General features: G+C 31.8%; 1 protein-coding gene, 3 long non-coding RNA genes and 1 pseudogene across 8 annotated transcripts; 3 read left to right on the top strand and 2 right to left on the bottom strand.

Annotated features, from left to right (window-relative positions):
- Positions 1–6,411: 6,411 nt before the first annotated feature.
- Positions 6,412–7,974, top strand: LOC148611833 (uncharacterized). Its single transcript, XR_015924600.1, has 3 exons — positions 6,412–6,573; positions 7,224–7,326; positions 7,608–7,974. It is a non-coding gene; the product is annotated as an uncharacterized LOC148611833 (long non-coding RNA).
- Positions 7,975–23,809: 15,835 nt separating this feature from the next.
- On the bottom strand, positions 23,810–32,069 carry LOC148611832 (uncharacterized). Its single transcript, XR_015924236.1, has 9 exons — positions 31,961–32,069; positions 31,279–31,502; positions 28,689–30,433; positions 28,050–28,255; positions 27,738–27,833; positions 27,112–27,218; positions 26,435–26,525; positions 25,258–26,123; positions 23,810–24,633 (listed from the first exon to the last, which is right to left on the bottom strand). It is a non-coding gene; the product is annotated as an uncharacterized LOC148611832 (long non-coding RNA).
- Positions 28,505–37,933, top strand: LOC148611831 (uncharacterized). 4 transcript variants are annotated; one of them, XM_088592745.1, is made up of 5 exons: positions 28,505–28,651; positions 35,484–35,575; positions 35,734–35,831; positions 36,911–37,031; positions 37,626–37,933. In XM_088592745.1, exons 3-5 carry the CDS (start codon positions 35,826–35,828, stop codon positions 37,805–37,807), a joined length of 309 nt encoding a protein of 102 aa, XP_088448871.1. In that variant the 5' UTR covers positions 28,505–28,651; positions 35,484–35,575; positions 35,734–35,825; the 3' UTR covers positions 37,808–37,933. The 4 variants fall into 4 exon arrangements, with proteins under 4 accessions (XP_088448871.1, XP_088448870.1, XP_088448869.1 ...); XM_088592744.1 differs by lacking the exons at positions 28,505–28,651; positions 35,484–35,575; positions 35,734–35,831 and adding an exon at positions 36,273–36,346 and having other exon boundaries at positions 36,911–37,013; XM_088592743.1 differs by lacking the exons at positions 28,505–28,651; positions 35,484–35,575; positions 35,734–35,831 and adding an exon at positions 36,273–36,346.
- Positions 37,934–52,364: 14,431 nt separating this feature from the next.
- On the bottom strand, positions 52,365–62,467 carry LOC148611830 (uncharacterized; annotated as a pseudogene). The gene is made up of 9 exons (XR_015924603.1): positions 60,498–62,467; positions 59,548–59,729; positions 59,092–59,145; positions 58,404–58,492; positions 56,589–57,210; positions 55,960–56,161; positions 55,350–55,529; positions 54,830–54,961; positions 52,365–54,212 (listed from the first exon to the last, which is right to left on the bottom strand). The product of XR_015924603.1 is annotated as an uncharacterized LOC148611830 (transcript).
- Positions 62,468–65,580: 3,113 nt separating this feature from the next.
- On the top strand, positions 65,581–71,785 carry LOC148611829 (uncharacterized). Its single transcript, XR_015924234.1, has 3 exons — positions 65,581–65,616; positions 70,484–70,562; positions 71,240–71,785. It is a non-coding gene; the product is annotated as an uncharacterized LOC148611829 (long non-coding RNA).
- The last annotated feature ends 304 nt before the right edge of the window (positions 71,786–72,089 follow it).

The raw sequence follows: 72,089 nt of genomic DNA, 5'->3' as shown, positions 1-72,089 counted from the left end.
GAATTAGAAATAAGTGTAGTGCTTTGAAAAAGGACTTATTAAGAGCAAATATTATTTTTTATAAAAGCTGTTCTTGTGGAGCTATGTCAGAAGACGCAGAACATTTTTTTCGTCTGTCCAAATTTAACTGTGCAACGAAACATGCTTTTCACAATTTGACTGATCTAGGAACAAATATTTGTCTCAACACTCTGCTCTTTGGAGATGACAATTTTAGTTATGAGTTTAACTCATTGATTGTTAGTTGTGTTCAAACGTTAATTGAAGCTACCAGGCGGTTTTCACGTGAATAATATAATGTCGTTACATTAAGCTCGTAGGATATATCGTGAACACTACTTGTCTTTATTTTCATCATGTTCCACTGTAACATTGATGCATGTTTGTCTTGAAAAATTCAACTTATAACTGATTTAAACATAATACATTCAATTTGAGTAAATACTTTTCGATATCCCTGTCTAATTTTATTCATGCGTAATCCCTAGTGCATGCTTTTATGTTTATGGGTCACTATATGTTTGTTTGTCTCATTGTAACTTCGTAAATAATACTATTTATTGTAAATGTCATAAGTATGTATTATTCAAATGTATATATTAGGAGAATGCATTGATAAGTTGTACAACTTGTGTCTAATCAAATTGTCTTTGAAAATAAAATATGTTTAAATTAATAAGTTGTTCTTTTTAAATTGTATAAATCGCAAACCTTTATTTGAAAACATTTCTGAAAAGGGTTGGACATTTTTTGTACAATTTATAATATGTACAAGCAAATTTGTATGTGCCATAACATGTATAAAATTTGTACACAACATGTATAAGATATGTATTCATTTTGTTACCTTAACATATAATCTATTTTTCAAATCTAAATCAGGATTTGAACCTGAATCCCTCACAAAAACGTGAGTGCTTTCTCTTAAGCTATTTAGATCTGGATTATAAATTACAAACGATAAAATCACTTCACGCTCAACATAGGAAAAATGCAATCTTTTTTATTTGTTTTTTCCCTATTGATAATTGAAGCATTTGTGAAATTCATATAAATTAAAGTTTTTTTGTTTTTTTTGAGTAAGCATACTTAAAGACTTTGTGTTATATGATTATGACTTTTTTTTTATCTTTACCAGGTCTAAAATTCTTATGTTTATATGTACATTTTTAGATCATACCTTATATTTCTAGTAGATAACTTTCCCTACTTTTTCACACATTTGACATTGAATGAACATATTTTAGAATTTTAATAGAAAAAAACGAACATGATTTCTACATCATTGAGCATTATTAAAGCCATTATTTTACTGCATGGCTTCTGTAGGGAATTTTCAATATTTTGTAACCTCCAAAAATTGGTAGATAAATGTCTTATAAATATAAATAAAGAACACCGAACTGATTCTTTAATACTTCAAAACGAAAACTCTTTCTTGCAATACTAAAAAAACGTTTGAAATGATTGTAGGAGGTAGATTTAGGATAAAGGACTCAACTCTTGAAATCAGTGATGTGTTTGTATCATATTCAATTCAACAGAATAAAATCAGTCCAAGGTAACTTTAATACGCACATGACATCGATGTAAAATGTTTAACATAAACGTCCCAGTAATTTGTAAGAGTTGTCTCCCTAGGTCTACTTCCATAAATATATTATTTTTACATCATTTCAAACTTAATAAGTTGAAAAAATGCCCAGCATAATAGATGTGGTCTACCTTTTCATTTTATATGCCTTTAATGATCTGACTGTTTATTAGAAGCCTGTCATCAAATTAAAACTTGTATCTCATTGTATTCAAAACACAGAGCTAATTTGGCCTTGGGTAAAATATTTCATAGGTATTTAAAGTGCATAGCTTAAATAATCCCATCATTAACACCAGATTATATTTTTAAAAGGAATTTATTTAAAGTGGTCTAAAATTAAATATTTAATGAAACAAAGTAATAGTAGATTTGTCCTTTTATTAAAAAGAGACAGGGAGCATTATTATTCATTTTGGAGAACTTGAGATGTAATCGTTTCATCAAAATAGACGCAGTGAAAATGGAAAGTTTAAAATTGATCTTTTAATTATTGATTGGTTATCCCCCTTTGAATATATTAAGTAACTAAAAGTTTTAATATAAACGAATACGATTCTTCTGTATTGTTTAGTTTCGGTATTGTTTTCACTGTCACTATATTTTGAGCGTTAGTTTGATTTCTGCTTTCGGCAGTTGTACGTTTCCACATTTTGCAAAGGAAAAAATTTGGGAAATAGAGTTTTCTTACAAAAATAAAATGTAGATTGTAGCAAATCATCATATTTTAGAACTAAATGCTACCACAAATTATAATTTGTATGATCAGATGAGTAAAGGAGTTTTTTCCTAATGCTGTCAGATTATAGTAATGACTGGATTACCAATCTGAAAATTGTCATTCTCGACACGTAATGAAAATGTAACAAACTATTCACATGTACAGCGAAACAGTTGGTCCCATATACTCAAGCAAAATAAAAGTAAATTGAAAATGAAACTGAAACAATACATACAGAGGCAAGAAGTTCCTGAATTGGGACCAGTTCAAGCAAATTTTCATTGGGTAAGAGCACATCTTGCTTTTAACTAAATTGGAATCTGGCTGCAACTTTGTTGATACATTTACCATTGTATTGCCAAGGTCATGAGCTACAAAATTATATGTTTATATTGCTAATTTATCTTTTTTGCCAAGCTCGAAAATTTTCAGTTTAAGAACCTGAAATTCATATTGAAGGTATTTGGTACTTGTAAGTACATTCCATGTGGTGCACCAAAGATTTATAGGTCATGCTACATTTGAATATACTAGAAAGCATGGATAGTGCCAATTCTCAACAAACTTCAATGCAATTTAAAATTTTACCACTGACATTGGATTGCTTTGTGCAAATTGAGTGAAGTTTAAATTCACATTACATTCCATTTTAACCACCCTCATATAAAAAAAAATATTCCAATTTATTTTATGATACTTGCACCCTGATTTTGTGAATGTGTGATATTCCAATCACTGTCCCTACATGAACCTTTGTACGATGTAGAAAAATTGAAAATAACCAAACGGCCATAAAGATTTTATACATGAATTTATTTCCATGCAAAGTTCCTCTCAAAGATAAAGCTACATATTCAGAACAATCCTCAATGTACCCGAGGCTGACTGTCTGCTTTAATGTGTGGATATAGAATGGTATGTTTATGTTCAATGCCCGATATTGAAAGTCTATTTTGTTAAATTAGGTATTTTTTATACCAGTCCATTAAGTGTTTGGTCAAATGTCACAATGACATGAATATGGACAAAATCGTACCTATACAAACTTGTTAATTTATCTAGGATTTCGTACATGTGTGAATGTATTTGTGCCATCAAAAGTTTAAATATGGATCAGTTCATTTTATTTCAATATACATAATGTACATGTACATGTAAGTTCTTTTTGTGCAGCGTAATTTTTACTGATTATCAGTCGTTATATTCCATACTATTTGGTTTCCTTTGTGTTTTTGTGGGTGTAGTCAATAGACGTACCATTATAATTTATTAGCTCCCTAAAGCGAGTCAAAACATGAGGGGTTTTGTAAGTATTTTTAAGTTATCAAAATCTCATGCACACTTTGTTTTACAATTTAAGGGTAAAAGTGCCTGTTGAGTACTCCACTCAACCACCAATATGAACTGCACCAGACTTTAATATACACACTATGTGTTACCGGTATTTATACATCCAATGTATATGATTCTTTTGCAGGAAATTGAAGAAGTTCATTAAAAAGAGGAGGTGAGTTCTTAAACTAAAAATAACAATTTCAAATTATGTATTCATGTTTCATAACAAGAAAATACTTCAGTATAGGTGAATAGCTCTGTCAATTTGCACCAAAATGAGCCATGCCACAAAAGGAAGGATAGGTGGACTTTGATGTTTGGACATAAAATAAGGAATATCCAAAAAAGTTTTAATATAACTTGTTAGATATTTTGTGATTGAGATTACATACTCGACAGGTATGTGTAGCGTATGTACGTCCATTTACATGTACATGTTGTACAGTCTAAAATTTAACCAGTACAAGTTAATCTATATGCACATGCATTACATTCATTGTGAGTATATGTATCATTCATGTTTGCAGGAAATTCATGGTTTTTTATGTTGTCTGTTTGAAAGAAGAAGTTTATTCTTTACACGAAACCAAATAGATGCATGTTTCCTATTTCACTGAAGAAAATTATAAAAAAAACTAAATAAGTCTTATAAGGTTCGACAAGGCATGTGTTGGTGAAGTAATTACACGAATTTAACTCTATTCAATATAAACAGACATTTTTGTAAATACAAACATTCAAAAATTGCCAAAAATATCCACACACTGGTGCTATGTGTTAATACATGTGTACATTTTTATGAAGCAATTGAGTGATTTCAAGTCTTATTAAATGCATTAATATAAGGTATAAGGACCCTGTTGTCGATTCATGTCCACAGACACTTACTTTCATGTGATGTTAATATAAATGTTAGTTGGTTGATCAAATTTTCAAATCCAAAAAGAAGGTTGATATTATTTTCGTGAGACATGGTCTTAACAATTATGGATCAAAAATAAGCATTTCACAGAATTGATCTATATACATGTAACTCAACTTAAGTCAAATGAATGTCTGTGATATTGCTCCAAACTTTCCAATTCAAATAAAATTAGACTGAGGTCTCACTAACCACTTCTAACGTTTCCATTACTTTACATGTGGAAAAAGTAATTTTCAAAGTCTCACTGTGAATTCCAAGGACAAATGACATCTTAAAGTTGTATACCGTTACGAAGCTTGGAAAATAAGGCTTCCAAAATCATTATGCTAATGGTACGATGATAGTAGAAATTCTTCACAAAATTTACTTGAATAAATAATACTGAAAATCCACATTTTTACCTGTTCTGCTAACTGACAGCATGGAGGCAAATACTCACACATGTAAAAAATATTCATACACTTTTGTAGTTAATGACATATATGATTTTAAAGTACACATTCTCAGCTTCATTTTGACTACTTTTAATCATAATACACACAAATAATGCACTTACAGAAACAAGCATTTTAATGAAAAGTTAAGTACCATGTACAAGTCAATTGATTTCTTTGAGATTGTACCACAAGGTGCCATACCAATAAATGAAAGCTGAGATTCATTTTGGGGTGTGACTTGATTTGATAATGAACTAGGGATAAAAACAAACTAGCACAATCTCTATAGCTTTTGAATTTTACTTAGGAATGTGAGAAAAATTCTAATACATGAATACAATAAATTCATGTTATCTAATGTATTTTCAATTGTTAAGGGTGGTGATGCCTGCGTCACATGCTTCAATGAAAGAAACACATTAGTTGCTGATGTCGAGGACATTATTGTATATTGCTGCCGCGGAAAAGTGATTATATTGTTTTCAACATTTTTATTGCATTATTGATGTGGCATCAACGGCTGTTAAATACCACAATATTCGTTTTCTTATTAATGCAAACATATTCAAGACAAAATGAATATACATTGTATGTCCAAATTTGCTTAACGGGCAATATTTACCAGGAGTCTGAATCAATATTTGCAACCTGGACAGTATACGTCTGTATCCACACTTGCACTAACATAACATAAACTTTTTTAGTTTTTAAGTATATCATGATGGACCCAATAATATTTGAGTCTAAATTACTGATATTGAAAAAAAAAAAAAAACAATTAAAATTGATCTTTATAGCAAACGCAGTTTCAATACGCTTTCGTAATTCAGTTTTTTCTGTATTTTCCACAAAAGATATTTCGTTTTTAAGAAATACAAAATCAAAATATAGTTTTCATGTCAACTTTCATTTATACTCCAAGTCACCTCAGATTGTTTGCGGTTTTTTGCGTTTTTTCTGTAATTACTCGACTGTTCCTTTCAAAAACTTGCCATTTTATTCATGTCGTTCTGTACTACGATTCCCTTACAATTATTTTTCGTTCTTACCTCCGAGATTGGAAAAATTCAAAATTTATTTTTCCTGCGAGAATTTTGCACTGAATGTATTGTTTATCCGCCATCTTGTTTCTATGGATATTTTGAAATGTTCCCTGTTATCTCACAATTGAAAAGCTGAAATACATGATTTCCCGCCATATTTCTGCTCTTTACCTTTAGTAAAAGACAAAACCAGAAGTTCCGAATGAAAATGGTACAACTGGTACTTAATATGAGTCTTACCACATAAAGTAATAATTTAGCAGGGAATCAGAAATATGGCGGGAAATCATGGTATTTCACATCCACAAAATGCTATATTTAGCAAAATGACATATCTTATATTTAAAAACATCAAATTGTCTTTTTTGCTTATAAATTACCGCTGTGGTTTTAAACCGCCTTATATGTAAGATCATCATAGGAAATCGCTTAAATATTTAGATTTGCTTATTTCCCTACATTTTTGATCATATTTCGAATATTAACTGCTGGACATGCAAAAGGAAATGGCTGACAAGGTAAGTTGTGACAATTTTCTGTAAGGTAATTTGGACATTGTGGAGACAGCTTATAAATATGTTTCAACGTCATGCCTGAGTTCAAAATGAACTATTTTGTAAGGATAAAGTATAAAAGTTTAGGGGAGGATGCATGTCAGTTGACCATAGTCTTTGGATTCATTTTGTTTTAAATGCGTGTATTTTCGAAGATTTGTACCTATTGTTTTTCACCAAATGCTTGCTTAAGTGTAGTCATCAAATTCTAATAGGATGTAGCATTTGAAAAGGAAATAAACACAAAAAGAGGAATGAAAGTCATAAAAATGATGATAAGGAAGTATTTATTATATAGTTGGATTGGGCATGTGGAAAAACAAACTGATTTGATCAAGTTATACACATCGTAACAATACTGAAAAAAATAATAGGCTCTAATATGAAAATTGTCCAACATAAATATTGTAAATTTCGGTATAATGTATACGTAATGAACCACCCGAACTCCCTTTATTAGTATAAAAAGGAAAAAAAGGAAAGTGCTCAATGAACGAAAACAAACATTTAAATATTAAATAACATCTTTTTGCTGTCATTCTCATATATGAAACGTGTTTTTTTTTATTGTATCCGAATCATATAAACATAAACTTTTATATTTCCAAATACAGCAGTGCCACATTCTTGACACTTTTGCAAAGCCTGGAAACACATATCCTGTTCCCAAAATAGTTCAGGTAGTCAACCATCTAGGAGAAATTACGTATGTCGTAGGTAAGAAACTCTAATTTAATGCCATTGTCAGTTATTCACGCTTATTTACATGCAGTATATAGAGGGTTTTCTTTTAGAACAACTTCGTTATAAATGTGGCAAAGCAAAGTAGATTCATAACCTGAAATATATTTTAATCAAGGGAACCAAAGTCCTAGTGGAAATGAACAGAATTTAATTCCGTGTTAATTCACACAAAATTAACAAAATTAAGTTAGAAACTCATTGAGTTAGTAAAATATTTTCAAATGTCATTTGATTTTTTTTTCCTTTTTGTGAAGCTTGGACTGGAAATTAAAACAGACTAATGTATTCATATACTCAACGATATAGTAATCATAGGATGAGGACTGTCATATTGTTCCCATGTGGACATTTAACAGAAGGAAGACATGCTATAACAGAATGTTCAAAGTGTGGCTCCAAAGTATCAGAAATGTTTCCAGACGTTGGGAGTACTGTTCCAATTGATTCTTAACGATGTGTTTAAATATGGTGCTTAACGCTCATAATGGAATTTTCAGTATCTTTGATAAATTAGCAGTCTCCTGATAAAAAGACATTGATTAAATTAAACTGAAAATTGATTTATTGGTTTATGTAAAGTTTAAAATTTAACAAAATAAAATAACTTTTGTAGTGTTTTAAAAGCAGATTAAATTAGTTTTCACATACATTTTTTGAAAGCCTCTGAGGATTATTTGTTCGAAAATCATGTTGAGAGGAATTTATATCTTAGTAGTCATCTTGTCATATATTAACGGAAATACGCCTTGTTAGCCTATACTGTCGAGTTAATCTGGTTCTTATGGATGCCGTCGAGGACTATGCAAGAAAATGGATAAAACGAGAACAAGAAGACATTGATTCTCTGTCAGAGTGGTTGAAGGCCGTGAGGTCTTTAATTTTGAAACGAATGAAAGGTTTAAGTAGGTCAATGTGTGTCAAGGCTACATCAGTTTTCAAAGACCCCAATGTAGCAAAAACATTGTCTACTATACATGACAAATATGTTGTCGTACCAGCAGACAAAGCCCAAAACAACATCGTTTTTTGTCTGCAAAACGTTTTATACCCAATGTTTATTATCAGAGGTAGACGTAGAAAATAATAGCAGTAATAAGACCTACACTGCTACCACTCTTTCCAAAGAAGAGATTGTGGAAAACCATAAATCTGTGCTATCCTCTTTTGGTCTCTCTACCAAGGACGATGATTGTGATTTACCGTCTATGTACTGGATTCCTAAACGTCACGAGAGTCCATACAAACAACGTTTCATAGCTGGATCTGCATAATGTACCACCAAACCTCTTTCAAAACTTTTAACTTCTATACTCACAACTGTCAATGAGGGTCTACAGTCCTACCACAACACTTGTTACTCCCGTAGTGGTATTAATTCAATGTGGATCCTAAAAAATTCGAAAGATCTTTTGGAGACAATTAGTTTAAGACTATTTTCTGAATATAATAGTATTAAAACCTATGATTTTTCAACACTGTATACTTCTATTTCCCATACTCAGTTAAAATCCCGACTTAAAAACATTATACATCGTTGTTTTTCCAAAAAAAAAAAAAAATGGTACACCTAGATACAAATATATAGTTCGTGGTAGAGATTCCTCATACTTTGTAAGAAATAATTGCAAATCATCTTCCAAATATACAGACATATACAACATATTTGTCAAGTGTTGTGGACGTGTTTTTCAACAAACGGTCGGCATTCCAATGGGAACAAATTGTGCTCCTTTACTAGCTGACCTATTCCTTCACTCTTATGAGGCTAACGTTATAGCTGATCTGATCAGAAAGAAAGAATATTGTTTGGCTAGTTCCTTCAATCTCAGTTTCCGCCATAAAGATGACGTGTTATCTTTAAACAATCCTAATTTTGGGGATTTGATACATCGCATCTACCAAAAAGAATTTGAGATAAAAGATACTACAGACATTGCGAAGTCAGCCTCATATCTTGACCTACACTTAGAAATCGATGGTAAAGGAAAACTATTGACCAAACTTTACGACGGACGTGATGACTTTTCATTCAGAATTGTCAACTTTCCTTTCATCTGTGGCAACATCCCTTCGGCACCTGCGTATGGAGTGTTCATATCACAACTCATACGTTATGCCAGAGCTTGCCGAAACTACGCAGACTTTTTTGTATCGCGCTAGAACTCTAACAAATAGGTTCTTGAACAGGGTTATGTTGCTACAAGATTGAAGTCATCACTACAGAAGTTTTATGGTCGTCATCATGAACTCGTGGATCGTTATGGTGTATCCATCAGCACCATGAAAACTGATTTATTCAACGGGTCATAGTTTTCCTTTCCTCGTTTGTCTACCCCGGACTTGACTTTTTATGAGCGACTCGGCGGATGTTGCTAGAAAAGCAGAGGACGCTTACCCTACCGGTGCACCTGGTCCATGCTCCCAGTTTTTAGTGGAGTCCGGGTTGCTCATTTACTTTTGTTACTTTGTATGTATGATTTTAGTTGTTTTATGTTCTTTGTTGTGTATGTCTGTTTTCCATGCCTGGTCTTTGTCCTTGGATTACATTCTTTTGATTTCCGCTATAACCTTGGTTCCCTTGATTACTCTTTTCTATATCATATAAGCCATATACACCATGATTAACCTCCAGAGTCCATCTTTTCCGAATATCAGAATGATGTTTTAACAGTTCATTTCTCGACGTTTATTAAAAGAAGAATTTGTTATCTTATTGGAGTTGATTTTTGTAGAAATAATTCAACTTTCAACTTACCTGCCAATTCAGAGTATAAAATTCAATAAGAAATATGTAAGTCCTTCTCTCTAGTTGATTTATAAATCATACGGCAATAAAGGACTACAGTATATATAGGATACAGAAAATTTGCTTTACTGATATATTTGCGGACATAAACTAAAACAAAACAATACTCATACTAATATTGATATCAATTTTCGATGATTGCTATTTCCTTTAGTACAGTATAGTACAGTCATCATCATCATATTGAATGCATGTCTGTTTTTGGAATGAAAACATATTTTGATAAATAACTTAGTTTCATCAGAAATTTGATAAAATAAGTGCCTCTTGTGTTTCATTAAGATATTGTTTGGTTTGATCATGTAATTATACCATATTTTCGAGCGAAAACATGATTATGAAAATAAGTATCTTACTCTTCACTGTATATGATATCACTTGACCTTTTAACACTTTACAATGGTAGTGTCAATATTACCTACACGCATCAATTGTCTTACACGTTTCATATATTCATATACATTTAAATCAGTTCCACAAATGTTTTGCTTTAGTGACAAAGTATTTCCAAATGCGTTTAACTCATACGTCAACATAACAAAATCGGAGGTATACTGGAAGGAACTTTTTTCAGTCACTTTAGTTGACAATTCAACTTTACCTTAATAAGGCAATGACAAAAAATGGAAATTGACAAGCAAGTAACACTAGAAAAGACAATCAACTGACATTGAATTTAATATAAACGAACCCAAGGGCTTAAAATTGACACAGGCAACAGAACACAACAAAAATAAAGCGATTGTTGTGCTTTATTAGGCCGAACACCTACTGCTTTTGGCTGATATTCGTCTTAATATTTCTGACTTTCATTTCCAATGAAAAAGGAAAACGTTTATGACTGAATGTAGCTTCAAGTAACTTAATATATCTACCTGGCAATAAGACCATGTCATGGATACATACGACTTCAGACGACGTTTTAAAGGTACGACCGAAATATCATGTACGTGTATTTAGGCAACATATCAATGTTCAAATAGCATTTTTGTTAACTCCTAAGCTTTTCAGAATATGTAAAATGCCCGATATTTCTAGCCTTTTCTATGTTTCAAAACAAAATCTCCACCAAATGCATTGTTCAAATGTTAATACATATAAAAAAAAATATCTCATTATACCAACATCGATGTCGACGATATATTTAAGATTTTTCTTGATTTACAATTTCTCAATTCAACGTATGTATGTTACTATCAAGTTCTTTGAATTTGATGAGAAGATAGTGATCAAGATTGAAAAAAATCACTGATACAACATCAAGTATATTGTAAGAAAACGGTTTCTGGAAAAATACTATGATGAAGTATACCACATGTAAAAGGAAGGAGGAAGTCATCAGTAGTTGGGAAAACTTGGGGACGACTTCATTTATATCGATTTTTGGTGCACATAAAATAAAAAAGAAATATAGATTGGCCATTGTTAATTTTTCGTCATCTTTATATTTGTTGGCGATTTAAAGTGTTTTCTTTTTTTTGCAAGACGAAATTTGCTATTGCCTATAACACAGTACTAATACTTCTGATTAATGTATTTGGTAAAAATGTCAAAGATAATTTTGAGTTTTAATACATGTATAATACTTTGGATGTATTAGACAACTCAACTATATGTATGTTCTATATCTTGATAGCTATGCATTGTTAAATTTGGACTGCGTTGTGCAGTTCAAAGTCCTATTAACTCCATCAGAAAAACGCAAAGCAAGAAGAATGATCTGGACGAACAAGAACACATTTTGTCGTAGATGTTAAAACATGTTTCACCAAGAATATGGATGTACACACAATTAACTGTCACCCCTCTTGTTGTATTCATTCTATACTGCAACCATATAATTTGAGCAGTCAAAATACATTGACTGTATATTTAAAAGTAATATCTGACTGGATATAACTTTCCGTTGTGACGTCACAAACGTAACAACGTTTATATATTGCTCGAATGTCATTCGCTTCGAATAACAAACGTTGCCTTTGCTTAAAACGTCATTTTTAGTTAAAAGAAATTTGCAGCAGTATAAAGAGAATGAAGTGCGTGGACTTGACAGACAACTTTGATATCTGACTTCGGCCCAAACCGGTAAAAATGCTTGGCACAACTTGTCAGTGCGCTGTTATTGTATTTTTCTTGCATGCCACAATACTGGGTCCATATGGATATACAATAATAAACAAACGGTATTGGGTGGCTTTGAAAAGCCATTATTTTTGATGATTTATAAAACTCCTTAACGACGTTATTGTATTTAAGAGTAATCCAGGAAACCAAGGTTTTTTGAAGTAATCAAAAGAATGTAATCCAGGGACAAAGACCTGACATGGAAAACAGACATACACAACAAAGAACTTAAAGTAACTAAAATCATACATACAAAGTAACAAAAGCAAATGAACAACTAACGACTGGGAGCAGGTGCACCGGTAGGGTAAGCGTCCTCTGCTTTTCTAGAAACACCCGCCGAGTTGCTCATAAAAAGTCAAGTCCGGTGTAGTCGAAAGAGGAAAGGAAAACTATGACATGTTGAACAAATCAGTTTTGATAGCGCAGATTGAAACACCGTAACGATCCACGAGTTTATGATGACGACCATAAAACTTTTGTAGTGATGACTTCAATCTTGTAGCAACATAGCCCTGATCCAGAAGACTATTTGATAGAATTCTAGCGTGATACAAAATGTCTGCATAGTTTCGGCAAGCTCTGGCATAACTTATCAGTTGTAATATGAACAATCCATACGCAGGTGCTGAAGCGATGTTGTCACAGATGAAGGAAATTTGACAATTCTGAATGAAAAGTCATCACGTTTGTCGTAATTTTTGTTCAATAGTTTTCCTTTACTGTCGATTTCAAAGTGTAGGTCAAGGCATGAGGCTGACTTCACAGTGTCTGTAGTATCCTTTATCTTTAGTTCTTTTGAGTAGATGCGATTTATCAAATCCCCAAAATTAGAATTGTTTAAAGATAACATGTCATCTATATAGCGGAAACTGAGATTAAAGGATCTAGCCAAACAATATTCTTTCTTTTGGATCAAATCAGCTATAAAATCAACCTCATAAGAATGAAGGAAAAGATCAGCAAGTACAGGAGCACAATTTGTTCCTATTGGAATGCCGACCGTTTGCTGAAAAACGCGTCCCCCACACTGGACGCTGTCGATTACAAATTCCAGCATTTTGTAAACATCTTCTTCTGTATATTTGGAAGATGAATTTGGAATTATTTCTTACAAAGTATGAGGAATCTCTACCAAGAACTAAATGCAGAAAAAGGCAGTTACAAGGATCTGTTTAATGGTCATTGGTTTTACCATCAACATAGTATTAGTACAACTAAATAAATAAGATATTTATATGAAACCACACAGTTAAGTTTACATGTAAATATCAAACTTTAGTATTAATATAATGCTATTTTTATTAAATTGTTATGTATTAAATACACACTGCAACACTTGTCATTGTTATGTAAAGGATAATATTCCAAATATAAAACGGATGACATGTAAGTAGATAGTGTAATCAATTGTTTGTCCTTATCAAGCTGGCATCGAGCAGTATTATATACACTTAGTTTCAACACTGTATCAAGTTACTCATACATTAAATAATAGCATGGCGAGATAGTCAAACACATTGCATTTAATGTACATAAAGGCTAAGGTATTTCGGGTAACAATTGATGCGAAGTGAATTTTACAACTCCTTTAATTTACCCCTAAACAAAATCAATAAGGTCTGTCCATGTACAAGATGGCAGATACACGGATCGAAGTTCACCAGAATTGTCGTATGGCTTTCACAAATATATGATGTAATGTTCCAGTGCTTATATCTAGTTTGTAATCATGTTCTTTCCTATTCTATTTATTCGAACATTTTTAGAACAGTACTAATTGACTTTAAAACATACCTTATTAAAATAATATTGATTTTGCATATGTATTAAAAACATTGCTTTTGTATGTTATCTGCCTCTCTCTAAAGCAATAACATTTAAGAAGGGCAGTTAACATATTATCGGTCATCTTGTGACCTTGACTGTCGTTACTCCCGCACAACTGTTCAAAACGTTACTCTGTTTATTGGTGACTTTACCGTCGATTCGACGTTAAATCGAAAGTTGAAATTGCGGATTGTGCTTTTAGTATCACGGTAGTAGCACGGGATTAAAATATAAGACAGTAAGAACAATGGTAAAATGATTAATTTCATTTGGTGCCATATTGTCATATTTGAGAGCGATGCTGCTTTCAAGCAAACTTACATGAAAGAAAGGCATAAAGATACAAAAGAATAAGCCACACACTTTATCATCTACTTTCTATGATTTTTCTTTCTTATTAAAAACAAGAGGCTCCCACAATCCTTAATCGCTCACCTAGTAAAGTTTGTATTTCAAGAGCAATAATTTTAACAAGGAGTCGTCCAACAATTTTGACTCAAAAAAGACCTCGGTAGGACTTTCATTAGGATCATTTCAGAGGTTGAAAGTTTCTATCTATTTAAAACTGTAAAACAAAATAAAAGATAAAAACATTTCATCTTTCAAGGGCAATAACTCTTAGAAGGAGTCAAAGTTGACCCCTGAAGACTTTTGAAGGTCTTATAATAAGGGTCATTTCAGCAATTGAAATAATCCTGTTAAAACTAACTGTTTTTGAGATATATGTGAAAAACTACTGTCTAACCACTTTGTTCTATTTATTTTAGTAACGGTGGCCATGTTTTTTGACGGATCAAAAATCCCCAAATCAGTTCTATGAAGAATACCCCAAGGAATATTCATACCAAGTTTGGTTCCAATTGGACAAGTAGTGTCAAAGGAGAATAGTTTTGAAAAAACGACGACTCCCGACGACGACGTCGACGAAGGACGCCAAGTGATGGCAATAGCTCACATGGCTTTTTTATTGTTGCCTTTGTGATCATCCCTTTCGCGAAAACCCTGGATATAAAAACATAGATATGTTATCATTGTTAAGAAATCAGGCTATTCAGCAGATATTTATTATATACTTTGAACAACGGGACTGTTACAAAAATGAAGTATCCCTAATTGCACAAAATTAAACAAATGGAAAATCAAGATACATATTAAAACAAGGAATAAAGTATTAATGTAAAATTAAAATAAAAATGAAATTTGATATTCAGAAATAATGTTAATACGATATCAACTTATCTTTATACTTGTTCTATCTCAGCCTTTCAAACAATGACTTTAACATATGTTCTCTATTACTTATGTACATGTTTCACCATTATCGTATAGGATTTCTATTTTTTTGTCGATATGTCTATGGTGTATTATGTTTTGTGTTATAGGATACTGTTTTGAAACTTTATTCCATAAACATAGACGCCACGAAATATATATTTCAAATAAAACATATGAATGGATGTGAATATATTTCTTCGAATTCTTCTAGATCATTTTTGGTACAAAAAACATAAAAAACGACGTCTATTGGACTTTTTTTTTTATATGCTTACAGCACTCGAATTCCTGTTTGACAATATTTGTGTACGCTTTGACGAAACCGTTTATCATCAAGTTATTGGAATTCCCATGAGGATCAATTGTGCAACACTTATTGCGGGCCTCTTCATGTACTGTTACGAATCACAATTACATGGCTAGAATAAATAAAGACCCTCCCAATAAACATTTGGTGAAAAATTCAATAACACATTCCATTCAGATATTTGGACAATATTTTGGTTGTAAACAACGAAGACTTTAATATTTCTACTAAAGATATATAACCTTTAGAACTATCTTTGAAAAAGGAATGTCCTTTTCTTGATCGTAGTATTGATATCCACAAGGGTTAACTTAATACCAACATTTACTATTAAAGGGATGATTGTTCTTTCTGTATTGTAATCTATCCGTTTTTAGATACAATTTATGACAATCATATGGTGTTTACATAGAGATATTATTACATCAAAGTTTTTGATATCTCAAGATCGGGAAAAAATATACAAGGAACTTACTTCCAAATACAGATGTACTGGTAAAGGACTATTACGTGCAGGTATCTCCAACACTTTGTTTTACAGTAATATATTATAAAAAGCACGGAAAGCTCTTTTAAACCAATAAATAAACTTCACCATTGAATAGGCTTATTCGTAGGGGATAAAGTTATGACATTGTTGTCAAATCGCTAAGGATAGCATTTTTGTATCAACATTGATTCCTTCATTAGGTATTTACAATGAAAATTAAAACACTAAATCAGTTTTTGGCTCAACATGGGTTGTTCCATTATTGTAGGACATATGATGTACCGTGATTGTCAACCCTGCATGGCAAGAATCGGAATTGATATAACATACGATGAGAACATAACTTTTTGTAGGTTTAAACTTGTCTGGAGCTGGCATATCATGCTACTAGTCCTCAGTTTGTTCATTAGTGCAATTTATATTCAATTCCTTTATTTCCTTTGTTACAAGGAACTAGGGCGTTTTTGGACTGATTTTAAGGTGTGTTTAATTGTTTAATATTGTTTCCAAAGTGGCCAGATTTTGAAAGGGGGGGGGGATTGTGATTACGCAAAAATACTTTATTCCCGGCGCATTTATTTCGCCTGTGACAAGTCAGGAATTTCTGGCCTCTCTATAGTTTGATTCGTTTTCAACTCAAGTTTTTTCTATGTTACTTGAGCATATCTGTGTATAATGATGTTTTGTCGTTCATTGAAGTTCAGTGGGTGGCTTGGGCTGACATTCTCATCCCGGTGGAGTTTTTGTAATTTACACCATACATATTTATGTTATGTATATAAAATTACTTATTTTAATTATATTCCCTCAAAACACGCTGCCGTAATTTACTTCACCTACTGTGGTAGAAAGTGGATTAAACAATAACGGGAGTGCCAAGCTGTCCCCGAGCCTTTTGTCATCTAATTAGCAGATAAAGCATTATTTGCAAAGGTGAAAACAAATCCACTTAATTATCTGTTTGCAGATGTCAAAACAAATGAGCTTGGCATATTCAAAATATCTTTGTCATCAACTGTGACGGTGTCGGAGCCGATGTCATCGTTTCAGTAAAACCTTTGATTTGCACAATAACCGGAAACAGTAGGAAACGTATATATTTTAAATAAAAGGAATCGTATTATTTTAATTGATGAACTTTGTACCAGCAAAACATACTGAATTCCTTTCCTCGTTTGTCTTCCCCGGACTTGACTTTTTATGAGCAACTCGGCGGGTGTTTGTAGAAAAGCAGAGGACGCTTACCCTACCGGTGCACCTGGTCCATGCTCTAAGTTTTTAATGGAGTCCGAGTTGCTCATTTACTTTTGTTACATTGTATGTATTATTTTAGTTACTTTATGTTCTTTGTTGTGTATGTCTGTTTTCAATGTCTGGTCTTTGTCCCTGGATTGCATTTTTTTTATTTCCGCTATAACTTTGGTTCCCTTGATTACTCTTTCAAACGAGCCTACAATATGTCTTGCCAAATGAGAATGGGCATTGTGCACTTTATACGAAGAACACGGGAAATCAAAATGCTTGAATCAGTAGCGCATTTCAATGAACAAAATAAATCGAAAATCCACTAAATTTTGTCACCACGAAATTAGTTTCGAAGACAAAACCATGAAATTTTATCCCGACGAAAATAAATTATTGTTCTGTTTACAGTTCAAATATAGATGACGTGTATATTTAGAAAATAGTATAAGGTATAGCTTCCAGGTTAGTGTTGTTAAAACAAATTGCGCTTGGGTCGACAATTCACTGGATAACTCATATCTAAAGTTTGATCAATAAAGTTTGAAACACAGCTAAACTGATTTCATTATTATTTTAATCTTTTAATCTTTTAATCTTGAATAATATACCTTGCAGTTCTTGCGATGTGTTTTTTCATGACTTGTCAACTGGTGATAAGTGGCATACAATATAAATTCGTCATAATAAAGAAAAGTATAAGTGTTAAGTGCTATCATGTTTACCAAAACAGTAACAAAACATAAAACAAAATATTACTGTTATAATACTACATCAAATTGATGAAATTAATGATATCGGCAGCATAGCTTAGAATAAAAGGACGAAGAAACAACTGTAATCATAGTAATTTTAAACTTTCAATAAATTTGTTAATGTGAACAGTTAGAAAAAAGTCACGTCAGTTGTAACTTCAAATTGTTCATAATTGCAAGTTTGCAGACAAGCCAACTCTCGTTAAAACAATGATAAAAAAGTAAAAACAAATGTGGTCCCAATAATTCCACAGAAAAAGAAGGATAATTCATGTCTATGTCTTGTGATATTTTGGTAACATTTTACACCCTCCATTTAGTAATGTCACTTTTAGGGTCTCCCTACCAAATACGATGTTTGTGGTTTACCATCTATGTACTGGATTCCTAAACTCCATACGAAAAAGCTGCAAAGCTGAATCTGCAAGACGTACGTACCACCAAACCTCTTTCAAAAGTGTTAATTTTCATATTAACAGCTGTCAAAGAGAGTCCCCGGTCCTATCACTTGTTACTCCTGTAGTGGTATTCTGAAAAATTCGAAAGACTTTCTGGAAAAACTCAATTCAACATAATTATCAGAATACAATAGCATTAAAGCCAATGATGTATCAACTATTTATTCTTCTATTTCCCATACTAAGTCACAATCCCGACTCAACAACATCATGAAATCATTGTAACCCCCAAAAAGGTAATACACATATATACAAATATGTAGTTCTTGGTAGAGATTCCTCATACTTTGTAAAAATGATTCAAAATCATCCTTCAAATATACCGAAGATGCTTTCAAAATGCTGGAATTTTTTGTCGACAACATATTTGTCCAGTGTAGTGGACGCGTTTTTCAACAAACGGTCGGCATTCCAATGTGAACAAATTGTGCCCCTCTACTTGTTGACCTAATCGTTTCACTCTTATGAGACTGACTTTATAGCTTATCTGATCCAAAAGAAAGAATATCGTTTAGCTAGATCCTTTAAACTCGGTTTCCCCTACACAGATGACGTATTATCGTTAAACAATCCTAGTTTCAGTGATTTCATTCATCGCATCTACCCAAAATAACTTCAGACAAAGGATACTACAGACAATGTGAAGTCAGTCTTATATCTTGACCATCACTAAATAATCGATGGTAAAGCAAAACTTTTGACCAAACTATAAGACAAATGCGATGACTTTTCATTTCGTATTTTCAACTTTCCTTTCATCTATGACAACATCCCTTCAGCAATTGCGTATTCATATCACAACTGATACTTTATATCACAGTTTCTGTACCTTCGCAAACTTACTGTATCGCTCTAGACTTCTTACAATTAGGCTACTGGAATAGGGTTATTTTGCTACAAGATTGAAGTCATCATTACAGAAGTTTTATAGTCGTCATCATGAACTCGTGGATCGTTGAAGTGTATACATCTGCACCATGAAAACCGCTTTGTTCAACAAGTCATAGTTTTTCTTTCCTCTTTCGTTTTCTTTTTTATGAGCAACTCGTTGGATGTTTCTAGAAAAGCAGAAGACGCTTACCCTACCGGGGTGTCTGGTCCATGCTCCAAGTTTTTAGTTGATTCCGAGCATTTACTTGGGTTACTTGAAATTGTATGTACTGTTTTATTTTATGCTTTTTGTGTACGTGTCTGTTTTCCGTGTTTGGTCTTTGTCCCTAGATTACATTCGGTCTTTTGATTTCCGCTAGAGGCTTGGTTCCCTTGATTACTCTTTTACGATGACGAACCGCATTGTACCGTATCAAAATGTGGTATTAAAAATTGCAAAACATGCAACATTCTTATAACCGACCCTTACTTCTCCAGTTCCCTTACAAACAAAACCTTCCATACAAGAAGTCACGATGACTTAAGTTGCAAATCAACAAACCTAATATATGGATTAGAATGCATCTGATGTGGTTTAATATATGTCGGAGAAACGCAAGAACGATTAAATAAAAGAATGTGCTGTCATCATTCGGGAATTAACACAACCAACTTCCTGACAGTTTATCAACACTTTAATCAACAAGATCATTCAATCCTCTCAATGAAAGTTCGTATTTTAGAAAAAAAAATTTCATTCTACGAACAGTCCCATTCTAATTAAAAACTATCGTAGGGAAAGAGAGGAGTACTGGATACGCAGACTAGATACTGCAATACCTTACAGATGCAATGACAACATCAAAATTATAGGAAACCTTTCAAGCCAATATAACAATAGCATAAATGTGATGAATTTATTTGACAAAAATCCAAGACGGGAAAGTAGTCATTGCCATGGACACTATACGTCACCTAAGTTACATGATGTCTCCATAGATGGTCTCCTTCCTTTCATACAAAAACCTCTTGGACTTTATCACATTAGAACCAATCTTTATTCTATACCTCTCACTCTACTACACTCCCTTTACAAAACAAGTCTTGACACACCTGTTTCTGACCCCCACCTCATCATTATACAGACTTGTTGCCATCATTTTTTATATTGGTTCCCACAGACTCTTTAGTGCAGTTTGTGTGAAAAGTCAAGATGAAGAAAAACGAACATTTCTTCCACTACCGTTTGTCAACAAAGGCATAGATGCAAGTAATTTGGTTAACATCCTCCATCACAAAACGTTACCAACAAAATTCCCTCATATTTCAAAGATAAATTCATACCAGTTATTTCATATTCCTATACTTAACCCATCGCATCCAAAATTTTCAATCATAAAAGGCCTTTGCATAACCTCGAGATTGAGGACTTCAAGGCTAAACCACCTGACTGTTCTTGCAAAACCTCTCCAAATATGGTCCTTCTGCTCAGGTCGTTACGGGAGATTTAACCATTATCGAAAACGAATTTCTGCGTAATATCCTTTCTAAAATTCCCAAGTACCGTGAACCACAGTCCATAAATTGGAATTATAACTTTAAAGTTCTTATGGATGCCGTCAAGAACTATGCAAGAGAATGGATAAAACGAGAACAAGAAGACATTGATTCTTTGCCAGAGTGGTTAGAGGCCGTGAGGTCTTTAATTTTGAAACTAATGAAAGTGTAGTAGGTCAATGAGTGCCAAGGCTACATCAGTTTTCAAAGACCCCAAATGTAGCAAAAACATTGTCTACTATACATGACAAATATGTTGTCGTACCAGCAGACAAAGCCCAAAACAACATTGTTTTTGTCTGCAAAACGTTTTATATCCAATGTTTAGTATCAGAGGTAGACGTAGAAAATAATAGCAGTGATAAGACCTACACTGCTACTACTCTTTCCAAAGAAGAGATTGTGGAAAACCATAAATCTGTGCAATCCTCTTTTGGTCTCTCTACCAAGGACGATGATTGTGATTTACCGTCTATGTACTGGATTCCTAAACTTCACAAGAATCCATACAAACAACGTTTCATAGCTGGATTTGCAAAATGTACTACCAAACCTCTTTCAAAACTTTTAACTTCTATACTCACAACTGTCAAAGAGGGTCTGCAGTCCTACCACAACACTTGTTACTCCCGTAGTGGTATTAATTCAATGTGGATCCTGAAAAATTCGAAAGATCTTTTGGAGACAATCAGTTCAAGACTATTTTCTGAATATAATACCATTAAAACCTATGATTTTTCAACATTGTATACTTCTATTTCCCATACTCAGTTAAAATCCCGACTTAAAAACATTATACATCGTTGTTTTTCCAAAAAAGATGGTACACCTAGATGCAAATATTGTTCTTGGTAGAGATTCCTCATACTTTGTAAGAAATAATTCCAAATCAACTTCCAAATATACAGAAGAAGATGTTTACAAAATGCTGGAATTTTAAATCGACAACATATTTGTCAAGTGTGGTGGACGTGTTTTTCAACAATCGGTCAGCATTCCAATGGGAACAAATTGTGCTCCTTTACTTGCTGACCTATTCCGTCACTCTTATGAGGCTGACTTTGTAGCTGATCTGGTCAGAAAGAAAGAATATCGTTTGCTAGATCCCTCAATCTCAGTTTCCGCTTTATAGATGACGTATTATCTTTAAACAATCCTAATTTCGGGGATTTGATACATCGCATCTACCCAACAGAACTTGAGATAAAGGATACTACAGACACTGTGAAGTAAGCCTCATATCTTGACCTACACTTAGAAATCGATGGTAAAGGAAAACTATTGACCAAACTTTACGACATAGAAGTCTTATGGTCGTCATCATGAACTCTTGGATCGTTATGGTGTATCCATCAGCACCATGAAAACTGATTTATTTAACGGGTCATAGATTTCCTTTCCTTGTTTGTCTACCCGGGACTTGACATTTAATGAGCAACTCGGCGGGTGTTTCTAGAAAAGCAGAGGACGCTTACCCTACCAGTGCACCTGGTCCATGCTCTCAGTTTTTAGTGGAGTCCGGGTTGCTCATTTACTTTTGTTACTTTGTATGTATGATTTTAGTTACTTTATGTTCTTTGTTGTGTATGTCTGTTTTCCATGTCTGGTCTTTGTTCCTGGATTACATTCTTTTGATTACCGTTATAACCATGGTTCCCTTGATTACTCTTCCAAAATTATGCAAATCTCAAACAGGTCTTTCCAGGAAAAGAACAATGAACCATTTGACAGGCAACCATATATAGAAAAACAATCACGCATTTAATCTGATATATGTATCCAGTCAGTAGAATGTCAGTTTTTAAGACATCTAACATACACAGAAGAAATAATCAAGGTGCAAATACTCGAAAATTCAGTGGAAGGGTCTTGATTTATAGAATTTTGCTTGCAAATACTTCTACATAACTAGTTTTGCAGTGACATATAGAAACCAGGAATTTTTCTCCTAATTAGCAAAATCTTTTCAAACGGCTAGAATGGAAGCATTTCGAAATCAGTAGTTACTTTTTTTTCAATCTTCCAATAACAGTTATATTTTATCGTATACTTTTTTGTAATTAGCCTGGTGAACAAAACAAAAGCATTGACAAAGCTACAGGTTGGGGCATCAAAAGAGTTGATGAATACTCAGCTTCTGGTTATCTTAATCTACAACAGCAACATAGATTGTTCTATTTGCGCCCCGTGCAGGTCCGGGTGTTAACCGAATAGGCCTGCAGCAGCGCTACGCTTGAGCTAAGAAACCTAGTCGGGGGATAGGCGCTCTGCCCCAGATGGTGGAATTGGGTACCCCTTGCATGTTATATGCTGGGGTTGTCAGGATATAATACGGAAAACCTGACCGCAAACCATAGTGGTGCACCGTCTTGGGAAACATGCCACGTTCCTCGCACGTTAAAGAACCCTGCTGTGATATTCGATAGGAATAGGAACCTTTGCGGTCCGCCACAGTAGGCTAACTTGTCCGACCTTACCCCCCCCCTTTTTCGAGTGGCAATCAAAATTAGTCGACCCTATTATCCTTGTGTCCCATTCTTTTTTTCATTGCATCATCATTTCATGTTCATTTTATCATCCACTTCAAGTTCATCGTCTGAATTTTGCTGGAATATTGCTGCTCGGACGTTAAACCCCAACAAGAAAACAAAGAAATGTTCTATTTGCCATTTGTTAGGGGAGTTCAATTATGATGCATACTTTTTTTTAATTTTAAAGGCAGAATAAAACAACAAAACATGATATAGTAAAGTAAACTAAAATTATTACATTTATCAACCCCATTTCGCAGATGTCTTCTGTAACATGATAAAACATAACCGAAATTAATGTTTATTCCCGCCTTCATTTATTTTGAAGAGTCCTTTCAAGGTGCCCTTTTAAAGAAATAAGTACGAATTCGATTATTGTTAAAGACAAAGTGTCGTATAAAACGCATATTTTACGCCCATTTATATTAGTAATGGAGCAAGCCTAGCCCTGCTTTACTGGTACCAGTACAAGATACAATCTTTCTGGTCCCTTACCATAATAACACACGGCAAGAGAGACCATGGAACACGAACTCCAATACAATAGATATATTTACCCGAACTCTCCGGTGTTTTCGAAGAAGTTCATATTCCGAATAGGTAACAATTCAGGAACCGGTCTCGTTGGTAACAAAGAAGACCACCATTTTACATATCAGTAAATACCAATCTCTGCGTTAACACAGAAGATATCCAAAAAAATATAACCTTCCGTCCTATTTATTATTTTGGCTTAACTCACCCGAACAAAAATGTGACAATTATAATATGATTGAAAATAATAATAAATGTATATGTATATTCTGGTAAACATTGAGAATATTAAACGTTCATATTTTTAAACACATCATTAACCATCCAAATTCAACCTTTCACATCATAGAAGTAAAGTCCATGATGTTCGGCTCCATGGATATAGATCCAATCCTCGAGCAGCGAATATCTAAATGTCAGTCTTAAGATTCATCTTTCCTTTTCACGTTTCTGAAATGTCTTTTGAACTGCCCTGGTAGGACGATCGAGATCATGGCAATTCTGAAAAAAATTAAAAAACAGCAGCAGAATCGTTATATAGCTGCTTCTTCTGTTCTTTTGTTATCAGATTTTTCCTACGATTGGTTGATGATATGGACGGACCAAAAGGTCATACCAAAAACTCAGAAAAAAAATCATCATGAGATTTGATAAAGCGAAAAAACAAATAAATAAACAAAAAAAATATATTGATTAAGATTTCTTAATTTGTAATACATATGTAAAACGGTGCATTAATGAATATTTTTGATTAATATTCATTTTGATATATGAAAACATTAAAAAGGTACGTTTTTAATGAGACCAAAATTGGTAATTCAAACACCATCTGTGGGCTTGAATATTTATTACCCCCCCCTTGTCCATAAAAACATATTTTACTGTTCTCATTATTAAGTATTAAGTGTATTTCGTGAAGATGTTTCTACAAGTACGTTATGATTTTTGTCCATTACAAATCTTAATTTTCTCGGCGCAATGTTCATTTCAATGCACAGGTCACAAGTAGACTTGTATTAAGCTGGGATATTGAAAACACCCCCTTTTACATTTTACAGAAATATCTACTATATTTTCGGTTAAATGGTAAGAGCTATAGTTTCATATACGTCTTAATGTACATACCAATAGTATTTTACACGAATTAGGTTTATTCTCTGCAACAGTCGCATAAATCAGTCTTTGTTGTTGATTTAAGCAACAATTTCATTATTATGATTTACCAGACAACCCTGTATCAATTACCAAGTGTAGTCTGGCAAAACATAAACAAAGTGCTGTCATGTTTATGTACAAAACGGCATTAATGACTGTCTTCTTATTTCCTGCAATGAACATAAGAACAAACATTAATTTTATATTGTAGGAATTCAATGATCTTTATAAAACAAGATGTTGTTTAAAATTGAAGTATATTTTCATTTGTCAAGTAGAAAAAATCATATAAGTATTGCAATTTTCAGTTTGCTGTAAATTTGTTTTTATCCATAATCTCTTAACAGAGTTATTGGAACCAAATACACCGAGAAATCTTAATCAAAACGATTGTATACATCTACTCAATATTGAAAAAGGCAGTCAATATTACATGCTTTTTTAAATTTCTGTTAAATGCATGTCTTACTTAAATGAGACATTTGCCAAATGCTGCACATGTTTCGACGTTTATGAATAGTGATGCTCTTAAAATGTAAAACAGTAAAATGGCACAATCATTTTCGTTTACTTGTGTAGTCATTTACATTTACTAAGGCAGTTAAAGGAGTTGTTAATACACAAGGTATTTACTTTTGTACAGATATAATTTATTTTCATACTTATTTATATATTAATTACCTACTTATTTGTCTGCATGTTTTTTTCGCAGATATAGATATAACCATGTCTTGTGAAATTTAACTATTTGTTAATAGTTACCACTGTTGTTGGGGATTATGTTTCCTACCTTAGGTCATATTAGTATACAAATATACGTTTTCTCACTAGCATAGCTAATAATGCGAAACCAAAAATTAAAACAAATGCAAATCGTAATAATTAATCAGAATTATCATTAATGTATATTATTTGCTTAAAATATGAAATAAGACTTATAATATTGTGTGATGTCTTATTGTTTACTTAATTACTTTAATCATTGTATATACTCAATATGAGCCCTCTAAATTGGAAATAAAAATATCCTAATTCTATTTTAATTCTTTACTAGTTTTACTTCCTTAAGACATAACGCACACTAAATTAACACACATTTTCATTTTCTGTCTTTATGCTTTAATCAATGATAAACATAGCTACGTACCTCCCATTTAAGTCATGATATGAACATTTTTATCTATTTCCTGTATTTACAAATGCATCAAATTTCTTACCCAAGATTTTGGACACTCTCTCTGCAAATGATATTCAATTTCTTAATTGCACAAATTTTATATTGTTGCATTCCTGATGATAGCCAAAGTCTATATATTTACACGGGATGCCTTCCAGAATAATGGGGATAAAGCAGATTCATTGCACAATCACAATTTGACTAACATATATGCAATCAAATCGATACCCGCACCTAAAAGTAGCACCAAGACATCTGTGTTATGTGTAATCTTTGTTATGATGAAAAACTGATATGGTAGTTTTAAAATGCAAGTTCAAATAAATTAGATTTGAACTATATCATAACACGAAGATTTTGAAATAACACATAAACCCATTTTTTTTTACTTAATATGGACTTGACAATCATTCTGCCTTTGTGTACTGTATAATTAAATGTAATCGCACAAAGATATAAATAACCCTATTAGAAACTTATTTCCACATTGATGTACCTTAATAGTCTTAGATTAAGCAAAGAAATGTAAATTACTGTATCATATAAAAACAGCATACTCAAAACGTCCTGAAGTACCCAATATTTCTATCTGTTCGCTAATGATTTATATAAGTAACTAATGCACTGAACAAAAATAAACAACTTACCTTAAACTTAAAGAGTTTCAATCTGTTTTTCTAGTTAGGGATGTGTCTTACCAGAACTTCATTCATTTAATCAGAGAAGTATGTATTATATATGTTTGAAGTCAAAACTGAAAAAAAGTACAACAAATATGTTCGCAGTGTTCATATTAAGTGCCTCCGCATAAACATTAGAGACGTATATTGCAAACAAATAGACAATATGCGTTTTGTACACATGATTCACACAACTTCATACTCTTAAAACGTTTGAACAAAAATGTATTAACATTATTTTTTAAATATTCGAAACGATTCAGCTTTAAATGTAGTTCGTGTTTTACGTTAAATGTCACAATATGAACAATCAAACCTTTATATTAATAAGTTTCATAATGTACCAGATACTGCTTTTTTGTATTGTATGATAAAATGCAATTGAACAAAGATATAAATAACTAGAAACATACCAGATAATCCATTTCCAAATTAATATAACTAAATAGTCTTAGATTAAACCAAGAAATGTTAATAACTGTAACGCCCTTCTGGGATACCTAAGTACCCAATATTTCTACATGTTAGTTATAGATTCATTTAAATAATGGCCTTAATAAAAACAAACAAGTTTATATCAGTTAACAACTTACCTAACACTATATGAGTTTCTAACTGTTTTACAAGTAAGGCATGTGTCTTAGTACAACTGAATCCATGTAATCGGAGATACATCTTTGAACTAAAGACTAAACAATAACAAACAATATGTTGATAGTGTTCATATCACGTGTTTTGCACAAAAATATAAGAGATGTATTTTGTAAACAAATAGACAATATACATTTTGTACACAACATGAATCATAGTGTATTAACATTATTTTCATATAGTCGAAAAAATTTAGCTTAAACGAAGTTCGTGTTCTACTCAAGATATCACAATATGAACAATCAAACCCTTACATTAATTAGTTTCATCAGCTGCAATATTACACGCGTCATTTGATCACATTACGTAATTTTCTGGTTAATTATAGTATGCTATTTGTGTACTTCCCGTTGCTATGTGTGTACTTTGTACGTATCGCTTGTTTATACATATGTTCACTTATAGCTTCATCCATAGTTTCTCTTCGATCATTATGTACTCTTAGATCATTATCTTCAAACTGGAATCATATTCATAGATGAATCATATAATTAATGACTCTTTAAAAGTAGATCATCGAAAGAATATAGAATAAACATATCACATTTTCTTTTTTCAATTTTGAGGATGATTTCAGTTCAAATATAAGAATTCCTTTCACATATTACTTATTTGAGAACAAATATTGCAAGAACTGTTAAGTTTTATTAAACAAATGTTTCTGGTGCAGTTCCAAAGGGATCTTGGCTTTTGTGGATGTTATGGAATACAATGTTTTTACAGTTATCCTTTACATAGCCCCTTATCTGAATGATGTATTGTGGGATACTCAGCTGGCAAATTCGAAATTAAAACTAACCGGAGAAATATTCTTTTGAAGTTATAAATATGGATTATCCCATAAAAAGGATGAATTGTAAGTGACATAGAAAGTATGTTTTAGGCTTGCTTACCTTGACCAATAAAAGATTGCGCAGGAAATTGTATAATGGCATGTTTTGTTTACAGTTACGTAAAATAAATAATCCAAATTGCCCTGTGTGTTCCCAGCTCATAGTTTCTAGTATGAGTTAAAGTACACTAAATATAATATGAGAATACAACAAGCACAACAAGTACAAAAAATGTAAACAAATAGGTAATACATATATTTATCACAACATTTGTGTAAATTTAAAATTAAGGAAGTCTTAACACACCAAAATTGTCTACACTAGGCGTGAACCGAGTTGGTTAACTGGGCCTTGGCTGTCGGCTGCTACACCTTTTCATATTTTAAAAAAAATTAGAGGTTAATGTCCTCTTCAGATCCTTTTTCAATACTCATTTGGGTAGTTTGCATTGACCTTTCACCCAGCATACATATATATAAAACCATATCGACAATCAACTTGTACCAATTAGATTAATTGAACTATACATTTCAATATACACTTGATAAGGAAAACCACAAAAATATGTCTTAAACCAGTGAAAATAGGTTTAAATATTCCTTCTTCAAAAAATATGTGAACTGTTGTTATTGCATGGAGAATTCCCACCAGACAATATCATTTGAACCCTTTCAATTTGCACAATTTACTTTATGTTAGTTCACTCAATTCTGAGTCAGATTTATACCTAGAAATTCCCATATTGTGACAGCTGGAAACAAATAGTTCATCATTTTCCTTCGTGTATTAAACTGTTAAAACGTAATACTGAAGAAGGGATTAGAAGCAAGACTTTTCAGTAAGCTTGTGTTGATATTTTATTCTGACATTTGATCTTGTTCAAATTATACAACATAGAGTATTGAAATAATATGAAGTTGTGTTTTGTTCACAGTTCAAAAACTGATAAAATTAAAAGTTTTATTCTTCGTTTGCTTTATGAAACGTAAATTAATATGTTAAATTATACGAATACATATAACTTGAAATTTGTTGAAATGAAGTTTGTTTGCTTTTTAGGCACGAAATATAAAAGGCACATATTTACTTAGAGACATCAGATATGACAAATTAAAAATAAAAACAACAGTTTTACGCTATTAATTGATACCAGTGAAGTATGCAATTTGCAACAATAGTTTTAGTTGCAAGGGAAACATATTTCTGACTTATGTTTTCTAACTTTGGAACAAAATATTAAATATTGTGAAGTTTTGGTTATCTCCCCTTGACCACATTTCTCGAAATTATACCTTCTTTTCTTTGGATATCAGTAGTCTTCAAAATGAAAATGCGGAAAAAGCCCTCTCTCTGAAGATGGACATTAATCAAAGTGATATATAGTTAATGATATGGTTTCTTTTTTACAAAATATTAAAAAGAACCAGCTAATCATAATGCTACACATTCACTCAGTGAGTCTTGCAAAAAACAAAAGATCAGATATATCAGTAAAACTACTTCGTAGTGAATGATTTTGTTTGTCTGTATATGTTTTATTGGACTATATAAAATTTGCAGTAGAGTGAATACTAGTGAGTCTACTGTGTTTTGTAATCACGTTTATGTTTTCAGACCAGTCATGTCCTTGACAAAAATAATATTTTATATCAGTTACATCACTAACCTATTCCATTCTTTGTCATTTATAAATCACGCAAATTGTAATTTACGAGTTACCAGCTAATTCTGCAATAATTGCTAGGTAAGCGTCAGCATGGCGAATATTAGTCACATGCATTAAAACCAGAATTTCGGTTCTTCAACTGCAAAAGAATAAATTTCTCATACTTTCGTCATACATGTTAATATATAAATATTATCAAATAAGAAACTTCCACTATATAGCTTCCTTCATGTTACTTTTAAATTTCATATACATTGCCATGTTGTTTTGATAAAAGGTGACACAATGGTGCATAAATATTGAATTTTGTTGTAAAGTATGAAATAATTAGTGTTAAATTCAAAACAATGGTGGATACACTATTTCTGGTAACATCAATGAATCAATTAACCAATCATTATTTTTAGTGTGTTCGACATGTGTGATTCCAAAGGATGGAAGTGAATATAAATGGATATACGATTTGAAAAAAATGATCTTGTTACTTGCCTCTGATTATACGAGAATATCAAAATACACATCATCCTGATATACGATAAGATAATCCTTAAGGTTAATTCAAAATTAATATGAGAAACTAAAAAGGTCAAAAGTTTTTAATGGCGTAGCAAGAATAGTATCTATCTGAAAATGAAAAATTAAGAGCCAAAACGCAATTTGATTTTATATTCGAATCTACGTTTAAATATTTGGTAAGGGTGTATCCATTATGGGTGGCACATGTCATCTTTTGTTTAAAATTTTAACCATTAGGGATCACAAGTTCATGTTGTCTAAATATGGAATTGCATATTGGTTTGTGAAATTGTAAGAAAGAGACATATTAAATAGAAACTATTGAAAAGCAAGTCACTTTTTGATCCATTCATATTTTTTTTCTTAACTTTGACAATAAACTATGAGTCATCCATCTCTGATGCTTTTTCTCTGGGATTAGTATGAGTCTAACATTACATTATCTTATTGTTTCTCACATCATAATACCTGCCTGGTTTCTTCAGGGACATTTCCAGAAGACATCTTTTGAAATGCATATTTTGTAAACACTAAGCAGTAAAATTATCACGCTCTGTTACTGTAAATTTTTCATTATTCAACTGAATAACCATGACTGTTTACTTTTATAATGACAGCCTTTTATTCCTCTTTTTGGACTACATCTATCCTTTGATGAATTAATGCACCAAGTTTTCCTTTTAAGACGTGGTCTAAAATGAAAGCAAATATACCTTCATACAAATGATAATAAATATTCAGCCATATTTACTACTCATACTGTCTTCCGTTCTGATAACACGCCATTACTCTTCAAAATGTTAAGGGACATCTATTTAGACAGTCTACTGTGATTATGGCATGATGATCTTTGTTGTGTGTTTCGTATTTTTTCAATATTTTGTCTAGTCGTTTAATTCTGAATTATGCTCTTTGGTTCCCATGGTTTCAGCATCAGCATAGAAAATTTTCTATCACACTAATTACACACCATTTCCTTGTTAAATGTGATGTTTATAATTTAATATTTATGTACCTCACGATTGCATATCCGTATATAGAGTCACTTCTTCATTTGTACCGTTACTCGTAATAATAACGGTAATCTAAAATTATATATTTGCTTATTAAAAACCAATAAAAAACATACAAATCAATGGTGAATACTTACGGAAACTGTCAAAAGGAGACTTAAGAAAATATGCACTATATGTTATGATGTGTTGCAGATGGTCGAAGACAATGTCACCATTCTTTTGACATTAAGCTTAATTTTAATGAAAGTTGTTGATTGAGTAATGTTAAAGATAGACTCTTTCTAACTGATATTTGCAAAGATGTTCTGAGACGTGTTTTATGCCAGAACATATGATACAAATTTTTTTGACTGTTTTACCCCTCACGAAGCCCCATGTAAACATGATGCATTGTGGGATAATCAGCTGGCAAATTCAAAACTAAAACTGGTCAAAAAGGAACGAATGAATTATCGTGGATGTTGAAAATATTGACCTTAGACGGGTACGTGTTCTTGTGAATGATTCTGAAACATATTTAAGTTATGAATAATTTCACAAACTGATGACATCATAGGGTGGGGTGGTTTGTTTTGTTTACATTTACATGTAAAGACAACTAGCTCCGATATCTTTTTCCAGAATATCTAATCCCATAACTTCAATAATTGGAAGACCTGATGCTTCAAACTATATTTATGAAATATGGGTAGAATATAAAATTCCAATTTGATTAATTCGAAATATATATATTGTAGCAATAAATGCTTAAATTAATTATGTGTTGTCATAGCATATTTAGAAATACTAAACTCATTTTAGACACACTTAAATTGATTTAATGGCGCTTTTAGCTCTGTAGGTTAAATGGGCATGGGACAAATGTAACCAATAACATACTTTAAAACGTCTCAGTAAAGGCCCGTTACTTGTCGAAACCCCTTCAACACCATTTGTTTAGTTTTTAACCCATGATTTATATTATAAACTATCAATGATGATCATAAAGACCAATAATTTCTATTTTTTCAATCAACAAAAATCGACCTTAAGTATATATAGATTTATTGATTTACCATACATATCCATACAACAGGAAGATTTATAAAGACACTCCAAAACATTTGAAATGATATAAAAAGGAAAACCATTATCATTTTGAGATTAAAATAAACCATATTAATAATGCTTTCATAATTTAACCAATAAATTCATATTCGATTCACTATCTTCAAACAATTCTAATTACATTTACCCCAAAACCAGTATATCTGAATATAAAATCATCCAATGGAACTGTAATTCATCAAAAAAAATAAATGAATTAACACAATTTAAGTCATCTGGAAACTGAGTAAGTTTACTTAGTGAAATACTGCAGCTACCAATTAAAAACACCTCTTAATTGATTTTAGTACTAAACGGTTCTATCAGAAGAATAAGTTAGATGTTGCCACTCATTGGCTGTAAATAAATCCGACAAGTTTTCATCAGTTACAACATTGTATATACATGTACAAGTCAAAACACCAATCTATGTGAATGACTTTTTAAACCTATTTCCAATGCAATTTGAAGTTAGTTATTCTATATAAGTGACATCAGCAAACGCATATTCATGAAAACTTATATGTCGTTAATATTATTACTTCTGCTTTTTGCCAAAGGGTTTGATATCTTTATCATCTTAAATTATATAGTTCCCGAAGTAGCTAACAATCTATACCTAACTTTTTGATAAGATCATCAACATTCTTAAGCGAATGATATTTCAGGAATTCCATACACGACAGTGATTTTCCCAGTGTACTATATATACTAAATAGCACATTCTGGCTCGGAACCCTCGTCTTATATTGTCTAAAACTACTCAGTAAAGTTTGCTTACCATCAACAGAATAAGTGTCCCTAAATAGATAAATATTAAATCTGCATGCACCAAGCTTATATAATTGGTTATTTATATGGCAACTTATCTGAAAACTTCTAATGCAACAATAATTGCAGATTTGTAAAACAGAAATGAACTCAAGTGCTCTTTGTATTCTTGCAGGCCTTTCAAAGAAAAAAAATTCTGTCAGAGTGGAGCATATGGTTTAAAAAAACATAATCACACTTGTTTCACTAGTATAATGGATTCTTCATTTACTTCAGCTTCTCAACCACAGTCTGCAATTATAACTATGCTTGAATATAACGATATGATAAACCGATTTTACTTTTCAATACGAAAATATCATGTAACCTGTTGATGAAATCAGACCTTTCTTTAATCTTTCTATTATCATCATAACGTGAAAAATGCTATGACGAGTTATTAAACTACAACTGTTTCTTTATTCCGTTTGCGTGGTATATAAGTATCGAAGTGTTAAACAGCTTTGAAAATCTTCGAATTTGAAATATAATTTATTTGTTTAAGAAGGGTTAATTACATAATGCATTTCGTAGATCTCCCTGAAAAATATTAAAAAAGCAGTCTTAAAAAGAACCTTGCAAAATCATAATTAAAGGACTCATAGTAGAAACTGTCGCAAATAAGGTTTTTTCGTATTTGTGCTATAGTTTAGCTTATGTATTCCAAGTAAGGAAAAGTATTTTTTTAGCTTTATACCATGATGGTAAAGTTATTACAGTTGAAAATTATCAGGCAAATATGGATTATCTCCTCTTCAAGTATATGTTCATGATTTGCATTCCTTTTGCCGTCGAGAGAAGACTCACTTCAATGTCAAAGCTATGTAGTGAAACTAATAATGAATATAAAACATAAGTCTATACAACACTTCCCATTCACACCATATACCATCCCCAATTTCTCATCCGCCAATTTCCCTATCAATATGCCCAATACCATAGAAAAATCCCTATCCCCTTGAAATATCCGTTGGATATTCTTGATCCACTATTTACTTTACTATTATCGTAGTTAATTTAATATATTTTTCTCATACCATTGAATGCTTAAAAAATTAATTTCGTTATCGTTCCCATTCAAAATCCCCACCCCCTTCCAAAATATACAAGTTTCCATCCTCTATCCCTGTCGCCGAATTCCTCACCCCAATATACCACAGAATGGACAGTTTACCCCGTACAAGTAATGCATGTCGATTCAATAATGACAGTATTGAAGATTCTTTTATGGACATAGGGTCTAATTCATAACTTGTTAAACCAGCATTTATGTATAAAATACAAATGCTCACTCTGCTCAAAAAGGATATAGCTCAGTTTTGTAATAATTAATAAGATATATAATGTTGTGAATAATATTCAAAGCTCGATCATATGCATGCCATATGACACATATGTTTTGTTATTAGTAAGTTTATAAGTTAATTTTGAGAATTAATTACCAAAATCTTATTTTTATTGAACAAGAAAGCTACTATTTGGATAATAGGGGATGCTACGTTCATCATGCATGACTGTTTAATACAGCATTAGTGATAAAACATCAACATGTTTAATGTTTACTATAAAGATCAATAATCATGTTTGCAAAACATAAATAGATGTCATCATTTTTCATATTGGTCAGTTTCTGTATTCCTACAAAGGACAATGGTGATCGAAAAATGATACCTTCATAACAATTTTGATATCAATAGGTCAGTAGTTTTGTAACCCTATCATGACTCCTGTGCTTACAAATTTTTATTGATTTATTTGCAGGAATCACTCTCCTTAATACTAACTTGTTCAAAGACATGTTCACAAAGAGTACTGTAATGAAAAAACCATCAGATTGAGTTCTATGTGTAGAGGTAAGTGGTTCAGATTTATACAAAGATGTCATTAATAAATATAGCACTTGACCGCGTTTTTTGATACTATTAAATGAAACGTTTTATTCTTAATCTTATTCTTAATTCTATTATCAATTTTTTTCTGTGATTTTTTTTCATGTTCGATTCAACAACAGTTTCCAGCCATGGATACTACGTTTCGTCCGTCGAATCCCATTTTCTAGATATTCGAAACTAACAGGTTGATGCCATATGTGTTTTTTCCGCCATGATGGTAAGTTTCCTTTGTATTTCTCTCTCTTTTTGTAAGACTTTTTGGCATACGTTCATGCACAAAATGTTATATAGATTCATCCTAATGGTGAAAATGTTGATCTTTACAATGCAACTGAACAAGAAACTACACATCCAATGTTGATATTAAAAAGTATATTTTGCTCAAGTATTATTTGAGAAAAATGTAGCGCATGCTTTAGCGTACACATTTTATAGGTAAAACTGCAGTTTCCTACATGCTCTAAGGCTTAGATTCGACCATAACAGGCACTCATTGTTGTCTATCAGCATGACAGAGCATTTGTCTTTTTATCTCTTTATTTATAGCAATGTTATGATTTACTTGAAATTTACAAATGAAACATGGCGGTATTTTTACCGCCTTTTTCATCACTTCCTGTATTGATTATTTTTCTTTCGTCACTTCCTGTATTGATATCTAAAAATATTTAAATGTTGTTATTAGATTTTACAACTGTAATTAGATGTCACAAGTGGACTGAATTTCTTAGAGTTAAGTTTTGAGTTTAAAATGGTCTATGTTTTTCCATGCACGCTCAAACTTTAAAGACCAAAACAAAATCTTGTACAAGGTAGTCCTTTCTCGTAATCACCTCATCAATGACAACCAGGCTAAGTCAAAGTTTCTGTTTTCTCGACCTGTTTACGTTATGTTGGAATGATTTTGTATTGTTTTGTTTTGTTTTGTTTTTTTTATTTTGGATTAAGCTATGTTAAACGTGTAACGAAGATGACCCCTTTTGTCAACAATGAGTCTACTCAGATAAGATCAAAGCATTGATTATAGAAATAAAGATAGATGGTAATCGCTCTGCTTGAAATTGACGAGTGTTGTTTATTACGAAGCATGATTGACTGATTTTGACTGACCTTCAGTAGAGACTTCATTTTAAATAATATTGAAAAAAGAAAAAAATAGCACAGATATTAAGAATGAAGTTCAATGCTAATAGGTTACAGATGTGGAGGAAATTTCTTTTGTTTAATTATGCATATACTTATGTAATTGCAAAGAATAAGAAGAGCGCAAACATTTCACAATATTAATAATTGCAGGCTGACAGTTTGGATCCTCTTCCAGAAGCAGGAAATACATTCCCTAAATTAGGAACAACAATATTGATGCAACCAGGAGTACATGTCTATAACAAATCGTTTAGTAAGTGGAGCAATAAAGGTATGATTCTCAAATAAAAAATAAACCAACAATATTTCTTTTTACGTTAAGAAATTGAAGTAGCCCAAAGGAAATGGGTAATTAATATTTAAGATGGTCCATGCCAGATCGATTGAGGTGAATTTAATAAATCTAATTCGGCATTTAACCACAACTATTCGGGGTTTTTCTAAGAGTTAAAGGTTTTACAGAAACAGACAACGTTGCAATTCACTTTAAATTTTCAGTTTTCCATTAGAGAGACAATTGTGCACAATGGTGATAATGTTCTTTTCTCGGTGTATTGCAAACATGTGAAGCTTTATTTGAAGTTGATACATTGTTGGCACTTGCTTATGTCCTCGTTGTGAAATATTTCTCAAACCCATGAAAGAAGTTCCACACTTTAAGTTTGGACGCGTGTGAGTTCCTTTTATTCTTGTGTAACAATTGCATTACAATAAACCCCGTCAAATGTCAAGTGAAACATTACCTTAGTTTGCATATATAGTAGTATTTGCTATGATTTTAATAAGAAAATGCTTTTCAATGATATTGTATTCATGTATATATTCAATGAAATTTCTTAATGAATATTGATTTCTTCCTTTTCAGAGTTTGAAAGGAAACCATTCGTTGTTCATATAAGTGTTGGTAGAAGAGAGCATCATTGGTTGTTAAAATGTATAAGGCGTTTACCATGTGGCCATTCAAGTAGTAATATTTTGGGAATACAAGGATGTACAAACTGTCAATCTGTAATTCAGGAATTGTTTTCTATTATAGAAATTCGCTGACTGTCGACATATTGGAATGTGATGCTTATGAAAATGACAATTGACGTAATACATGGTAATGATAGCCAGTAGTTCATGAAAAACACATTTTTGTCAGGTTTAATTTTGTAACTTTTAAATGCAATAAAAATATGGACTGTCCTTCATTAGCTTTATGTATTAAAGAGGCGAATGTATAGTACAAACAATATATTTCTGATTTTATAAAGAACTCGCTATAATCTGCTAAATTCTTGAAAAAAAACTACATTGGAATTCTGTGGCCCATTCGTATTTTAAAACAACTATTTTATCTTTTCTATTCGTCATTTTGGCTTTTAGCAAGTGATTTCAAGAACAGAATATCAATAGATGAACAAACGAGGCTAATGCTAGCCCCAAAACAACATTTTCACTGGTGCAGCAAAATAGTTGCTTCAATCATAAACTTCAACTGCTATTAAAGTAGGCTGAAAACGGAAACAAAACATTACATACAGATGTCAGAAATTCCTGATTTGGGACAGGTGCGCACATGCAGCGGTGTTATCGTACATTGGTGTGAGCACAACCATCCCCCTTCTTGATTACTTAGGATTGCTTTATGTTCAAATCAAACATAAATAAAAACGGTTTCTCAAGAGTAATCAAGGGAACCAAAGTTATAGCGGTAATCAAAAGAATGTAATCCAGAGACAAAGACCAGACATGGGAAACAGACACACACAATAAAGAACATAAAGTTACTAAAATCATACATACAAAGTAACAAAAGTAGATGAGCAACTCGGACTCCACTAAAAACTGGGGGCATAGACCAGGTGCACCGGTAGGGTAAGCGTCCTCTGCTTTTCTAGAAACACCCGCCGAGTTGCTCATACAAAGTCCAGTCCGGGGTAGACAAACGAGGAAAGGAAATCTATGACATGTTGAATGAATCAGTTTTCATGGTGCAGATTGTTACACCATAACGATCCACGAGTTCATGATGACGACCATAAAACTTCTCTAGTGATGACTTCGATCTTGTTCTGTTTCGCAAACGTACTGCATACCACATCGGCACTGGAAAAGGTATATGGTATTTTCGGTTTTGCAAGTCACGTCGCAAAAAATGGCAAATTCCTTTCCAGTGCAGTAGCTTTGAAACGTTTTGGTGTGCAGGTCTTACATCTTTTATCTCCACATGGTCGACACTGGCCTGTTGTATTTTGTTGGGCTGAGATGAAATCTCTGCTCTTACTAGGGCATCTCTTAGGCTCCTAGGTCTACAGAATGCCAAGCCTAAACCAGACCTCCCACTAAGTCGCCATATTAGATCCAATGTAAAAGAGTATCTCAGGAAAGCTTTTGGATGAAGAAATTACAAACAACTTCTCCGGATGGAATAAACGAGAAAAATAATTCATTTTTAGGTCTTGGTTGAAGGCTGGTACAGCACTACCTGCTATACATCAATATGCCGTACTACTATATTTGGACGTTTTTAAAAATTGTTTTCCACTGTTAATGTTTACTTTTAATTTTGATAAAAAGACCCCCTTTATTATTTTCATTCAGGCTCCTTATCAGTTGCTTATGTGAGCCTTTGATAAAGGTACAATCACCCACAACGTACGCGATTAAGCTTCTGAATCTGTTTTGATCTTGAACTTTGTGAGTTTTATGCTCAAATAGTTTTATGATTTTTATGCTGATGAAGGATATCAGATATTTGAAATATTCCATTTAAATTTTACCATTTTCTGGTGATGTTTAACATATTTAGACGTTTATTTAATTTATCGTTATGTTATATTTGCGATGCAAATTTTTGGCCGTTCCCTCCGCGGGACCCGTACTACCATACATCGTATACTAGTTACAGCCCTAGATTTATCCTACGAGGAGGAATAACCCGGCCAGCGAAAACCATATTTTTATTTAGCCTAGTTGGCCGAGTGGTCTAGGGTGTTGGACTTTGTGCAGGCGGTGTTGCCATAGATGTCACAGCAGTACGAGTTCGAGTCCAGCGGAGGGAACGACCAAAAATTTACATCGCAAATTTGACAGTTTGAACCACTGGGTTATCTGGTACCGCAAATATTCTGACTTGGTACAGGCGTTTCAAATAAAATAATGGATTTAATCTAGGTTTTACAGCGGTCAAACCTCCTTCCATTCCAGCGTGAACATAACGGTGGTGATCAAATAGCAATTGCTTGCAAGAGTTTCATACAATTTACAAAAAATGTAATCATTACACATTGTTTATAAAGAAATTAAGTATTTCTCACCAAAGACTGATATCTGAAAAATAATTTGGTAAGAGACACATTTCTTCATATCCCTGATTCTTGAGTTTGTTACGCAGATACTTGTGATGTTCAAGGAAATCAGCGTTGTTAGTACTTGCTCCAGCGTAATATAAACACTATATGGAGGAGATGAAGGTGGATGTGGATGTTTTAGAAATATGTAGATTTGTAACCTAGAACAACACAACGTCTCGATTCAGCAAAAGTTGTACAAATGGTTGTTCAGGATTTCATCTTTGTCAAAAGTAATACGTTTGTATGGGCATTACCAGGGTGTCACTTTCCATGCCCGATTCCTTGATAGGGCAATTCAGGTAATTCAAATTTGTTTGAAGCTTTGTCTAAAAAGGAAGGACAATAACATATAACATATTTATCATACAGTGCAATCGTAGTCTTTTCCTCTCTTTATCCATGATCTGGCAAAATCTTCCACAGCACCCATTATGGTTTAGAAACTATGTTTCCGATTGAAGCGTTATAGTAAACTACCTTACGTAAGAGTTCATTCTCAATGATATTCAAATCACCAGTAATGACATGACCAGAAGGACTGTAATTAAAAGAAGAGAAGCACAGCCAAGAGTATTCCTCAATGTTTAAATTCTAAATTTCAGATTTGGTCTAAAGTCTATTGAATCATGTCATATTAGAATACAAAGTAAGCACACATTTGATCCATGTAATGGTAAAATCAGGGGACAAATTGCATGCATTTTAATTCGTAAATTGTTTCTATTTTAATCCATGTAGACTCTCAACTGCAGATTCAAAATGGAAATATAAGTTTCTGTTTCTTATCATTTGAAAGAGTAATCAAGGGAACCAAGGTTCTAGCGGAAATAAAAAAAAACAATTCAGGGACAAAGACCAAACATTTGGAAACAGACATACACACCAAAAAACATTAAGTAACTAAAGTAATACATACAAAGTAACAGAAGCAAACACGCAACTCGGACCCCACTAAAAACTGGGAGCATGGTCCAAGTGCACCCGTATAATATGAAATTGCATTAGATAATTTAATTTTCTTGATATTATTCCCCTCTCATAAAAATTGAAATCAGATAAATATTTATCTCGTGCTGAGTATCTCTTTTTGTATCAAGAGTGTGTGCATTGATTTTCTAAATAATGAAATTGTAAAGGTGAATACTCATCTTGTCATTTTGAATATTGATTTAAACCGTTGTTTTACATCACATTTTGATGCAAAAGGCTAACGCTTTGGGTCCAATCTCCGAATCTGGGAATACCCTCCCGAATTAGGGAATATTATGCTCATCGGTACAATGGTTCAGATGTTTAGATGCTACAGCTGCTATGCAGAAAGTAAAATGCTTACAAATGGCATTAATTGATATATTGTTGGTGCTGGATTGAAATTTTCATGAAAAATGAAACTAAAACCCTTAAGATCTGAGAATGAAGTTCGGAAAGGTTTAAAGGAAAAACAAAAACACTCTAGCTAAAGTTTTGTTAAAACTCCAATACCATACTTTGTAACGTTTACAGAGATGTTATGTAGTCAGTTAACCGTAAGGTACAATAGCGAGCTATCGGCATTTAACATATATATATATATATATATATATATATAAAAGGTATATGCTATGACAAATCTCTAGCAAAACGGAAATCAATGTATTCAAGATTTGAATCATAATAAAAAGAAATTAATCAAAGGAAAAAACAATATACAGAAGAAGCTACACATAACAAATAACGATAACACGGTGACTATATATTACGGTAAAGGTGTATAAGTATTAATTATACTTAATTACTGCAATATGTATAATAACTAATACTCCTGAGAAATATATATCATTAGTAATTCGGACCAGAAATAAGGTTACGTTTTGCCAAGTTTTTCATCAAGTTTACGGATTCAATTTCAATATTAATATTTGTATGAAATCATAGAAATGTTACTGTCAAATGTTTATTATTTATTCTCATTTAGATGAATTGGATGACAGTGCAGTTATTTCTATCATGTAAAGACCCATATACTATTTCGGTATCTCGGGAAAGAGCTTCAATCGCGCAGTGATTGGTTAGTAAATGATAAACTGTCACTTCTTCTGGTAAAATGAACATATGATGTCAGTTCAATGAAATATAAATCATATAGAAATCACATCTTGTTTTGTAAAGGTTGGAGACCTTTTGATGATTTCTGAAAGATTTATTATTTTTGTATTAAGGTTATACGCTGGTGCATTTTCGTTTCAAAATATCCGTTCTTTTTTTGTGGTATGTGTGCTTCTTCTCAAGTGACATTTTGATAATTCTGGTTAATCATGGTATGCTGGGGTGAATAAAAATCTAAGGGGAATACTGCAAATAATGCATGGTTAAATAATACGATTTATACAGGTGTAAGAGAGTAAAAATGAATCGATTACCCTTTATTCAAGAATACTGGCTTTAAGTTGATAATAAAAGAGTAATCTAGGGAACATAGATTCTAGCGGACAAAAAACAGACAAGCACAAAAAAAAAAAAAAAAAAAAATAAAAAATAAATAACCAAAATAATACATAGAAAGTAACAAAAGTAAATGACCTTATCGGAATCCAGGGTCAGCCCAGGAAAGAAAAAAAAAAAACTATGACACGTTGAACAAATCAGTTTTCACAGTGCAGATGTATACACCTTAACGATTCAAGAGTTCAGGATGACAACCATAAAACTTCTGTAGAGATGACTTCAATCTTGTAGCAACATAACCCTGTTCAAGAAGTCTATTTGTAAGAAGCCCAGCGCGATACAAAAAGTTTTCGTTGTTATGGCAAGCTCTGGTGTAACGTATGAGTTGTGATATGAAGTATGTTGCCACAGATGAAAGGAAAGTTATCGCATTTGTCGTATAGGTTTGTCAATAGTTTTCCTTTACCATCGATCTCTAAGTGTAGGTCAAGATTTAAGACCGATTTCACAGTGTTTGTAGTATCCTTTATCTTAGGTTCTTTGGGAAGATGCTATGTATTAAAAAAGTCTCCGAAACTAGGATTGTTTAACGATGATACATCATTTATATAGCGGAAACTGAGATTAAAGGATCTAGATAAACGATGTTCCATCTCTATGATCAGATCAACTATAAAGTCAACCTCATAATAGTGAAGAAATAGGTCAGCAAGTAGGGGAGCTCAATTTGTTACCATTGAAATGCCAACTGTTTGTTGAAAAACGCGCCCACCACACTGTACAAATATGTTGTAGATAAAAAAATCTAGCCTTTTGAAAACATCTTCTTCGGAATATTTAGAAGATGATTTTGAATTATTTTTTTACAAAGTATGAGGAATCTACATATTTGTATCTAGGTGTACCGTCTTGTTGGAGTAACAACGATGTATTTTGTTTTAACTGAGTATGGGGAATAAAAGTATTGAGTGTTTATATACCATATGTTTTATCGCTATTGTATTCAGATAATCATCTTGAATCGATCGAGGGTTTCTAGAAGATTTTTTCGAATTTTTTAGGATCCACATTGAAATTAATACCACTGCAGGTTTCACATGTGTCTTGGTTGGACTGTAGACGACCTTTGACAGCTAAGAGTATGGAAGTTGAAAGTTTTGAAAGAGATTTGTTGGTACATTTAGCAATTTCAGCAATGATGTTTTGTTTGTATGAATTCTTGTGCTTAGGGATCCAATAAATAGACGGTAGATCACTATAATTGTCTTTGGTAGAGACCAAAAGAGGATAGAACATATGTTTAGTTTTCCACTAACCTTACATTGGAGAGAGTCTAGTGGTATTATCGGTCTTATTACTGCTATTATTGTCCACGTCTACCTCTGATTATAAACATCGGATGTTTTGCAGACAAAGCAATGCTGTTTTGGATTTTGACAGCTGGTACAACATATTTGTAATGTATAAAAGGCAATGGTTTTGCTACGTCGGAGTCATGTGTTGCGTTGACAGTCATTGAGTACTTGACACTATCAAACGTTTCAATATCAAAGACCTCGCAGACTGTACCCATTCTGACAGAGAATTAATATCCTCTTGTTCTCGTTTTATCCATTTTCTTGTGTAGTTCTACACGGCATCCGTAAGAACTGTAAAGGTATAATTATCGATTGAAGAGCATAGTTCACAGTATTTGTAGCCTTTATTAAGGATCTCGCTGAGAGAATCGTTTTTGGTGATGTTTAAATCTCTCGTAATGACATAACCGGAATGATATTATTTGAGTGGAGAGTGTTTATAAGAACAGTCATGTGGTTTAGTCTTTTAGTCCTCAATCTCGAGGTACTGAAATAGCCTCTTATAATTTAATATTGGGTTCAATAGGTGAAGTATAGGAATGTGAAATAATCGGTATTGATTTGTCATTGATAAACAGTTTTGCATATTATAAGTTGAAAATTAACATCTAGCGGTAAATGTACTATTTGAGCTCTCCAAGGGGTCACTGCTCTGCTAAAATATGATTTATTAGTACTGCTTCTATCTTTCCTGATTAGAAGATATTGTTTTGAACCAATATAATGTTCACAGTTATTCGTCTTTTTAGATACAACAAACTTGGAGGAAACATAACGTAAAGTGAAATATATTCTAACAAACATGTGGCGGGAGTGTCTATATGTTGTGGTTTAGGCATGTGCAAAGAAAAAGGTCAAACGTGGCATATTCAGTAAGTTACCTAGAAAACAAATATTAAGACTCGTCTTTCTGTTAAGTTAGAATCGAATTTAGAACAAATAGACTAACAATCCCTTCAAATTTGGTGTACTTAACTTATGTCATTAAAGTATGAATCTGTTTCTTATACAATGAAGATCCAATTGGAAAGTCTTATGAAATTATATCTAATGTAAAACGAACTTGTTATCATGTACATGCAAATTTAGAGTTTAAAGACTATATAAAAAGTCATCATAGAGCTCATTTACTTATCTCCATTATAAGGCTATAGATTTTCCCTTAGGAATATTGGTAGAAAAGCAACTGCGTCAAAATAAAGCTGCAGCAATAACCAACTTACCATTTAATCAAAATTATCAATAAAGAAGTGTATCCTTACATATAGTTACTAGTGTCCCTTTCGAACAACTCAATTAAAATTCCCTTTGTAGTAAAGAAGGTTATCGTCCTTGTAAGATATACGTATATGCAGCTTAGATACCCACAGTATAATTATGTAAGGTAACATAGAAACTTTAATAAGGGTGTTTTGAATTTGTTTTCTCAAGTTGATATTGATTTTAATTGATTTCAAATAATTCAATATCAATATTGTCCTTTAAATAGTTTATTGATTCATTAGTTCTAAACATTCAATTACCATGGCGAAAATTTATTTATTTATAATTATTATTATTATATAGTAATAAATATTTTCCTATTGAAATCAATAGGCAACAAAGCATGCAATCTATCCCGATATTTGCACGCAAAGTTTCATTCGTATCTGGAAAAAATCGGAGACGTTCCGAATATGTTTTTAAATTTATTGCACTGTTATCGTCTGCTAAATAAATGGCTGAACTGAATATTGGTAGTTTTTTACAAAATGCGGAATTTGAAGAAATACCACAGGAGGAGGCAAATAATGCCGTATTAAATGTTGACAGATAAGGAGTCTTTATAGACAAACAGAAAAAGGAAATCTACTGTAAAGTGCACAAAACGTATCATAAATTCATATTGCACTAGTTGATGTATTTATTATACATAATATTTGAACTAGTGCAATAAAACACATACATCGTTGTAAAATGCATTATATCCAACAAATTAGTATAATGTTAACTGAAATATTTATTATATATAATAAAGGGGTTATTGCATGAATACTGGTGAATATTGTCCCTTGCAGAATATTATATTGCATTCGCAAGCTCGTGCAATATAATATTCTGCTCGGGACTATATTCACCAATATTCATACAATAACCCTATATTACAATATCGAATAATATAAATGTTGCAATGCTTTGTGAGTAGGAGTATATGTATCTAACACAATTAGTTAATATGGAGAACCTATAATAAAACAATATTAAAAGCCAAATGTAGCACCAAGTTCAAATACCACCTTCAAATCAAGAAAATAAGCGTTTGTATTTTGTTTGTGTGTTTAAAATAAAAAGTTATTGCTAATACTAGTAATTATGCCAGAGATGTATGACTTACTGTCCTCCAGCAGTTGAATTAAATTAACAGTTTCAAAATATACAAATTCCATTCTAATGAAATTCGTATATATCTATATCATGCACATATTTTCCCGATGTATGAAAAGCAAACCAGGCTCCCTGTATCAAGCACATATAGATTAAAATATTATATAACAGATATTTTAAATATAAACTGGGATCTTCTTGCTTCCTTATATATATCACTTTAAATATTCGAATCCCTTGATTATTTATACGATGTATATACATTTATCAACTTCTAATACAAATTTACCACTGATGAATAATAAACTAGGTGCTGTTGTAAAATGGCTAAATAGCTAAGTAGAAATTTTATGAAAGGATTAGTTTAAATTGTCAATGACTAGGGACAGAAATTTGAGTGACTTTTTCTAATAGTGTACAATTTGATTTTATTCATGTCCGTGTTATTTTGTCGACTATTCTAATGTCATCCCCTTCAAATTTCTTGTGTAATGTATTTGTAGATTGATTGTTTTAAATGTAATATGATGCAATATCATACAGTTCATCCAAAGCACATGGTAGGACGCCATATTGTTTATATTTGGACCGGTCTTGCTGATCTGTATTATTTGATGAAGGCCGTGCTATGCATTTTAATAGTTAAGTCATGACATAAAGTAAACACAATTTCATGTAGAAGAAATATGATCTGATTTTAATTCAGCCAAAATGGCCTTATTTCTATTTATGAACGAATTGTACTTAAAAATATTTGTGATAAGGTTAACTACTTTGATTTTTCCTAATATAAATATGGGGATCAGCCCGAAGCCAAAATGTTCTAAATAGGTTGCAAGCTATTTGTTAGAACAATTTCCAAGAACAATGCTGACAGATTCATCTATATATTATATTGTCTACACTTCTACACAATTGTCTTACAGTCAAGAAAGGCTCGGATATCCTTAAATGTGTTTGCTCTTCTTAGAGTATACAAAAAGATATTTGTCTGTGTGTTGTATTATCTACAAATGTTCATTAAGCCCGGGAGATCAAATTACGCACACAACATATAAAGTAAAAAAATACAATAGCTGAGGTTCAAGGTGTAAAATAACACGAATGAAATATAGTTTTTAAAAGAGAAGCACAAATTTAGACCTTATCCTCCATTTGCCTTGCTGGCGTTATTTTCGTTGGAATATGTGAACTATCTATAACAATAAAAGCCCGTTTGTCATATTGGAAAATTTATTTCTCAAGTAGTCAAACCAGACATGAGGACGACGATACGACGATGAAAGAACGATCATACCTCATGAATGTGTGTGGGCAACAAGAAAGCATATTGGCCTAAAAGTCAACGAAAATTATTCGTCAAATGTTAAAACGGCTCATTGTGTTTATGGAGACTTGAATCCGTTACAACTGAGAAGACATGAACATTCTTGCATCATGATCATGATCATGATGGTCGTCATCATGAACTCGTGGATCGTTATAGTGTATCCATCAGCACCATGAAAACTGATTTATTCAACGGGTCATAGTTTTCCTTTCCTCGTTTGTCTACCCCGGACTTGACTTTTTATGAGCAACTCGGCGGATGTTTCTAGAAAAACAAAGGACGCTTATCCTACCGGTGCACCTGGTCCATGCTCCCAGTTTTTAGTGGAGTCCGAGTTGCTCATTTACTTTTTTTTACTTTGTATGTATGATTTTAGTTGTATATGTCTGTTTTCCATGTCTGGTCTTTGTCCCTGGATTTTATTCGTTTGATTATCGCTATAACCTTGGTGTCCTTGATTACTCTTGTAGTAAGAGGACAAAACAATTGATTGAAGTTTCCGAAACGCATATATTCTGCTCATTTAGAACTTTTTGGTCGCTTTTTAGGGGTCTTATTCTTGGAAAGAAATGGCGTCAACATCTAGGGGAAAAACTCCATGTTTAGGGAATAAATTCATATTAAATATTAAATATCGATTGTTACATAACATTTTTATATCATATGCTTTATCATCCCGCAGTCAAGTTATTAGCCCTAAGATCCGTCAGGCTCGAGCGATGATTACGTGAAAGAAGGCTTGTAAAACATATTATATGGTTATTAATAAGTCGATTATTTCTGAATGCATAAACGAAGGTTTTCTCCATTGTGTAAATACTTCAAATTATCTATATATTCATGTTAAAGAAAAATAAGTGATTACACTTACACATCTTTGTTACAACAACGTTAATGGCCTTATCAAACAGGCAATAATGGATACAAAACAAACGAAAGAGACAAAATGCAGGTAAAAACGTGGTAATGATGAATTTGTCCTTTACATTGTATAAAGTCGAATTCACATGATGATGATATTATTGTTCCAATTAAAATACCTAGCTGAAATACAGTAAAACATAATGTTCACATTCTTGAAACAGTTTTTTTTTCATAATTAGGTCATCCTCTATATAATTGAACTTAGCCACTCAATCGTATTAATGTTGGTTTATAACCTTTGAAAAATGACATATTCTTTCTTCTTATATCTTTGAAAATATATGTTTTGTTTGTAGATTTCTTCTTATGGGAAAGCTACATTTTTTTCGAATTGTACTATAACTGTCATACTTTAAAACCAGGACCTTCATGTATTAATTTAGAGTGAAGTTCTGATAAATGGTGAGTGATCATTTTTTGTGTCCAAATGATTTCTTCTTTTAATTACTATACTGGATATTCAGTTTAAAACAAACATCGAAAGGAAAACTATAACTATTAAGATAACAGCCGAGTTTAGAAGCCATGGATGTTCCAATTATATTTTGATCAATCGAAGTATTCAGTGAAAATATTTTTAACAAATTAAACAAATTAAACAAATGACATACAAATATTTATTGTGTTTTCTAGAACGGACAAACAAATAAAAATTGCATAAATATGCGGTATTATTCACAAATGAGACTTTATCATCACCTTGTCTTTGGTTAAATATGCCGTCCAATTTGTTTTAATTTCTATGATACATATTTCGGGTTGACATTGATTGATAAAAAAGCAAACGTCAATCCTGATGAAAAGTGAATCAACTACTAAAAAAACTAGACATTTATTACTTTTATGCTTTTTGTGTTTGAAAGAATCGTTCTAAACACAAAACAAAAATATCCTAAACATTTTTCAATTTGGTTTTGTTCTGATTGTAATATAATAAACACAGCAACATGAACATCTTCATCTAATAGACATATGCGCTTCATAATATTAAACTTGTCAATGTAGTTTATTATAATTGATTAATCCATTGAAAGGAAAACAAAGTTTGATATCGATTCAATCAAAAGGAGGTAATTAATGATTATAAATAAACACATACACTTCAAAAACGTATACACGTCATAAATATTTATCTCTAAAGGATGTTCGCTATTCTTTTTAAGAATAACACGAATTTCAAAGGGTTGTGAAATCTTTTACGATTTGTCATGGAAGAACAATGTAAGAAGAAAAATAGATGGGTCAGTTTGCTCGTAATTGAAATATAAGCATTTGGAATTCTGGAGGGAAAATGATTTCTCTAAATTTTCCATAGGTTTTGTCTAACAAGGATTTTCTAAAAATAAACGTCCAAAATAACATTTTAAAGTGTATCTAATGAAATTATGAAAAGAAAGGTTGGAGTCACCGGGAAAAAAATATCAATGCTATGAAAAAGATAAAACCAGAGTAGTCCGAAATTCTGACAAAAAATGACTGAACATGACCAGCACACATCATTTAGTTCTAGACAACAGCTAACTGTCTTCTTTTGTATCATCAAATAATGTATTTATTTTATATCACAATCACAAAATTAGATAATTAAAATTTGATCACTTCATTCTTTATAAATTTTTGACATTCAAAAATACAAAAGCCATTGAACTATCTTTCGTATCCAAATTATAATTGTTTTTTCTTCTTCTTAATACTAAGTAGTGTTTATGCTTTTGTAAAGTGAAGTCATAATAAAACTTTGATATCGTAATTGGAAATAAGACAAAAACAAAATAAAATAGAACATAGGAACATCAATCATCTTTAGTGGATGACCACTAAAATGCCAATTACAATAAAGTATATTTTGCTTTTATTAATGTGAGTACAGGCCTAAAATTATGAATAAAAACATCTCCACTTGAATTTTAAAGCACCGTCTACATTAGGATTATCTTTAAAATGCAAACAAAATGAAATAGAGAACAACACCAACAACAGAAATGACAAAAACATGAGGTATGAATTTGTTATGCAAGTCGATAGGTGCTATGTGACAAAATGTGTTTATTAGTAGAGGCATGCAAATAACCTAGTAACCACCCCATGATTATATATTGATCACCATGAAACATTGATATAAGTAAAGGGCGGTCTCTAGGAATGTTCTTGCTTATCATCCATTCACAATGCTTTCACTTTTCAATGATGTTTTTCATTTATAACTATAATAACAGCGGGAAAACTCACCGTTCAATTACTAATTGATAGACATTTGACAGATATAATAAATGTTTGGTTTCCATCCATTCTGTAAAATTCTTTTTATCGTGAATGCGTGTTTTTATTTTTATACATAAAAAAGGTTCACATTTATTTGTAAAAATGACTTAAATGGGTTCGGTAAAATTTGATAAGGTAACAAAGCAACAATCCCCCCGATGTTTGCATTTGTTTATGTTTTTATGTATTTGCAGACAGTATGTTTAATACAATGTACAATTTTTATTCAAATACTTTCCCAATCACTACACACATTGTAACTGCTATTATCTTCACAATATAAATATGAAAGTAGCATCCCTATTTTACTAAGGTTATCCGCACTAAAATGTTAAATATCCAAAAGCAAAATAAAAACAGAGCGGAAAATTTTATAACAAAAAGAAAAAATGAATAAATGAAAAAAGTATGATTCATTTAAGGTATCCGACCCATAAATGGCTTAAAAACAACCAGCAAAATAATTTGTTTTTTTTATCAGTAGTTATAAGCAGAGGTGTCAAGTGGTTCTTACTATGAAATAAAAATCCGTAAAATGTTCAAGGTATTAGCATAGGGGTAGGTTATATAACCCCCCTTTTTTGTCATATTTTGGGGGTTAGGGAGTGCAAGAAATATTCAAATGACAGTAACCACTTTAATACAATATACTACTTTATACCTCAAGAGGAACCATAAAGATGTTCTTATCAATTGAAACTAATAAAATTTTCATAGCTATAGGTTGTTCTATTTTTAGACATGTATGGTTGTTACTAAAATTAGAAATAGAAGAAAAGGCTAAATAGGCACAACCTCAGAAATTAAGGAGTCCAGAAATGCAACATTTTTTGAGACACTCAACATTTACATTAAAAATAACTTAAGTTATTGTTTATGTTGTAAAAAAAATTCGGAGACTTTTACCGCGCCAATTTCTATGAATTAAGATTCGTAATGCCAAGGTCATTGTCGTGAGATGTATACTGGCAATCAAGTATATATTTTGTTGGTGTCTCGTTTCAGTTTATCTCTTTTGTTTTTCACAATACTTTACGTTTGCAAACAACTTTGATAGTGTGTCATAATAGGGACATTTAACAACCAAAAGGTTAAAGGTTAAGGTCACCTTAAAGGCTAAAATCTGATAACAATTTCCTTTTAATGCCCAATCCTCAAAAGTGTGTATTTTTTAAATAATTTAATCAACTGATCCTTGCTATTGACAGTTTTACACCTGAGAAATATCATTAGATGTATATGGTCAAGTCCAACCTCAAATACAAGGTATTATGGAATTCATATTCTTACATGTATCACTATTCCAAACTATAGATATAGAAATGTGCGACTATGGTGCATGAGAGTATTGCACTATTACACAAAGTGAAGATGGAATTAAAAACCTAATTATTAGGAATGACGATTTCTTCCCTGTCGATTCAAAAAATGATTTCTTGAGGTCATTATTTTGTAGAAAAGTTTAAAAGAATCTTTTTTCATAAATGAGACAATATCAAAGCCAAATAAATATTTGGCTTCTTGGCAGCAAATCTAACAAGGGTTCCCTCAACACTTATCTCGGGATCCTAACTGCATACATATAATAACCAAAAACTGCACAAACATAAAATAATTTATTTAGAAGTAATCTATACTCTGAATTCTAAATTCACATAATTCTTTCCATCACATAAAAGCACAAGTTGCAATTGTTTACAGTCATGTAATGTCTTGCAATACATATTTATTCTATTTGGTATGAATCAAGAGATGGTTCTCGACAATGAATAATCTTCAGTAAAAATATGTTTTTTTTTAAAAATACTTATCAGGAGATTAAAGAAACAATAGGGCCAACACAAAACAAGAACCCCATCAACGCAGAAGGCTAGTTACATGCATTTATAATACCAACATTATTTATTAAGCATACATAAAAAATAACAAAATAAGTTATGACAAAAATATGTGATACAAATGTATCTATCAACTAGAGTATTTCAGAAAACATAATTGCTCAATTGCGATAAATGATTTAATCAACATGCTTAGATAATTCAAGTCCTTCAAAACAATTATAACTATAGCCGATCACGTTTTATCAAATAAGAATAAAAAGCTTCACAGAGTGCAGAATGATACAACTGCAGTGGTCAAATCCCGATCACTTGAGAGTTTAAACACAATATTAGTTTTTGGCACACTAAAGCATAGGGGCAATTCATTATGAACAGAACAGGTTTGGACACTATATGCACAAAATTTTAAATTCAATCAAAATATTTCAAAATCAGACCAAACATAAGAGTCATTTGTTTGGGATGGGGCATCTTGTACCCTTTATAACTCAAAAATTGAATAAGATATCTGAAATCTGATTGAAAAAAAACACCAGCAGGACTTTTTATGAGGAATCAGTTAAAAAATGTTGAAAATAGACCAAACATTTAACAAAGTAGTAGGAACCTTCCTTTAGGCAATAGTAAAATAATATCCAAATTTCATAACAATGGGTTAACCACACGCAAAGTAATTGCATGGAAAAAAATGTCACCGTTTTCACTATACACACACTGCTTCAAGGCATGGGATACATAAGTCCTAAATGACACATACAGAACTATGGTTCAAATGAGCTAATGAACACTTTAACACAATGCTGCAAAAAACTTGCATAATATCTGTACCACAGACGACTTTTTATCATTTAAAACCCTTCGTTTTCCAAAAATGTTCTTTGACATAAGAACATCAAGAAGATCATCTACCCCTTTTACGAACATAAAAGTTTTTAATGTACACAGCTTAAACCTGACCCAGCCATGTTCTCTGCTGTTGTCATTTTCATTACACCACTAGAAATAAGGGGATGAAAACTTGGCAAGTTCTTAGATTTTGCCTTGATGAAGTTTTCCTGTATCAGATGACTATTTGTTTGATATGAGTAATTAAACAGTTGTTCAGAGGTTATATTTGCTGTAATAAGTATTTTGTCAAGCATCTTTACATCATGTTCAGCATTATGTGCATTATTGATTTTCTTACAAAAATGTTGTGCTAGATAAGGTTGACTGTATTTTCCTATTTGTTAAAATTGTGATCTAAATAAAGCTAATGAGTCTACAAGTCCTACTACAGTTTCTGTAAAATTATCAAACATTCAACAATTATAAACAGCTGTTGACAAAACTCGAAAATCAAAACTTTTCCCTTTATGTGCTACAACTACAGCTAAAACATTTTTGAACTTTTTAAACCAAAGAAAAAATCTAATATGGCAGCCCTAATATTAACAAAATCAAGTTCTACCCCTTTTAAAAAAAGTTTTTGTCCATTCCAAACAATCCCAGGTACTTGTTCAGCTTCATCAGACATTGGCATTTCAGGAGACACGTATCGACTGAAATTAATCTGTGTTCTGTGTTCTTTTGCTGCTATCTGCATAATGTATGGAAATATATTTCTTCTGACTGTCAGAAAATAAATTGGAATAAATTTTGAATAGTTTCATGCATATTCTCCTTGCCCAGTCTTGCATAATATATAAATGACCTTTATTGATTGTTCTTTAGCAGATCTCTTAAGAATGTATGTTTGAACAAACAGACTATACTTTGAAGTAGTCTAACATACCGAATCAGATCTTTATTGTGCTAGCTTTGACTTATAGCCACCAAATATTCATTCTTTCTCCTACATGCATTGTTTTTGACTAACATGTTGACAGCAGTATCTACTAACTTTAAAGTCTTTAGTGTGATCAATCTTACAAATTGTTACACTTATGGTGAGCATGCTACCATCGAAGCGGTCCCATATGCATGGAATGAATGGTTTAGATATTTGGTATATAAATGTATAATTGGATTCAAAATGTAACAAAAAATCTAGCTTAATGTAGGCATTTCAGTAAGTAAAACATCCTCATATTTCAAGACCTCAGACATAAAGCTAATTTCATCAAACATGACATGTCATTGTTTATTGTAAATGTTAGCGTATAGGAACAAGGATTTTACAAATTGCATAATTGTATATTTTTTTCTCTGTAGACCTGATTGGGTACCTGGAAAGTACTATTACTTACTCAAGTCTGTAGTTTCTAAATCTATTAGAACAAACGTTGGATTGGCCAAAGGTGGTACTGATGTATATGCTGGCTTTGGAATAGCATCAGGAATCATTTCAATGTCATCTGCCTGTTCTGTTAGACTTATACCTGAAAAGAAACAACCATATCTGTTTGAGTCTATGCAGTTGACGAAGAGAGTTTAATTTTATGTTAAAATGTTGATAGTAATTCACAAAATTCAAAAATTTGGTTATGTTCACAATTAACTTATTTTAACCCTTATTTGAGTATATAGGCAATTCATCTTCAACAACAGCAAGTAAAACTTTAACTGTCCTCAAATATCAATTTTCACAAAACAGGGCAAATTTCACCCATAAATGTACTTCAGCCTTTCCAGATGAATGTACCAATGGGTTTTCCATTGTAGATAATTTTAACTTGCTACAAAAGGTATACAAAGTTAATATGTGACTAGAATCTAAACAGATCATAAACCTTCATTTTAGGATTGGTCTAACTCTGTTGTACATACCGAACTCATAGCTTACACCCTCTGACGCCTCACATGCTCCTTTGGAAGTTGATCTTTCTTCCTTTAATTTTTGGCGGCGTAATTTCAGTTCTGGTAATATGGACTTTCCTTGAGGCTTTTCTCTTTCTTTAAGTTATATGAAACTGTACAGCTGCCTGGGGAAACCCCATTTTTGCCGTACTTTGCATACTTCTATAGCCGATATGTTGATATTAGATGATCATATTTACTATACCTGAAATTGTCCTTTGATAAGTATCGGGTACATGACAGTGACGTAAAATTGCAACAAAGCACAAAACAGAATTTTGGCAAAGGACAAGTGATTTTAATGCTTTTCGATTTAAAAGTTATGGTGTGACTTAAATTTTAAATAATTAATTTTTACATATAATTTGAAATACATGTAATAGAAATTGTTCAAAAAGATGTCTTTCATTAGGTCTACATTTGTACAAAAAGTATGCAGAATTATAGTTTGAACTGGGACATAAATATAAATCAATTTTAGAATATTTTTTCTCTTAATCATGCTCTCAATTGAAATCATACAAGGTAATAACATGCTTGAAAAAAAAAAAACTAGCATAGAAGTTCATATCTTCTTAACCTCAGACAAGTACTTTCTCCCTTCATTAATGCAAGCAGCTGAGGCTTTGACACGGAAATCCAAGCTTTCAATCTCTCCATAGTGAAGATGTTTGGGAGCACGTAAAGATGTTGCTCTGTTAGCATGTTCACATGCTTGGCTGGACCCTAAATCAGAATAAACAACTGATTTGGTAATCACTGGCTCAAAAATCTTTTGAAGAAGTAATCAAGGGAACCAAGAATATAGCGGTAATCAAAAGAATGTAATCCAGGGACAAAGACCAGACATGGAAACAGACATACACAACAAAGAATATAAATTAACTAAAATCAAACATACAAAGTAACTAAAGTAAATGAGCAACTCGGACTCCACTAAAAACTGGGAGCATTGACCAGGTGCACCGGTAGGGTAAGCGTCCTCTGCTTTTCTAGAAACACCCGCCGAGTTGCTCATAAAAAGTCAAGTCCGGGTAGACAAACGAGGAAAGGAAAACTGACCCGTTGAATAAATCAGTTATAACGATCCACGAGTTCATGATGACAACCATAAAACTTCTGTAGTGATGACTTCAATCTTGTAGCAACATAACCCTGTTCCAGAAGCCTATTTGTTAGAGTTCTAGCGCGATACAAAAAGTCAGCGTAGTTTCCTTTAGTACTGTATTACTAAGGGGAGCTTTGTACGGTAAACTTTTGTGCAGATATTTTATGCCAGGTTTTCTTTTATAGCCACAAAAACTGGGTTTACAGAGGTCATGATCTCCAAATTGGTGAGGAATCAAGGCTTCTAGGTTTTCTTTCAGGTCATCTGGGCAACCCTGGTTTTTGGCAAAGACATATTTGAGTGATTTGGTCAAATGTCTTATTACCAAGCTGCTGAGTTTAACATCTTGGTCAGTTTTCTGAAGACTGTACAATTTAGCAGAAATATTTTTAATGTATGGTTTTTATCCAATTTTTTTGTAACTGTTAAAGCAAGTTCTGCTTTCAGCCTTGCTACCAAAGTGTTATCCCCATCCCCCTCAATTGTTTTCACAGGTGTTCCTTGCTCCATCATCTCTTTGATAGCCTGCATTCCGGCCAAACTCTCCATCAGCCTTGCTGATCCTTTATGGTTTCATACACATCTGTGTGGTTTTGGCTTTCTGCCAGGTCTATTTTTACCACCATTTATATGTTCCACATGTGCGATGTTTAATAACAGTTTTAACAACTTTATTACCATCCTCACGTTTGCTCATCAAAAAAGTTAGACCTATAGATAGTCATGAATATTATTCCATTATGATCACGATAAGGCCTACAACAGTTTCCAGTCAATTGTTTTATCTTGTTAGTGAAAGCCCCCTCAATTTTATATAAAATTATGATTTTACATTTTTCGCAAAAGATTGCTAAACATAACCACAAGTGCCCAACCTCTGCAATAAAGCTAAACTCCTGTAACATTTTTTGAAACAAAAATGGAGGCATAGTTAGATAAACTACATATAATGACTAACAATCCAATAAAATTTGAACAAAATCCATTGCTCGGCTGCCATTGATTTGTGCCCACAAAATGTATCTATGGTGTATTATGAATAAATTCTGCAAATTCCTATAACTCTTGTAAAATTTGTCAAACATAATCTGTTCAATGTGATGGACACACACATGGATGGACACCAGTATTTTCATGTCTTCTTCCAGCAGCAGGGGACATTAAGAGGGATATTCTGTTTTGCTGCTGATTATACCCTCCAGAACCAAATATTTGGGAAGATAAAAATTGCGTAGTCCTTCTGTCAGATTGTCTATTCATGAAATCTTATAAATGTATATGCAAGTAATAAAGTTACGAGACCGATTCCATTAAGGTAAAAAACAAAAGTGGTATCCAGCTTAAATGACTATATTGGTGCCATTTGGTCAGGGTTCAACTTCTGCCGGTGTACCTGTATCAGGCTTTAACCAGCAAAGCACATAAGTAGCACTGCAGCTAAGAATCATGGAAAATGTGATTCATGGGTAAAAAGCCTACATATTTTTATTTTTGATATTTTTTTTTAATTGCCAAAGTAAACAGAAATTACTATTCAGTTTTTAATATAACCCGTGTTCTTAGGAGATAACAATTATATGGAATGCACTGTAGATTTCAAATTAAAGGAGATAACTCTGTAAATAACACTTAAATACAATAGAATCTATTGGATTTTCAATGTTGATTATCTCCTAAGAGCAGGCAGATTTGAATGAATAATTAATACTTTCATAGTATAGACCAATAAAACAACTTAATTACAAAAATAAAAATATGTAGCCATCTTTTGAGGTGTATCACATTTTTCAGATTTTGCATTATTCGTACGAAGACAGATTCATAATTATTTCAAGTCTTTTGTTAAAAAAATCACATGTATACCAAAAGCCTCCCTACATTCTATTTAAATTATGTAGAGTAAAACTGTGCATTACCAGTTAAACTATCAAATCCTCTTTTTTGCCATCCATGGTCTGCACAAACAGTCATTCCGAAAGACTTCACAGCAGGCCCAGATGCATATCTGTCAAAATAAAATCTACAAAATTGAAAACAAAACCAAAAATGTTAGGGTCAAAATATGTTAAGAGGTGTACTGTATTTTATACCGAAACCAAACAATTTTAGTTACCAAGAAGCAATTAAAATACATATACATTTAAAACAATGTTACTATTGACAGATGTTTCTTGAAAAGCAGATGACGCTTACCCTACCGGTGCACCTGTTCCATGCTCCCAGTTTTAGTGGAGTCTTATTTGCTCATTTACATTTGTTGTTTTACACATATTATTTCATGTTATTTTGTTGTGTATGTCTGTTTTCCCTGTCTTGTCCTTGTCCCTGGATAACATTCTTTTGATTTCCAATACAATCTTGGTTTTCTTGATTACCCTTACATGTAACATACTGGCATGGACTAAATATAACTGATGTTAAAGTGTAATACTGTTTTGAAATTGACAGGATACCATAATCCATAGTGAGTTCGAATTGATGTACATGTATTTACACTTACAGACTGTATGGCCAATATGTAACTTTTTCAAACTATTTTTTGTTGCATTGTAAAAGCAATAACTGCATTATTTCACATAGAATATAAACAATAATAATACCTACACATCTTCTGAAGTATTATTAGCTGTATTTTCATCTTCTATAGTATTAAAGTTCCTGTTGAATAAATATTTTTTTCAAAATATTGAAAAATCCGAATAGAAAATGAATATACAATCATGCAAGATAATACATAAACAATGGACCTTTTTTCTTATTATTGTTATATCTATTCAATTTTGAAATTATACACATACACAATTGACATGTGCAGTGCATGTGCATAATATAAAATTCAGATTATAATAATAAATAATACCTTTCTGTAGATCTATACAACTTTTGGTGGAAAACAAAGATAAAACATTATTCCTTTGTCTCTTGTATCTTTTGATTCCTTGCCAAGGTCATGGCTTCAGTATAATTTCTTACACATTTTAAAACACTTTCAGTTAGTGATATACAAGTACATGTACATTTCTAACAGATGCATTTAATTAATGTTACAAAATAACTAACCTCATTTCAGCTTCAAAAGCCTCTCTGCCTCTCTGCTCCCATACTTAAGTTTGGGAAACCTTCTATCATTTCCCCTGCTCTTCTTTCCATCACTTTTAAATTTTTATGGGAAATAGGGGGTAGGTTTAGTGTGTAAAGGACATTGTTCACTCTTTGTGGACCCCCTAAGGCATGTATCATTGCTGAAAGAAAGATTCAAAATAAATCATAATGTTCAACACAATTGTACAAAATATCATACAAAGTACATATATATACATCTCAAATTACAGTAGCAGCATCACACATAATCATGATTTGAAGCCTATTATTTATAGTCCATTCCAAAATTTCAATGGAAATAAATAAATCACTTTTACACCAAATGAAGTTGTATTTTTGTTGTTCAGGCTCGTAAAGCTTGAACTTTTATATTACTTTTTTTCGGGGCATTTTGGCTCAAAGCCAATTTTCAACATGAATGAACCATTATTCTGTAAATTTAAGTACTTGAGACTATTTTTACAAGCCTTGAAATGGGCATATTTTGCTGTTTACTATTGTCTTTTTCTTTTAATGTTTGTATGTAATGGTAATCATTTTAATGATTTTGCCCTTTTTTGACATTGACTGGTAAAAAAATGGCATTTGTTAACTATTTTTAAGTTCATCTGGTGTGCATGCTTTCACAAAGTAGAGATTTGAAAATGACAGTGTGGGTATTCGACTAGAATTACATTAACAGGTTGAGAACAAGTCTAGAAATCAGGTTATTCTCATCTGACCCCACCCCCATTTCTGATGTAACTTTGCCCCACCCTAAGAAATACCATACTAGTTTCAGTCAGAGTATTGCTCCCTATACGTAGTCTACGGAGTGAGGCCCTGTCTGTAATGGGGACCTACAAATGTATATATGTAATATGACGTTGTACTGATCAAACTGATAAGCTAGACACATTGTTTCTTACCTGCCCCAAGCTTTGTATTTATACTGAAACTTGGACTCCCCTTGGAGCTTTTCTTGTCATTGTGCGTTGTACCATATGCAACTCGGTTCAACTCGTTACAAGCCATACGTTGCACATACAGGTAGCCACCGAGTCCACATTTCATTTCAAGTTTGTCAATTCGGGACAGCACACCTCACAACCCGTTACCTCCGACATACAAATATGACCTACACCATAATTATGTCAATTTCTATGTTCTTAGTGAAGATTCGACTGTCTGGTTCACTGTGAGTGCTGGAGGGCTTAGAAAATCGCCCACGTCTATCCCGGCAGACGACCTAGAAAGCCATGTTGTTGTGTTGTTGTTATGCAATGAACTGCAATTTTTATTTCCGATTCGTAAAATAACATGCAATATTTTTTTTTATAGAAAAAGGGATTATGCAATATTTTTATTGAAAATATACAATTTCAAAGTATTTTATTTCATTCTTAAAAATTGAATAACAATTAAGTGTACTTTCATTTACTTTACGAAAATTACCGATGTGAAAAGAAATAAGACACCTCGGTAAACTTCGGAAAATTGACCAGAAGGTTTTATTATGGGTCGGATGCCTTAAGGTGTTAGACCTAGGGTAAGGTACGTAACTCTTAAAATCAGTGATATGTTTGTGTCGTATTCAATTCCATCAAGGACTTTCAAGCTTTCCTTTGAAATAGAATGAAATTAGTCTAAGTTACTTTGATGCTAACATGCGATTGGTGTAAAACGCCGAATATAAACGTTCCTCCTTTAAAATAAGTTTATCTATATAATGCGACATTACACTTACTGAAATAATGACCGATATTGATAATACTTTTATAAAAAAGAATAACCTCCTTTACGACTCTCTAGAAAAATCTTCAGTTCTATGTTTATTATGAATAATACATATGACTGTAATGATAGAACTGTTTATTGAAAGCCTCTTAAAGACTTGAAATTAGTATATCATTGTATTCAAAACGCACAGTTTATTGTGCATAAGGTAAAATACTTCATATGCACTTACAATTCATAGTGTATATATATGTATATTTATCAATCATTCAAATTTGACTAATAAATTTTAATGATCTACAATAAGATATTTATTCATTTTGCAATGCAAATTACAATCGAGTTTCGTGTTACTGGCATTCAGTTCCATTCCGTTTGCTCAAACAAACAAGAAATACAAAACCATTAATGTTGGTTCATTTTAATAAAAAATGGAAGATTAAAAGGCGTTTCACAAAACAAGCAAAGTAAAATGGGAAATTTGAAAATCATGATTTATCTATTTGTAGATTATCTCCCGTTGGCCATGTAAGTAACAACAATTTTTGACTCACTTTAATATGATTCTTCTATAATAATTAATTTCGTGATTTTTCTTTTTTATGTACCCACATGTTATGCGTTAGTTTGGTTTCCAATTTCTACAGCTGTTAATTACTACATTTTGCAAACGAAAAAGTTTTGGAAAATTAGGTATTGTTATAGAATTAAGATATAAATCGAAGCAAACCATGATATTTCAAAATTTGTGTGCACTAAATACTAGAAAAAGGATATTTTTATGTTGAGATGAGGAAAAAAACTATTCTTGACTTGCCGATTCAGTGTGTCATTTTAAAATATACTAATGTAATAAACACAATTGATTGTATAAAGAAGATTGGTCATTTAATCATTATAAACGCCTTCTTTTTTATTAGACGCTAACTTCTAGAGGTAAATGAACAATTGCCCGCATTAAAAATGATATTTCTATATTATATCTTGTAGAGATTGCTTTTATAATAACCTTTTTGGTTGGAGGACGTATTTAGATATGTATTACGATGTTTAAATTATAACGGTTTAAAAGGGCCACATAACATCACATTGAAATAATCATTCCAAAATTTAAAGCAGTTATTTGACACATATTTCTGATATTCACTTGAAATTTAAATTACCAGTACCTTATTCTTGTTAATAATTTGTTTTTTGTTTGTTGTCTGTTTGGAGTTAACTTTGTTTTCACCAAATATTTCTCATCTAAAGTTGTTTCATCTTTTCCTGCAATGTATCTACAAAGTAAAACTTATCAGATAAAAGTGTTACAAAAAATTAGGAAAACGAAAAAGTAATTAAAAAAAGATAGAAAAAAGTAAAAACAAAGTAAGTTCGACATTGAAAACTCATTTTTCACACAAAATTCATTTCGTGTTTGATTTGTTTTGTGTTTTTTTATTTATTTATTTATTTTTTCTATAATTTTAATATTTTATTTTTGAAATATTCTGGTTTCGTTATTTTCCATTGCTGTTTAAAAAAGGAAAAGAAATAATAACAATCACCCCCACTCCCACAAAAAAAAACAAAAAAAAAAAAAACAAATAAACTGCAAACATGAAGAATAGCTTATTACAATTCTAATAATTTTATTTTTGGCAATTCAGTATTTCGTGAACTGATTGTGTTTAACCTTAAAACCTAATTTGATGCAATAAAGGACTAAGCTACAAACAAATGACCAAACAATTCGAGGTTTTGACAAAATTAGTGAGGATTAGAGTGTAAGATGAATTGTTAAAAACAAATTATTGGTTTAAAAACAAATAATTTATTTGATCATGCAGATATGGTTACACAAGGCATTAAAATAATACAGCTACAACGTTTCCGAAGAAAGAAAGAAAGAAAATCAAATCATTGTTACCATTTTTGTAATGGCCTTAAACCGTTGTCCACACAAGATGTTTTCAGATATTTGATTTGAAAAATCCTGACGAACTTACAAAGAATCAAAGGTTAGCACTAATATTCCATGTAATGGCTAACATTCTTAAGGTAATTTCATTCTATATACCATAATCTAACATCCCCAATTAAAGAAAAACTGAAAAAAATATTTTCCAATCAAAACCGTTTTAAGATAGAAGATATGTATACGTACCACAAGAAATCTTACTTTATGAAAAATAATTCTGAGTAAAACAATAATGAATGTAGCAACACAAATAAGGCATGGAATCAAATTGTGCACCTCCAATTGCTAATGTTTTTTCTTCAATTCTATGAAACAATTTTTTTCCAAAAAATACTGTAACATAAGGAAAGCAAGTTAGTGCATTTCTTTAACTGAGACTACTTTGATTTCCCAATTGTCTACTTACCTTTCATTTAAGTAAATATCAAGAGGCGCCTGCATATGAACTTTTGGTCTTTTATCTCATATACTTTCCAACTTAAAGCTGGTAGACTGACAAAAATACCGAGGAAAGGTAAGTTGCCATTAGATTTAAGTAGTCATTGCAAATTGGTTACGATCAATATGACCTGATTGATCGATATTGACTGTCTGTTTCCAATTTGGTTAAAAACCACAATCTCTCATAGATCTCATTTCCTTTCCATTAGATTTAAAAAAACAGCACGATTGGTGTATTACAAGAAGCAGGCACTGTTCACTCCAGCTGTGATGAACTAAGTTTTAGTGTAGATCATAATGTTTGCTTTTCTATCTAAATGATACTAAAAATGTAAAGAAAAACATTAAGTGAGCTACCATAAGCAGTAAAATTATTCTATGATGTATTGGTTTGACAATCAATTTGGTAAATAAGTATAGTATACTTTAGAACATGTCAAAATAAACAGACTTCAAAACAAAACAACATGTACAGTATGTCATTGTACGATATACTTAAAAGAATCAATAGAGACAAACAAATGTTATGTTGCATATGCATTGATATCTATATAGGGGCAAGTGGCTGTCATTTAAAGTAATATTGTTATATTAAAAAAACTTACAAAATATAAGAATGGTTTATACTTGATTTGTTTTTGATGGATTTAATTGCTTACTTTATGGCAACTAATGGTGAAAGACAGCAAAACTAAGGATTAAAACAGATATTTTTTTTCATTTAGAGGAAAGCATACACATATTTAAAACATAATAATTTGATGTAGCTACATAGTACACATACATTCATTATTGAAATTTTAAAAAATACGATATTTCAAGGCTTTTCCTATATGTGTGCAAAATATATGATAATTCGAAATATTTGCGTTCTGTTTTGTTGTGTCAGTTGTTGTTGTTTTTGGTATTGTATGATTGGTTATTGTTTGTCATTGTTTGTTTATTTGTTTAACATAATTAACAACTGATTCTAATATCTTGTCAGGGCCAGCCTATATCTACCTCTATATCAATTTCTTAGTACTATATATGACAGATATTAAAAAAAAATAGATGAATCATTACAATTATCATATCAGCATATCAAATGTGGTATCACCATTGTATTGTGTCGTTTCTTAGAAGATCCACATAAAGCTGTGTCGTGTCTTAACATAAGACCTATGTTGAATAATAGTCCAATGACAAAATGAAAGGAATTTTCACAAGGGAACGTTTAAGTTTTTGTATTATGCATGATATACTAACGTGATAGATTTGCCTCTTATTTCAATATTTTTGGTTTTGAGTACTATTTTTATCTATTTTTTTCCTATATTGTTTTGTTCTTATGCTCCCAATAAGAGGTAACACATTGCATCGTGGAAATATGTTACAATATAACATCCAAATATGAATTATATTTTTGTTTAGAATCAACTTGATCGGAATATCTGCTAGTAAACCAGCCAATAATATATTCAAGCCGGCTAGCCAGACTTATCTTATTGTGTTATTTCAATGATTTTATCTACCAAAATTAGCGATTTCGTAATATTCAACCTCTAAAACATTGAAGCATCTTACCTAGTATTGCAAATTGTGAAAATACTCGTATCTGGAGCGATAGCTTCTTATCACATTTTTTAAGTACTTCTTGTTTACAACTTTCATTTGGACTTCGATAATTCTATCTATAGAAGTCACGTGCACAACGAAATTTGCAATGTTTGATTGGCACGTATTTGCGTGTCTAAATTTATTAATGTCACTGATGTTTTCATTCTACAAATAACAACAATAACAATAAAAAAAATGATAATAATAAAACCAAATTGAACTTAAGTAAAATATCACATTTTATTCCTTTTCAAGAATTATTTACTGCGCATGTGCCTCTTTTTACGTAAGTAACCATGCTGGTAATAATGGTAAGTAACACAAAATAGCTGTAAATGTATAAAGGAATAGTTTCATGATATAATGCGAAGATACCAAATATTACATTGAAAATGAACATCACAATGAGATGATATTATACAATGTTAGAATTGCATCGACCAGACAATTAAAAATGTTCTACTACTTTGAGATTATTTCTGCATATTTTGTATCTACATTTCTGCCTTACAAATAAGTTTGATTCATGCATCTTTCATCGTTTAATAATGTGTCAGTAATATACGAAATTAAGCATTAATATAAAATTAAAGTACTTTCAAAACAAGCATGGTGCTCTAGCGGAAGTGTTCAAATCACCATTTTTATTGGGCATGTGCAAACATCATTAGAATTCAATGGCGAAAAATCCTTCCTTTTACTAATCAATTATATATATTGTTGTGTAAAGTTTCCTTTTGTTGTACATATTTTACAATATTCATAATCATGAATATATATATATATATATATATATATATATATTGGGCATTTTTCAGACCCTTATATAAGTTTACATTATCTTCCCTGTATCAATTTGATCCGATGGAGCAGTGTAGCGAATAGAGTCGTCACATTCTGAGACGTTGTATATATATATATATATATTTCATAATACCTGATTATTAGGATAAATCATATGACGTATTTGTGATAACTTACATACATACACTTTTATTAACTACGTTTGTTATAAGTTTTAAGATTTGATTAAATAAATTTGTTATAACATATAATACTAATAAAGTGAGGAGCAACAACTCACCAATTAAGTAAAATCACAACTCCGAGAATACTTTTTAAATTAAAGATAATATCAATCTCTAGCAGGTCGTCTCCGTTTTCTAGTAATATTTCCTATTTGTCTATAATCTATAAATGTCTACCTTTTAAAGACCACATTCGTCAATATGATGACGTTTAAAAACATATACACTATTGAAATGACGCATTTTAATGTCCTTGTTTCATGTTAGGTTTGTTTTAAACAAAGTAAGCAATGTTTTTTGAGAAATTTAGTTGAGATATTTATTTCAACCTTAGATTATAGAGCAATTTTTGAAAATGTCATCAGCCATGTTTCACATGATGGTGCATAAACACGACAACAATAAGGACATAGTTTCATAAAACCGAAAATGCAAAATATGGAATGTGGAAATGTGGAAATGGTGAGTATGTCAAAGAGACATCAACTCCATCAGGATGAAAAATGTCTGATCAAGGCTATCCATGGGTCTTCAATGATCCACGATTAAACACCAATTCCGATGCAACCGTCCCATAAAACATTATATATATGAACAGTGAAGTAGTTGCCCAAATATACTCCAGTAGTAAAAATAAATTGCAAGTGAAAACGAAACAATACATATAAAAGCCATAAATTTCTGTCCTGGGACATGCGCCAAAAATGGGCGAGGCAAAAGTACTTCGGTATGATCACAACCTCCCCCCCCCCATTTTAATCAGGTCAATGTGAAAAATATCACACAAATGCACACACATAAAAATCAGTTCCAAAAGGTCTGAGCCCTTTGATAAAACAGAAATAAAGAAACTGATTATACGTTACACAAATCAACAAACAAAGGACTACTAGCGGTCTACTGACATACCAGCTCTTGACCAGATTAAAACAGTTATGTCCTCATCGTAATTTTTGTCAATCACAATTCTTCCAATACAGGGGTTAAGAACCACGGTACATCATAAGTCATACAATAAAGACACAGTCCGTATCATACAAAACAATCCTATTTAGATATAGTGTGTTAGTTTCTATGTAAAGGCCGTATGAGTGAGTCAATTGTAATACCAAGAACAGCACTTGTATGGGGAAATCTTCCCATTTTATGGTATATGGGGAAGATGGGAAATTGGGAACGGGGGATAGGGAATGGTGAATATTTGGAAATTGTTTTTCAAAGTATTTATTGACATGAAAGATATATAAAATTAAATTTAAAATAACAGTTTAAATGTTGAAGATTTTATAAATATAAATTTTATTTTGATAATGTTAATATCAAATAAGAAATATGTAATGGGGAAAAGGGATTTGTCTATGAGAATTGGGGAATGGGGATGTGGACATTAGAGAATGGGATTTTTTTCTATGAGGAATGGGGAATGGGGATGCGGACATTGAGGAATGGGATTTTTCTATGGGAAATAGGGAATGGGAATTGGGACCATGGGAAATGGATAACTAGTGGATGGTATATGGTGTAAGTAGGAATTTATACTATACAAGTATTAGCCTATTTAATGGTTTAGTTATTAGTTTATTAATGACCTTTCCGTGCTTTGTGTAGATATTACCATAACATATAGGGTGGGAGATACCACCACGTATTAATTGTTTACAAGTACTTCCGTATATAAAAAATTAATTTCTTACATCGGTGTTCACAAAATATATATGTTTTACGAGCTTATTATATCGATGATATGATACTGTAATTTCTCGGTTATATTATGATTTATTTGCGTGAAACAATGTTCCAAATATGAGCAAATCAAACGAACTTTGTAATGTAAATACCACATAATGGTGACAAGAGGATGTCATTATCTATCAATAGGAAATGTAAATTCAACTCTTTTATCGTTATTTATGTATCAAATTTACCATTATGGATAAGAACATTTAGATCAAGAAACGGAATTATTTACCATCAATGTATACTTTAATCAAAGAAAACCGCAGAATATATATTTTTAGTATAGATATTAAAGTTGTAGATGTTAGGTGCAAAGTTATCATTCACATATCGTAGACTGCTATTTAATATATCTACCAAATATTGTTTTAAAGGGTATTTATTTATTCGCTCCATAAACTGTGTTTCTTAGCAATACAGAAATAGTACTCCAATAAGTAGTGCACAATTACTCAAAGTACTTGTCGAAAAACGGTATCGCCAAATCATAGTGAGTAATGTAAATGGTCACAACTCAAATCAATTTCAGTATTAAGAGGTAGAGTGTTTATACATGCATCGTCTCGTTTGCACTGAAATCATAATATATAAAGCCATTATTTTGTTAAACTTTTAAAAACAGTTCATTTGTAATAAGGTCCAAATGAATGAATTATGAATTTAAAGTTTTGAACTCATTTATTAACCTAGCGGAATCCAGGAAAAGGGGACAACATCTACAAAAAATGACTGAAGAGATTTTACACGATATAGGTTAGATTGTTGTGTTGCTTAGGGGAAACACGATTTTAAACATAATATATACCAGTATTATAAATATTTTTCCATTATTTAACATTACATGAACACCCCAATAACAAAGATAACAGTTTTACGACAACGAACCTATTGTTATCGCAAAATACGAACTATTCAAAATAGAATAGTATATATTTATTTAGTTTTGGCTTTCCATATATTATTTATCTATATTTGTTTATTAATCTATCCTGTTTATTATTATTATTATTATTATTATTATTATTATTATTATTATTATTATTATTATATACGTTATTTTTAAATAGATACATTGCATATAAACGGGTTATAGTGTTATGTGTTAAGTAGCTAGAGCAGACTATAATTTTTCAACGTTCCATTTTCGTGATAATTATTGTAAAGAACAACACAAAGCCGTATGAGCTCTAATGGTTATTGCTTGTGTCTTAATTTTCTCAACGGTTTTCCATTGTACCAACGAAAAAAAAAAAGACTGAATTCCCGAGAGTAACAAAAAAACTGTTCCTTACAGAGAAAAAAAATAACATTTCCTTAGATTTAAACAAATAAAAATTTAGAGGTTAAAATTCCGTTTAGTAAACAATAAATTAATTTCTTTTTATAGACTTCGAATCTTTTCCTATTATTAACGGAAGTTATTGTGATATATTTCTGAAATGCTTGGGAAAACGTGGATGAACGTAAATGTATATCCGCTGTACTAGTGTTTCACATGCTGTTGTCAAGAACATTACCCTACTTTTAGAAAATACAACTCCGATTGTATTATGCAAACTAAGGCTTATTTTTTCTAAGCTAAGGAAAGAGTACTCAAGGAAACCAAGGTTAAAGCGGTAATCAAAAGAATGGTATCCAGGATGGTAATAATAGTAATCATGTTCTTTTTGGGATTTAAACATGCCGTCAGGTGCGTGTGAATATTTTGGTTACATCATATGATATGTGTTGAATATTCCCAAATCCGTGGAGAACGGATAATTTCCAGTATCTGTTCAAAAAAATAATACTCGTTCAAACTGAAATAAAAATGTTGCTAGAGATGCCTGTAAGAGAAAACATAAATGGTCAAGTATGACACACTACTATCGAGGTTTTATTAATACTCTAGACTACTGTTACGATTCTGCAAATATACAGCCCGACTGTAGTAAAGAGAAACATGAATATACTTTATTGTCAGTCTACATATTAGATACCATTGCGAAGCTTACAAAGCTTGCTGATATAAGAAATGCCCATTCCATTTCAAAATATTTTCTTCTATATGTGATGCTCATTTCTGACATGGTGATTGTCACTTGCATTTAAAATGCATCAATATTGACTGAATGGTTAGCAATGAGATATAAACTTTGTATTAAACTTTTTTTGTTATGCCTTTAAATTATAGAAAGTTAAATTATCTTTGATAAGTGTTAAGTTAAATATGTTATATTCCAGTAGGTAGTACTGATTTAATCATTAGAAAACTAACCTAATCTCATGTAGTCAACTACATTATCTAATTTTATAATGAAATTAGTTTTAGTAATTTGATATCAAATTATTATCTTGAAAATAGAATATGATTATATGGAGTTATAGTTAAAGTTCTGGTATCATAAATAGTACGTTTCTGATATAACTGTAGGCTGACTTTCTTGACCCTTTACCAAACAATGGAAAAACATTTCCTATTACCAACAGAGGGGACATTTTCTACGCCGGAGGTAAGTAATCTTTAATTGTCAGAGGTTTTAGGTTTGTGCGCATAATTTTTTGTTTAACTCTTAGTTGAGTTGAGTAAATTTAATGAAATATGCAATGAAGCATTTCGTGAAATATTATAACGTACAATTATTGGAATGATATGTTCCGTTTTCTGAACAGCAAAGGACTTTTTCTAGCCTAGACGCGGGCTTAAACCCAATAATTAAAAACAACCTCTTTGTATTGACATTAACACACCAATATATATATATATATATATATATATATATGTAGTATATCAGTACTGTGTCTTTCATCTTTAAGGCAAAATTTTAAGCATAAATTGTAAACATTTTATCTTTATCAAATTATCAAAATACTTTTTGCTTATATGGTACAACTTGCTTGCAGATTGGTTGATATAATGTAATGATAACATAGCATTACCTGTTGGTTTCTTTTTTGTTTCACATAGCTTGGAGAAGTCTTAGTCTTAGTAAAATGACACACCAATAACTCAATTGATAATAAAGCGATAAGATTCGGTTGAAAGCGTTGAATATTGTATTAATGAATTGGTTCAATTATAAGACAATTTAAATTAACTCATGGTTTTCTCATTTTAGCTGGATCTGCAAAATGTACCACCAAACCTCTTTCAAAACTTTTAACTTCTATACTTTTTTGTTTCACATAGCTTGGAGAAGAGTTAATAGCCCAAGGACTACTAATTTGTTACCAAGTGGACATAGAATGGGGCACAGACCTCCACAATGGACAGAATGCTCTTTATGTGGAACCTCTATAAGAGCAGACGTTGGAGGCACTATTCCTTCTGATTCTTAGTCTTAGTAAAATGACACACCAATAACTCAATTGATAATAAAGCGATAAGATTCGGTTGAAAGCGTTGAATATTGTATTAATGACTTGGTTCAATTATAAAACAATTTAAATTAACTCATGGTTTTCTCATTTTAGCTGGATCTGCAAAATGTACCACAAAACCTCTTTCAAAACTTTTAACTTCTATACTCACATTTGTCAAAGAGGGTCTCCAGTCCTACCACACAACTTGTTACTCCCGTAGGGGTATTAATTCATTTTTGATACTGAAGAATTCGAAAGATCTTCTGGAAACCCTAAATTCAAGATTATCATCAAAATACAATAGCATTAAAACCTACGATTTTTTCAACTCTTTATACTTCTATTCTCCATATTCATAAAATCCCGACTTAAAGAATAAACATCTTTGCATTTTTATAAATTTCATTTTTTGTTTTGGTCAATGCATGTCATTGAAATATTTACAATTACTAAATATCTCATTAAATACATACAAGTCATTTTTATTTTTTAAAGAAATTGAAAATGTGTGCATGCACATTACAATGGTGGTATCATGTGCCAAGTAAATCTGTATTATCTAATTATTATTTTGTCCAAAGAAGAACATGTACACAACAAAATCTTGCACGTAATGACTTGTATGCTGGTATCTTACAAACCAAGTTGACTATGTAATAACAATGTTTTGATGTGAA

Source organism: Perna viridis, chromosome 7 (genome assembly GCF_037379345.1).
Source record: "Perna viridis isolate PV_CMFRI_1.1 ecotype Kerala chromosome 7, ASM3737934v1, whole genome shotgun sequence".
NCBI classification, from domain to species: domain Eukaryota; kingdom Metazoa; phylum Mollusca; class Bivalvia; order Mytilida; family Mytilidae; genus Perna; species Perna viridis.
Note: the sequence above shows the minus strand (reverse complement) of the source record. Positions and strands in the feature narration are given on the sequence as shown.

What these genes read in the sequence shown, in the direction of transcription:
- LOC148611831 (XM_088592743.1), top strand. Translation starts at nt 36,287, where the DNA reads ATGTTGTTATTAGATTTTACAACTGTAATTAGATGTCACAAGTGGACT. An exon ending in AGTGGACTGAATTTCTTAGA is followed by an intron (nt 36,347 to 36,910) that starts GTTAAGTTTTGA and finishes TAATAATTGCAG; the next exon opens with GCTGACAGTTTGGATCCTCT. An exon ending in TAGTAAGTGGAGCAATAAAG is followed by an intron (nt 37,032 to 37,625) that starts GTATGATTCTCA and finishes CTTCCTTTTCAG; the next exon opens with AGTTTGAAAGGAAACCATTC.